General features: G+C 44.8%; 1 protein-coding gene across 1 annotated transcript; it reads left to right on the forward strand.

The window, feature by feature from the left end:
* Window positions 1-39645: 39645 nt before the first annotated feature.
* HTR1E (5-hydroxytryptamine receptor 1E) lies at window positions 39646-57986 on the forward strand. The gene is given in 4 exon segments (XM_040550677.1): window positions 39646-40760; window positions 56338-56562; window positions 56565-56879; window positions 56882-57986. Coding segments are annotated over 3 exon segments (1089 nt in total). The 5' UTR covers window positions 39646-40760; window positions 56338-56516; the 3' UTR covers window positions 57610-57986.
* Window positions 57987-62182: the final 4196 nt, after the last annotated feature.

Consider the following 62182-nt stretch of genomic DNA (forward strand, 5'->3'; position numbering starts at 1 on the left):
TCAGGTAATTGTGAAGGTGCACTCATATAATGTTCAGATACATTGAGAAAAACTCATAACCTGAACAAAGGGGAGAAATAGCGTGATGCATATGACGACAGACTCTGGCATATGCAGATGAAAACCCAGAGAAGCAAAGTACATCCAAGGGACAGCATCCTGTCCTGCCCCTCCTCTTCCCCAAGGGCAATGGTTTGGATGTGCTCCTGCCTTTGGTCTGAAAAGCATAGATGTAGTAAGGAGCACAGTGCATTTCCATCCTCGCTGTATCCCACTGTTTCCGCTGTCACATCTATTCCTGTATCCTTGCCTGGAACTGATACCACGCTGAATTCACTGCAGCCATCACAACTGTTACCTTACTCTGAAAACTGCATCTGTCGTCAAGAGCTGAGGCGTTTCACAGACAAACGTTCCTGTGTGGCAGCAATCAGTTTTGCATAGGCAAATAAACCATTTGGTCTGTTTCCATGCTTCTAGATTAAAGCTCCTGATAACAGGCACAGAGAACCTTCGCTGTAATTTTCTCAACCTTGTTTTGCTGCTAAAGGAGCTAGGATTGTCTTCTGCTGCCTGTGGTCACTGGCTTTTCAGAGGGAAGAGGACAGTGATGGTAGAGGTTCCATGCGTTACTTACGGGATCAGGACCCTCCAAGCAGAGACCTGGGGAACTCAGTGTCAGCAGTTTTCAAACACCAGACAGTGTCCCTCTGTACCCACACTCTCTAATCTGCAAGAGAAATCAAGTCAAAACGGTACTGAGGATTATTTCCTGTCCCTTTTCGTGCACCACGAACCAGAGCTTGGAGTCTATCCTCTAAAAGACAAAACAAAAAAAAAGGTCTGAAAGACTGGAGACAAGGTGTCTAAGCGCAGCTTCTCCATGTAGGTGATATGAGGTCTTCAGCAAATAAATCAAGCCTGTTATTTTTTCATTTCTCAGGATGCAAGCGGAATTACTCACAGGACATCAGGCACATGAGCCAGGGTGACAAGCCAGATAGTTGCTCGAGAAGGTGGGATGCAGAAGATGGTGGGCACCACTCCATGCACCAGGACATGAACAGGCAAAAACTGTGTGGCTGTTGGGAAGATGAAGATCCCTTCACTGACTCCTGTAGGCTGAAGATACAGGATCAGACATGAAGATGGAAACTGGTGGATGCTTCTACATATGCTGGAGTCTTTCTTCCTTTCCACTGCATCATTCTGTTTCTCCCTGTAGCCTGAAGTATGTGTTTCTGCTCAGTATTCTTATTTCCTGGCACCTTTCTCATCTGCTATCTTTCTTATTTTCTCTGTCCTACATGGCACAGCTTTCATTTGTTTCACCATCTTCTACCATTTTTTTTCCCCAGCTTTGTTCCCTGTCTGTTCCTGCATTAATTTATCCTGTTGGCTGGCCATTATGTAAAATATTGTGGGAACAGGATGTTCCTTTGATACTTAATTAAGGATAGAGTGCTAACAGCTGATCTCCTGGCATTTTTACCAGGGAGAAAAAAAAAACGAGTGGGAAAATATCTTCCATATCCATTGCATGTCTATTTTAAATTAAAATTGTTCTTGACAGAAGCCAGGTGGCAGTGGCAGGTTGAGTATCCCCCCAAATTTTCATTCTTCTTAGGCTAGGATGAGGAGCATTGTCATAGTCAGCATCATGCAGTGGTATATTCATGATTCTCTCAAAATTGACACATGCAAGTAAGAGGAGTGAGTGAGGATAGAAACCACTCTGCTTTGCAGTGGAGAGCCAAGGAATCTTTCGGTGGAAAAGGACACACAATGATGGAGACCTGGCTTCTTGTAGGGTTTGAGCTTCTTCTCCAAGCAAACCTATTGCCTCCAGGGGTACCTATGGTGCAGAGAGGGGTAGATATATGTTCAGAGAAAACCTGTTTTGGATGTGACTTTGAGAAAGTTGTGTGGATGGATGGTGGTGACCAACAGCTGAACCTAGCTCTCGGGATGAGGCAAAGACAAATGTGTGACATTTGGATCTACAAATGGAAGAGAAGGATGAAAAATTGGACCAGGTCCACAGTGAAGTGTGAGTGTTAGCAGTTTGGAAAATGTCAAGACGCTCTGGGAGTCCTCAGGTCGTTAAACTGAGGTTAAGCACTGACTTCCTCACCAACTTTCCTCACTTAATCAGAGAAAGGACACTCAAAATAAACACCTATTTTTAGTCTAAATACAGCCAGATAGAACATAAAAATGTACAAAATTACTGCTAAGAGGAGTTAAGCACTATAGCATGTTAATAGTGCTGATGGCACCTGCTCCATGATCGGAATTTTTAAAGAAAATACTAAGCGCCTGTCTCAGTCCTGCCGAACAATTTAGACAATGATGCATTTAGCATGACAGACGAGATGATCACAGTGATCCTTCCAGGCCTTGCACCCCATCACACACACTAAGTGTGTTATGGGACTGCCTGGCATCGGGCAGCGTGTGGTGGATGTGTATTTACAGCGTACCAAAAAATGTGTGTGCTTTTCAGTGGGTGGGATCTGAATCAGAAACAATCTGCTGCAAGTTTCATAGGACTAAGGAGAATGCCGAAAGCCCACGCAGGAGCGAGGATGCAAAACATGGGAAAAGGCACATGGTAAGAGGGCTTCAGGCTGGACTGTGTTGCTTGGCTGCTTCCTCATGTGCTGTGCCCCACTCAGCATCCAGCCCGGCGCAGCACCCAGACCTTGCCGCAGGGCACCATCACTGCTCTGCACGAGTGATTGACCTGCTCAGCTGAACAGCTGCCAAAAAGCAGTCAGAAAAGATTGAGAAGTAAATCAGGCTTTATTCTTTATTTAAGGATTTGCAGCCTTTGCTATATTTCCTCCGATTTGTTAAATATTTCATAGCACGTTAAACAGGGATTTTAGGAGCCAGCTATGACACTAGACAATGTACTGATCACAAGGGACACAAGCTATTGTTATCATCCCCTCTACTCTTGGAAGTTCATGCATTGTGAAAATGTCAGAGTAGGCTAATTTTGTGCTGTATAATGTATTTGACCTACCGCTCTCACTCAGATGCATTTGAAATTATTCAGATGATCCAAAGTAAATCTTGCAGTGAACACTAAATTCCCAATGTTATTGATTTATGTTTTTATTGCACTAAATGATTATAACTGCAGAACACTGCTCAATAGTTCAAGCATTCTCTTTGCTTAATTAGTATTTGTCACAGCCAGTAACCTGAAGGTGCCTCAGTGAATTAAACTAGAAATATGCAGCCTGTAAGCTTCATGGAGCTAGAGCTATATTCAGATTTCCTTTGCATCCTGCATTAATCTTCCATCACATCCTGAGACAAACTCAGTTAGTCTTTTATGTTGGGTAGTTTGGAGAAAAGCACAGAATTTGAATCTTACTAAAAATTCTCTGGTGCTGTGTCACCTACAAATAACCAGATGCTTAGTCATAAATATACGCATGGTGCTGTCCCCTCACTGCAACCCTTTCACCTTCCAGCAGTTCCGTTTTGCCCATGATGCAGGTTGGTGCATGCTTTAAAAACTGCAGCATCAGGCTTTAATTTCAGGGAGAAAGGGCTAAGGGATTTAAAGGTTGGACCTGGCACTTAGGGACATGGTTTAGTGGGTGACATTGGTAGTAGGGTGATGTTTGGACCAGATGATCTTGGAGATCTTTTCCAACCCTAATGATTCTATGATTCTATGATTTTTTCTGTATAGCTAACAACACACTTGGGCTTTCCATTATTTTTCACAAATATTGTGGCTTCAACCCTGTGGACACCCAACGGCAGTGCTTCACTGCTGGGAGGTCCCAGGTGTCTCCAAGAACAGTGGTCTCAGTCCTGAAGTCCAGCATCTCTGACGGGTCTCGGCAGGTTTCTATCAGTTCCAGTGAAGCTCCTCATGCATCATCAGATTCCTCATCCTAATGACAACACCCTTTGGGCAGGCCTGGGTGAGTGGATTACTGTACAGATACATATTTCAGTGTGCTGATGGAGTTATTGGCATCTCACTGTTATCCAGTCCTACCAGCCAGGCTGGCCTTGTGCCCGTAGAGTCACTCCATGCAGACACGGCTCCATCAGTAGGGAAAGCTCATCTGTGCCAACCCACGTACAGCAAACAGTTGAGTGTTGCCTGCCTCTTGGTGGGGACAGGACAATTTTCATGCACTAGCCTCTGAACGGACGTGTTAATTGTGAACTTACTGGTCTGTGACCTTGCAGAAGACCTCAAGCATGATTTTTAGACTTTTTGGTCTTCAAGGCTTCAGGGTTTTAGCATGTGTTGAAATTTCTCCATCAGTGGAAGCCTTAATAACATCTTCATCACACCATGCAGCAGAATATACTTTGCCACCTCATTTTGCTCCTCTGCTTCCCTTTATTTATTTTCATAGATAAATTCTGTCTTTTCTATCTCTCAGGAACTATTTCTTACAACATTTAACTCTTCTCCCACCATGTTTCCAGTCACCCAGGAAATTCTACTGCTTTCTTTTCACATTTATTCTTGCTTAGTTTCCCCTTGAATGAATTCTTTGTGTTTGGCCCCTAAGGGAATATCTGTTTTCTCACTTTCTTCCAGGAAGGGAACACGGAGATGGACTGTGTAGGAGGAAGGAGAAAAGTGCAGAAGTGTTTTTTGTCTTTTTTTTTTTTCCTGCAGACAAGGAGGTCACTGTGACATTATGAGATTTGCCTGTTGTTCTCCATCCCTCCTCAACAGACACTTCTTGCAAATACCCCACATTGATCCAGTCAATCTGCATCTTTTCATCATATTCAGATGACAATATCTGGATTTCCAGCGCCAGGCCCTCCACATCCTGATTTCCAATAAGCCCTAGTCTTCAGTCAGTCAAATTTTTTCTATGAATGCTCAGTATTATCTCTGAACTCATCTCTTTACATCAACTTTGTCCTGACAAATTTCTTAAGGGAATTTTCCTTAAGTAAAACATTGTCATGTGTCATGTCTACTCCTAGACAATTGCTCAGACAATTTACATTCAGTGAAATTGCATTTCTCAGCAGGTCATCAGGCTTTCTTTCCCCTTCATATTTCTACCAAATTGATATTGTTGATTGTGCTAACCCAAAAATGACCGTCAAAAACCCTCCTGGAGTAATTAATGTGCAACAAGATCCTCCTTGCTGTGAGAAAAGTTTGTTGTAATGCCTGCATCTCTCTCCAGCCTGCTGCAAAATGCAAGTATTTAAAAGATTTTCTAATGAACACAAGCATATTTTTTTAACTTCATACCAAACATGTTTTTCTTCTGCAGTTCTTGCTCTTCTTTTACCGAGGCCTCTGTTCCTGTGAGTGACTGCGAGCCTTCATCTCCCACTAACTTCAATGGGCATGTTGTGAAAATGCATCAACACGTCCCTAATAAGGCTGGGAACAGGAGGAGGTATTTATCCCTGCACTTTTTAACAAACCCAGAACTCTATCTTCAAAAAAACCATCATATCAGGGGAAAAGAAAATAGTTTTCCTAGCAGCATTGTTGGTTAAAGTATTTCAGCAAAAGGAGCAGCTGTAACAGTCAGATGGAGACTTTTGAAAAAGTGATAGAAACAAACTTAATTAAAGTCAAATTAAAAACTGCATGAAATATCTTTATTTTTTCAAGACTTTGGAATCAGTACTGTTTACCAGGATAAGTTTACTTTCAGAAAGAAAAAGGATATTAGTAGCATGGCTAAAATAAAGTTGTTTAATAGAATATACACTGCTTAGCAAATACAGAATAAGCTACAGGAAAAATTCATCACACTCAGGAAAACATTCAGATAGAACACAATATTTTTCCTATGGCAACGTAGCATATACAGAAAGTCTTCAGAAGCTGACCGAAATGGGTAACTTCATTTAAGAGTTTACTAAATGCAGGGGTAGAGCAAGTGGAACATGATGTTTCTTGGGAAATAAATCATACTATGGGAAAGGAAAAAAAAATCTCTTCATTACTTCTATTGCTCTGGACATAGATTTACTCTGCTTTTCTGCTCTTCTGCTCTTCTGAGTGTTATGAGAAAGGGGCTTGTTGCAGTGAGTCTGTGTTCCTTTGCAAGTACCACTTGTGAAGAACAAGCCAGATAGAGATCAGGCTAAACCCTCGAGCCAGGCAATGAAGAACACTAGAGTGTCTGGTCTGTGGAGCCCATAAGCCTGACTGAGTGCTGTCAAGAACAGATGCAAACAGAGCAGGAGAGGGGTCAGCAGTATGGCAACACCGAGCTCCAGTCTGCAGCTCGGAGATTTTCTGACACTGAACCTTTACGTTGGTGTGTGTAATGAGGTAAAATGACATATGCAAAGATTTGAATGAGTACTTCCCCAAATAATGGCCCTGATGAATCTAGAGACACAGTTAAATATTATTTCAAATTTCAAAAAAACTAAGGTGTTAACACAGTTCTGCACTAAGCTAGCAACTCCTTTCCTTCTGACATCTATATAATTGCTATCTTTGCTGCATATACTGTGGACCTGTCATTCTAGTGATGTCTTGTGGCCCCAGAAGGAATCAGGATCCCGGCCCTTTCACAAACACAATTAGAAGATAACACTTTCCACCTATCAATCCACACATCATCTCTTTCACTGAAACCATAGACCATATAGCATGAAATAAAGCAAGTACCAGGCTCAGTTGTGAAGGGAAGCTGTCCAATTTGCTGAGAGATGATCTGCTAGAAGTTCTTGTTTTATAGCAGAATCAACAAAGCATCTTTCTTTGAACATCAGTCAAGACTTTTCAGTGCAGATGAATAAAGCTGACTGTGAGTTGAAAACAACAACCTGCTGTCAGTGGGGGAGGTTGAACCTTGGCCAGTTCATGCTGAGCCTTTGAAGGTCTGATCCCAGTTTTCCTCAATCTGCCTTGTTTTACTCCGAAGGTACTGCAGCTCCCACCGAGGCCCAGCCTGGAGCACCACCCATGAGATGTTATCATCCCCCTTGGTCACAAGGACATTGGGCATTAGGAGGCAAACTGGGACATGCCTCATCAGAGAAGGATGCCCAGAAGAGAGCCTGGGAGCTGGGCTGGCCCCACGCCAAGGTGCTGCTTGGCCACCCAGCACCATGCAGGATGGTCTCTATGTGGGTGATGGCAGGTACCACCATGGCTGTTTGCAGTGCTGGGATGATGGAGTATTGCAATGCCAGTGAGCCTGTGGAGATCAGAAATAGTGTATCAGAAATAGCTTGTATCAGAAACAGTGTGGCCAGCAGGACTGGGGAAGTGAGTGTCCCTCTGTACTCAGTATTGGTGAGACCGCACCTTGATTATGGTGTTCAGTTCTGGGCCCCTCACCACAAGAAGGATATTGAGTTGCTCAAGCATGTCCAGAGAAGAGCAACAGATCTGGTGAAGGGACTAGAAAACAAAAGCTATGAGGAAAGAACTCATGATGTATAGTCATATATATCTTATATATATATTCTTTCTCACGGAGAAAGAATCGTAGTGCACAATGGCACTGGTTTCCTCTTGGAGCACCTGGAAACATGGGCTGCTGCATGTCCCAGATCACAAGGGATGCTCTCTCTGCTTTGCTTTCTATCAGTATTAGCAGCAGAAGAGGGATGTTATTTTCCGGCATGTGAGTTCTACAAAAACATCACTGATCAGAATATTAAACCCAGCAAGAAGAGGGAGGGCTATGAAGTCTGACATTATTCAACTATTCGGAGGGGCTTATCTAGGAACAAAACACTGAGTGAAAATGGGAACTTGTATCCCCCAACAAATCCCAGTATTTTAAACTCCAGGTATTACATCGAGTCAGAGCTGAACAAGAGAAAGGTCAAGATTTTTGCAAAAGAAATTTCAGAAATGTGACTACGGACCGTTATGGGGAGCTCCCTCATCTACCGTGGCAATCCGTGCCCAATGTCCAGCCTATGGATGAAGAGGCACTGCCAAAGGGTGAACCCTCTGACCCTGAGGCAGGTGTCCCAGACAGCTGAAATACCCCCTTGTGGGGTCCATGCCTTCCCTCCACTGACAGAAAAGGGCATAGGGCTGGCTGGCATAAACCCAGCAATGACAGCAGTCAAGGAAAGCCTTGTCCACAGGTTTTCTGTAGTTCTCCCATCTGATTTTTCCTCCATCTCTCTTCAGCTGGCCTCCTATTCAAAGGCAACCACGTAGTGCAGAGCAGTTCCCTCTCTTGCTCTTCTTTTATTTCTGGGAGAGGACAGGTCATTTCCATGCTGTGATGACAAAAAAAAATTTGTTCCACCTAATCACAGTTCTGGAAGCACCTCGTTGCTTTCCTTAATTAGGTACACTCAGGATGTCTTGCCATTGTAGCTAAACCCCTGCAAAACACGAACTGCCCAGTCCAGCTGGTGGATACTCATAACTACCTAACATTTATTCAGCCCACCTCCCTATGTGAAACCAACTTTGCAGTTAGAGCAGCTCTCCACCAGCTTGCTTATTGCAGAATAGCTCATCTAAGTGCTGATAGAAGAAGTCTTTGATTACCAGCGTATTCATGGGGATTTAAATTCCAATTGAAGTAATTAATTCCTTGTCCACTACAGACAAAATGCAGTGCTACTAGAGATTGGCAGTGCATGGAAGAATATTTTCATTAAAAACTGAATATACCCATTAACCAATTTTAATTAGAGCGGCGTCATTTGCATTGCTACAGTTAAAGGCCTATTGGTATTTCTGGTATAAATAGGCTTTTATCATAACTTCTCAGTACGCATTTGCACTGAGATAGAACATGAAAGGATGTATTAGGTTGTTTTTAAAATGTGTTTTTAAATGTTAATTTAATACATTTTCAGTGTAAGCACAAATTTGAGCCCAGCTCTGAGAGGAATTAAGTGTCCCTACTGTAGAGTTGTGTTGTATTAGAAAACCCTTTTAGCATTAACCAAATGAGTTTCCTGCCCTGAAAAACATTTTCTGAGTTTTCAGGTTTTTTTTTTTCTTTTTATCCTTATCCTTGGTATCCGGATGAGGCCAAGACCCTGCCAAAGTTATTAACATCAACAAATACCAGGAGAAAAATAAGCCTCACCTTAAAGCAGCTAGTGAATGCCAGCATTTGAGGCCCAGCTTTTGGCAGATTCAGGCAAAAAAAGCAACAACCCTTACTTCTGATCTTTTGCTCACTCAGTTCACAGCTCACTAAGCTGTTTTGGGCTCACTTCGCTGCTTCTTGTGCTGGTGCATCCTGATGTTACCCTTGATGTCCTCCCTCAAGATCCTCCTCACCTAGGGTCTCAGCTCTAGCTTTATACAGAAATTTCACCTGTAAACTGAGTTTCCCCAGCACCTCAGCATTTACAGCCAGCCAGAGCCCCACGCTCCCCTGTGCACACCTTGGGAAGCTTATGTATGCACGCCTCTCTGCAAGTGACCTTCCAAAGAGATAAGAAATCCTATGGAGCTGTCATTTCTGCTCCTTTTCTTCCGCACAAACCCACTACCCCGTTATCTATTCAATTTGTATGAGCAGTAAAGAGACGCCATAATTATTCATGAGCCCTGTTATGCCAGATCCTGTGAGAGAGTGTCCCAGCCCTCAGCGTGCTTGTGAGCAGAGGCTGTAAAGCTTCGCTTACGACTTAAATGCCTCGGTTTTGCTCACGCATGCTGATGAGTATCCCTGTCCCCACTGCACTGAAATACCAGCTGTAAAGGAGCAGTCAGCTCCAGGTGGACAGCAGAAAACTGGCCTCCTTGCAGCACAGGGGTGTGTTGTGCCATGTCCCTGCCTAGGTTTGTGCAGAAAGAGAGCTCACAGTCACAGCCCCAGCACGAAACCACCCCTGAGCTGAGGGGGGTGAAGTCCGAGCAGGGCGGCAGAGAGAGGCTGAGGAAAGACAAACTGGTCAGGAAAATTGTCTTTCTTCCCTTCACACATCTCCTTGGCAAACATGGTCACTCAGCATGTCATTTAAAGGATGCCTTGTTTGGGACTTTTCAAACATATTTATTAGACAAAAAAAAAAAAAGCCGTAGCATTGCACCACTCCCAGCAACATCGGTGCCTTTTAAAAAAAGAAATAGCAAATGCCTCTATTTACTAAGTGATAAACATGCAAATTGAATTTCAGGGGTTCTTCTCAGGCTTGCTAGAAGTTGTGAGATATTTTTCTCACTCCAGATCTAACTGTAACACACTGCTAATGCAAAGCAACTGTCTGCTACCCATGCTGATTGTCAGATGCACACCAAGCCTTCATTATCCCCACCGTGCTACACTCACAAATCCCAGTGCTAAGAACTGGGAGACAGGAGGGACATATCTTGGATTCCAATGAGCTACAAAGCACGGATCAGTTGAGGAATGGACTGAGAGATCCCTGTGGGACAACTTCTCTTCCATTACCAGCTTCTACATGTAAGTTATCTTTGGCTGACACTGCCCCCAGCTTTGTCAGCACGGACACTGCTCAGCTGGTGTGCTCCTGTGGTGGCAGCTGAGGCAGACACAGACACAGACACAGATTTCTAGGTTGGAAGAGACCTCAAGATCATCGAGTCCAACCTCCGACCTAACACTAAGCACTCCACTAAACCATATCGCTAAGCTCTACATCTAAACGTCTTTTAAAGACCTCCAGGGATGGTGACTCCACCACCTCCCTGGGCAGCCCGTTCCAATGCTTAATAACCCTTTCGGTAAAGAAGTACTTCCTAACATCCAACCTAAAACTCCCCTGTCGCAACTTTCGCCCATTCCCCCTCGTCCTGTCACCAGGCACGTGGGAGAACAGACCAATCCCCACCTCACTACAGCCTCCTTTAAGGTAACTGTAGAGAGCGATAAGGTCTCCCCTGAGCCTCCTCTTCTCCAGGCTGAACAAGCCCAGCTCCCTCAGCCGCTCCTCGTAAGACTTGTTCTCCAGACCCCTCACCAGCTTGGTCGCCCTTCTCTGGACTCGCTCGAGCACCTCCATGTCCTTCCTGTAGCGAGGGGCCCAAAACTGAACACAGTACTCGAGGTGCGGCCTCACCAGAGCCGAGTACAGGGGCACAATCACTTCCCTAGACCTGCTGGCCACACTGCTTCTTATACAGGCCAGGATGCTGTTGGCCTTCTTGGCCACCTGAGCACACTGCTGGCTCATATTCAGCCGACTATCAACCAATACTCCCAGGTCCTTCTCTACCAGGCAGCTTTCCAACCACTCATCTCCCAGCCTGTAACTCTGCTTGGGGTTGTTGCGCCCCAGGTGCAGGACCCGGCACTTGGCCTTGTTGAACTTCATACAGTTGATCTCAGCCCATCGCTCCAGCCTATCCAGATCCTCCTGCAGAGCCTTCCTGCCCTCGAGCAGATCGACACACGCACTTAGCTTGGTGTCATCTGCAAACTTACTGAGGGTGCACTGGACGCCCTCATCCAGATCATCGATAAAGATATTAAAGAGGACCGGCCCCAGTACCGAGCCCTGGGGGACACCACTTGTGACCAGCCTCCAACCAGATTTGACTCCATTCACCACAACTCTCTGGGCCCGGCTATCCAGCCAGTTTCTAACCCAGCGAAGCGTACGCCAGTCCAAGCCCCAAGCAGCCAGTTTCTTGAGGAGAATGTTGTGGGGAATGGTGTCGAAAGCCTTACTGAGGTCAAGGTAAACCACATCCACAGCCCTTCCCTCATCCACCAAGCGCGTCACTTTGTCATAGAAGGAGATCAGGTTCGTCAAGCAGGACCTGCCTTTCATAAACCCATGCTGACTGGGCCTGATCGCCTGCTTGCCCTGCAAGTGCCGCGTGATGACCCTCAAGATAATCTGCTCCATGAGCTTTCCTGGCACTGAGGTCAAACTGACAGGCCTATAGTTCCCCGGGTCTGCCCTCCAGCCCTTCTTATAGATGGGTGTCACACTGGCTAGCCGCCAGTCAACTGGGACCTCCCCCGATAGCCAGGACTGCCGATAAATGATGGAAAGCGGCTCGGCCAGCTCCTCTGCCAGTTCTTTCAGTACCCTCGGGTGCATCCCATCGGGCCCCATCGACTTGCGCACATCCAAGCTCCTTAGCAGGTCACCAACCATTTCCTCATGAATAGCGAAGGCCACATCCTGCTCCCCATCCCCTTCCGCCAGCTCAGGGCACTGGGTGTCCAGAGAACAACCGGTATTGCCGCTAAAGACTGAGGCAAAGGCGGCATTAAGCACCTCAGCCTTTTCCTCATCCTTAGTAACCAGGTTTCCCCTCGCATCCAGTAAAGGATGGAGATTCTCCTTAGTCCTCCGTTTCGCATTGATATATTTGTAAAAGGATTTTTTGTTGTCTTTAATGGCAGTAGCCAGGTTGAGCTCCAGATGAGCTTTGGCCTTTCTAATTTTCTCCCTGCACAGCCTCGCTACATCCTTGTAGTCCTCCTCAGTGGCCTGCCCTTTTTTCCAAAGATTATAAACCCTCTTTTTCCTGCTAAGCATAAGCCGCAACTCTCTGTTGAGCCAGGCCGGTCTTCTTCCACGCCGGCTCGTCTTTGGGCACGTGGGGACGGACCGCTCCTGTGCCGTTAAGATTTCCTTCTTGAGGAGCGCCCAGCCTTCCTGGACTCCTCTGCCCTTCAGAACCGCCTCCCAAGGGACTCGGCCAACCAGCGTCCTGAGCAGCTCAAAGTCAGCCCTCCAGAAGTCCAATACAGCAGTTTTACTGGTCCCCTTCCTGGCCTCGCCAACAATAGAGAACTCTACCATTTCGTGGTCACTCTGTCCAAGATGGTTTCCGACCACCACATCTCCCACCAGTCCTTCTCTGTTTGTGAAGAGAAGGTCTAGCGGGGCACCTCCCCTGGTAGGTTCACTGACCAACTGCATCAAGAAGCTATCTCCCACACTCTCCAGAAACCTCCTAGACTGCTTTCTCTGTGCCGTGTTGTGTTTCCAGGATATATCCGGGAAGTTGAAGTCCCCCACGAGGACAAGCGCCGACGATTTTGCAACTTCTGTCAGTTGCCTATAAAACTCCTCATCCGTCTCCTCATCCTGGTTCGGCGGTCTATAACAGACCCCCACCAGGACGCTAGCCTTGCCGGCCTTCCCGCAGATCCTAACCCACAGGGATTCAACCTCATCATTCCCAGCCTGGAGTTCCACAACATCAAAAGATTCTCTAATGTAGAGAGCCACGCCACCACCCCTTCTGTGCTGCCTGTCCCTCCTGAAGAGCCGATAGCCAGGCATTGCAGCACTCCAGTCGTGGGAGCGGTCCCACCACGTCTCCGTGATGGCAACCAAGTCGTAGCCCTCCTGCTGCACGATGGCTTCCAGCTCCTCCTGTTTGTTACCCATGCTGCGTGCATTAGTGTAGATGCACTTCAGCTGGGCCATCACCTTCTTCCCTAGCCTAGCCATTGTTTCCCCCGGCACGGCTCCAACAAGCCTTCTTTGAGCCCCGTCCCCCTTCTTGCCTAGTTTAAAGCTCTCTCTATGAGCAGCATGATTTTAGGGATCCACCACTAGCTGGCAAGGGTGGCAACCACCAAGCACATACCCTGAGGGCACCCCAAGGGCACAGCACCACGAAAGATGGCTGCATAGCACGATACACAAGTAATGGCTTTGTCACACCTCTGGCTCCATTCCTGCTGTTAAATGAAGGTTCTGATTTGACACCAGCAATCGGCTGAGTGAATGGGAGCAAAATGGTGCTGGTATTTGGGTTTTCCTGCTGGAGTAGCCAAAACCCCATGGCTTGTCATATTCATGTCATATATCAACCACAAAGATCACCTTCTAGCCAAGTTCCTGATCTCAAGAAGCTCATCTTAAACTTGGCAGAGGAAAGCTTGGTTGGCAGCATGGAGCTGAAAGGGCTGTACTGGCATTTCACAGCAATTTGTGAGTAACATGAAGAGTGAAATGCAAAAAAAAATAAATCACATTATTAAGTGGATTCACCTTCTGAACAAAAGGGGATGACAGAGTTGGAGATGGTCACAAAGGTACAGAACATGGATATCTCGTCCAAGTCCAGTAAAAATTGCAGAAAAGAACAAATTGTAGTCGAGCAAGGAAGTAGCAGCAGCACGCACCTGAAAGCTACGTGGAGTCTGCTGAAAACATACATGAGAAATGGAGAGTGGGTGACAGAGTGGCATGAAGAAGCAAACAAAACCAGCTTGCATGAGAGACAAACCCTCCCCATCCCTCCCGACTTGTGCCCCATATATTTTACTCGAGGGGCGAGATCCCCCTGCACGTTAATAGGGAAGATATCCTCTCTGCTTTAACTGAGATTGCTAAATGATCAGCAACACCTTTGTAGTATCTCATTAAAGCAAAGGCAAGTGATGATCTTGCTTAAATATGAATGAATAAATAAATAAGTGGCTAGGTAGGCACAAAAAATAAATATTAACCTCTAAGAATCTGTTTGTTTTGTTTATTTGTTTTCTGATTACAATTTAGGCAACTGTAAAATACTAATTGGTGCAGCCTTTAAAGCAAACGCTCCTGCTAGGAACCTATGAATGCTACTAAGGTTGCTTATGCATCTATCCCCTTGTCTGTATAGGTACATCAGTCTTTGCAGAGGAGGTTGTGTCATTGACTGTGCCATGTGAAAGAGCTGGCTGTGGGTGAATTTAGGAGGTATTTAAAAAGGAAAAAAGAAAAAAAAAATCCTCAGGGAACATAACGAGCAAGCTCCAGTTTAGCTCACAATGGACTTCCATGGCTATTTGCTAAATACGTGGCAATGCCTTGCATGGGCATCTTAAGCCCACTTGCTAAGCATCTTAACTGCTTACCAGTACCCCTGCAAAGGCATGAAGAAGAAACAAAATACTGATTTGCTTGAACTTTTGTCTTCGATTTTCTTTTGTTTCTATGTGAGATGGTTTGTGCCACGCCAACAAAGCTGAAATGGATGGAGTGAAAATACCTGATTTTTAACCACTTTCCCACATAAAAGCTCAAGAGATCCAGAACTTGGTTGGTAACACTAAAGAAAACTACTCACATTAGCTCTGCAATTTCTTTACTCACCAGCTGAGCTTGTGTTCATGGATGGAAACAACATATTTTGGGAGTAATAAAAAATAAATAAAAATAAAAACCACTTCCAGGTAGGAAGATGAAGCCTGAAGTGCATGTATATAATCGTAAATCACTGTGTTGGCACTACTCCTATTGTTTGCTAGCCGTGATGGGCACATAGCTACGGGCCTCCTTCAGAGACCTCTCCTTGGCCTGCAATTCTCATCCTGAGAGCATCCCTCTCCCCCTGCTCTTTGTTCTCCCACTAGCAGCAGATCCTTTCAGAGTCTGCAGAAGGAGGCATCCGTGGGTGGATCTGAAGACTGAGCGCATCCGCATCGGAGTGGCCCAAAATGGCCGTGAAGGCACGCTCACTTCTCCCTCTGTTCTGCAACACTACTCCTTAAAATGTTCTGTTACTCACACACAAGGATTTATCACATTTTAATGTGTGCCTTCAAGATGTGCCACAGCAGCTGACATCTTTGCCTATGTTGTGAGAAACCATTTTCTTACCGTTCCTCCCCAAAGGAGGGCTGAGCTGACTCCCTAGGCCATTCCCACCCAGTGGAGCAGGGAGAGAAGGTAAACCTGGGTATGAAATGCCTCCATCAGCAAAAGAGAAGATGAGGAGAGACTCGTCCTGGGTGAAGCTGTGCTCACACAGCACGAATGCAGGCACTGCAGGGACTCAAAGCCGGTCTGTGCCTCCATTCCAGCGAGGCAGCCAGGCCCACATGAAAAGTCCAACCCCAGGGCCTTTACCCTTCTCACTTAGGCATCATCAAATCAAAGTGAGTAACTGGCTAACAAATCCTCCCAAAGTAGCAGGTGATATTAAATGAGGTAAAGACTGTGAATTTGGGTTAGCCATCATGCAAAGCTAATTGGAAGTGCTGTTTCTATAGCCAAAATCTGAACAATGTGCATGTAACTTTTATTTATTTATTATTTTTTAAGTTAAAAATGCTGCTGTAAGTTAAAAGGAAGTAACTGGTTGCTGTGCTTTGCGCAGTGCTGTTAGCAGCATCATTAAATGTCCCCTGAAACCTCACTATGGGAAAGTGGATTTAGCCAAGGCCCATTCTGAGCCCAAACTGCTGTACAAAATTGTTTGCTTTATTTGTACAATGGTGCTTAAAATGTTCGGACCTCAGTGCTTCAAAGCAGGCATCCCTCTATTTACATTCCTAAATTAGAGTACATTTTTATTCATGACTTGCTTACCTGCAGCAGACAGATTGTGGTGTTCATATGACCCATCCCATCCTGTCTCGAGGGAGTTTGCTGTAATTAAATATTCCCCATTTCCAGCAGCACACAAAACCCTCTGTAATGTAATCCTGGCCAGAGGTTTTGGCACTTCGACTCAGCTATCTCAGCTGGCATCTAACCATCAGACAGTCAGGAGCAGAGGGGGGGCTTAAAAAATCCTCCTAAATATTTATACAAATTTAAGCAATTGCTCTTCTTGTTTGTTTGTTTGTTTTACAAAAACTAAACATTGGAGTCAGTTGGGGGGTTAGCACAGGGTCAAGTTATATGATTATGCTGAGGGATTATACCACTCTGCAAACAAAGGAGAATATAAAGTAGTGAAAGTATCTAAAACATATTTCAGAGATAAGGGGAGATTATTTCTCTTGCGAATTTACCCTATTAGAGTCATTCACCATTGCGCACTTGGTGCCCATTGCAGAAATTTTCCCACTTAGGCCCCTGTGTAGGCAGAGATGTTTTTGCAGTTCACTGAAGAAGCAGGCATCTTTGAGATACGATCGCTTGAGATAAGAAGCGGTGGCCTCCTCCATCTCCCCTGCTTCCTGGGGCTCCCCCCTCTCCTGTGGGCCCCAGTGAGATCTGAGCTGTGGAGGTGCTCACTGGGATGCGTTTCTGCCCTGCCAGCTCCTGCACACCTCTGCTCACGCTCTCCCTTCTGGACTGAGATGTCAACATCTTCTGCTGCAGTTGGGCTGTGGCCAAGGCTTTTCCCTCTTCTAATGTTCATGCTGTTTTCAGGCTGGTGTTTGGACCACGGCAGATAAATACATTAAAAGCTGACAGCCCTGAGCTGCTCCTGCTTCTGCAGAGCACTTCCAACACATTCTGCTGCTCAAGTTTTAAGTATTGCCACACTGCATTTGGCCACTGGCATTGAAATCACTCTTACTATCTCCTGATGCTGACTTTGTGTTTTAGGACACAGGTCTCAGGACCATTTTAGGCCATTTGTGATTGCACCTGAGATGGAGTTAGGACCTTCTGGTGACATGTAAAAGCCAGAGACTGATGGGAAACTCATGTGGTCCATGAATGCAGAACCCTGGCTGCTGAGGACATCTGACAGTGCTCGCCACAAATGTGTAACAGCATCTGAAGCTGGTACCAGGGTCCTGGGTTCCTCCACCCCCAGGTCCCCTAGCTGGCCAGGGAAAGCACCCAGCCACAGAGGCAGGTTTGACTCACATGCTCTGGTCTGAGCAACAAGTGGGCTTATTGCCCTGATTTCAGCTGTGGGCAAGTGATGAGTACCCCTTTGTCCTTGTTATCACTTCTCCCATTTCTTGTCCCTCCTTTTCACCAGTCTTGAACCTCCATTCATCTCCTCCCAGATGGGCAACCCTGCCTGAATTACCTCTTGCCCCTTGGTCCCAGTTTGGCAGCATCCATACCCAAATCTGGTGTATCTGATACAGTACAGTAGGCAAGCTCAGCTCTGTATTCTGTTACTAATATGGTGATCAAGGTGCTGTGGATTTTGCAAGGTTATGCTCCCAGCAGCGTTCACATCAGAAGCAACTTTGGTCTCTGACACAAAAATTAACACACAGGGCAGTCCTTTCTCTCCTTGGTCGGGAAAGTGCTACTGCTAATGAGCTACTGAGTGCCCCATGGAGGCAATTGTAAGGGAAGAGGTTTATTCTTCCTTCTTTGCAGCTGCGCACCCCTGAAACAGAAGGTATGGAACTATAAATATTGTGTAATTGAATCTTACTTGATGTACTGTATCCTGCCGGTGGCACTGCCTTTTCCCCCGGCCACATATCTTTCAGCACTTGCTGCCGTGATTCCACATTAATACCCTGCCTGCTGCTGGAATGTGCTCTCGCATCAGCAGGTCCTTCCAGCAATAACACTATTAAAAATAATGAAATGTCAGGTTGCGCTACTGTGCATCTAGATCCATTATGGAAAAGTGCTTCAGGACCATAGCAGCCTGAGCCAGTCCTCCATTGAGCTTTTGGAGGCGTAAGGTGCAGACAAAGACATTTATGTTTTTAAAAAGCACCTCAGTTCCTTCCACGGCTCACCTCTGTCTGAGCAGTGCTTTTCCAGAAGGATGTGTGGGGCAACCTTTTAGTGAAAGAGGCACTGAACAAATCCTGTTTTACTGATGGCCCTCATGTCAGCAGACTGAACCTTTGTTATTTTTATCCATCAGAAGTGTGTGAATTTAAACAAAAATTAAGGAAGTTGGAGGCTGTAGAAGGAACGGACCAGCACGGGATTTCAGAAGATTGGGGTAAACAGATCTAATAATGTAGGAAAGAAAAAAACTAGTGGACACTACACAGTACGTTTCAAGTACTGTTAGCTACATTGTCAGAGAGACTGCAAATGTTCTGTCATTACAAATTGCCACTAGAAAGAGAGGCAGGTCTTGGGAAAAAAGAACAAAATGATGCATAAGATAAGGAAAATGTGGAGAGCTGGGTAGTACATACTGGTACCTGGAACTTCTCAAGCAACAAATGTGTTTGGATTATATCCAGATGGTTTAGCTTGATTGCACAGAGAAGTTTATTTCCATTTATATTATTCCTCTCTCTGGGAATTCTCCACCTGCCTCCTCTATAAAATAACAGACCAAATGAGATGAGCCTAAAGAAATACAGACTAGAAGAAAATACTGCTTGGTAGTGATGGGGCGTGCAATAGCTGCAGGATGCCATGCATAAATGTCCTACCCATGTCATTAGATTTTAGCCTGGGCTGGTGTGATGAAGAAGGCATGTCTTCTTCTCCTTCTGTGATCCCATAGCACCACAGCACCTCTTCTCATGAGGATGCCTGGGTTTTATCATTCATCCGTGTGTTGTATTGAACAATCCCACAAGCACATAAATTGTAATTGTAAATTACACACTCTGTTTTCTCTAGGAATAGAGGGGAGTAAGACCAAGGGACCAAATGAGGGCCCTGAGAAGGAGACAAAGCTGTCATCTTGTCAGCGATTCGACTGAGCAGCCACCCTCAGCAGCTGGGATGCACCCGACAGCTCCTGCAGGGAATTGGGTGACCACCAACAACAAGTGCTGTGCAAAACAAACATGCCATGCACGCTCAAGAAAGACACGACCCATAAAAAACACCGTTCCTAACAGCAGCATATCCAAAATAGGCTCTGCTGTGTCAAATAGTTTACAGAGAGAGGGTGTCAGCTTCACTGGCTGGGGCAGTGCCATCAAATGGGACAGCAGTGGCTTCTTGTGTGACCCAGCAGTGGTGAAGTTACCTATCTGGCTAGCCAGAGCTATAAGGATGTGAAGGATTTATTCACTTAATTGCTTGCTGCTGTTGTCCTAAAACACATTCTCTAAAACTCCGCGTACCTCCTTGGCCCATAAACTTTCCTGCATGTTTAGATCCTAATGCATCTTTGATCGGTAGTAATAAAATCCTGTTATTTAGTGAACCTGTCACTGGGCATTGACACCTTTACTGTGTTCCAGGTAGATAATGGAAAATGCTATTAAGTATTTGCTAAGGAAGGGTAGGAATAGAAGAGAGCATGTCTGACCAGAGATGCTCTGCACAAGGGTGTGGTGCAGCACACGTCGGGAAAGTTTTCTCATCAACTTCAGCAAGCTTTGGGTGCAACTGAAAATCATGCTATAAAAATGTCTGAAAAGACTTAAAACAAATCAAGTTGAGGTGACTGAATAGAATGTCAGACCGAAACAAAATTGTGGCCGCTGAGTATCATCTTCTTTTCATCTTCTCGTAAACTCATGCTGAGATACATCCCTATTAAGGGATCACACTGTCCCCACCTCCATTTATCACCCAGTTCAACATCACTGTTTAACCATTCGGTGTTGGCAATGGGATAGTTCTCAAAACGCATCCTGAGTCAGTGATGTATCCCCGTTACAGCCAGGCTAAGAACCATAAAACATGCCCAAATAGCATCTGAAGTAACTATTTAATCCATGATAACAGAGCACGCTACAGTGTGAAATTTGCAGTCATCACAGGCGTGCCCTCAGTAGCTGGGATAGATACAAAAGGTAAGCTGCAGGGTGTTGCCAAAAGATACAAAAGATAAGCTGCAGGGTGTTGCCAAAATGAGTCAAAGTTTTGGGGCAGTTTTTTGAAAGAAAGAAAAAAATATCAATTACATAAAGCTTTTATCCTGGAAGATTTTATAAGCTATATCTATTGCCTGCAATCAGCTTTATACATGCCAAGTTTTGTGTGTTCAGTGTGAAACTGATGTGTTTTTTCACCATTTCAACCACATTTTTTTTCTTTTCTACGTAACTTCTGTGCATTCAAATTTTGAATTATAGCAGACTACAATCATTTGCTCAGTGTCTTCGCATTTCATTTTATTTTTTAATCAGGCTGATAAAATACAGACTTTCAAGGCTTTAAGATGCTGTTTGGAGTATTCCATATCTTGTAGTATGAAAGTCACCTAGAAGAATTTCTTTGTAGTGGTTTGTCAGAATACTAGTAATTTTCAGAAAAATAATAGATAAAAAGAAATTATTCCATCATTGTACAATATGACTAAATACCATACTTAGGTACACTCCTACTTTAACAGAGTTCTGAGTTTGCTCAGATACAGTGACCGCTATGCTGGAATTTTCCATACATACAAAGCCATTGAAGAAATTTGGTATGAAATTTGAACAAATTTATAACAAGCCTGGAGTTTATTGACTGTTTTCAGTTTAAGAGAAAAAAATATTCCAGAAATGGGCAGTCATCATAAAACAAGCGTTTATAAGAGAGATCCTGCCCCATTTAAATTATTGCCATAAAAATTTGGGCTAAATTTAAGCTTTCCTTTTCATCCTCAGGTTATCTGTAGCAAAATAAAAATATAATTTTATAGTTAAAGTAATTCACAGATGTGTGGTCGGGCACTGGGACAGGCTCCCCAGGGCAGTGGTCACGGCACCGAGCCTGCCGGAGTTCAAGAAGCATTTGGACAACGCTCTCAGACACATGGCCTGGTTTTTTGGTGGTCCTTCAGGGACCCAGGAGTTGGACTCGATGGTCCTTGTGGGTCCCTTCCAACTCGGGATATTCTGTGATTCTAGGATTCTATGAATTAATTTTAGATGTCAGTTAAATAAGAAATATTTAGTCCTCCGGCAGGAGCACTCTGTGTTGTGTGCTTGATCACATTTTAATCAACATAAGGGACTTTTATCAATTTCAGAAAGATATCCACAAAAACTTCTTCTGTGATAACAACACTCATGCTATTGAAAATCCAAATTTCAAGTGCATTCTTGTGGAGTTTAGAAGACCCTTAACTACAAGTATATATTTTTCACATCTTTTTCCAAATCCAAGTGCCAGGAAAATATGTATAGTGGTCCACCAACTTCCCATCACTTCTAGAAAGCCCTCCACGCTCCCAGCATGGAGGTGTGAATCCCAAAGGTGTGATTCAGAGAAGTTGGAGCTTGTATACAGTAGAGTGCAATGCAACCAGGTTGGCTGCAACCAAGTCAAAAGCCTGTGACAAGTCAGCCTTGGTGAAGCATCGGCTGGGATATATCATACTAAGACGTTGTGAAAGCATTAACCAGAGCAGATCCCCTACCAGCCATGAGCAGTAAATGAACTGCCTGCACAAGCATGAGCTGCTGAGGCTGGGAGGAGGCTACGAGATAGACGAGCCTGCAAAGCAGCAGAGCGACAGCGACGGAGTAAGGGCGACATTTGCTGAGCATTTACCAGTGCCGCTGATGGAGATGGAAAGAATGCACCCATCGCAGGGCACACGTGTAAGCTGATGCATAATTATTTCGACCACTGTGCAAATGAACAAGTCGCAGAGAGGCTTTGCCCCAGCCCAGCAGAGCCAGAAGGCTGTGCCGGTGCCATGTCACTGTCATTTTGTTCAAAGAAAGATGACACTGATGGCACCAAGGCACCGCAGGGTGCAGCACCAATGCGGGGACAAGTGAGGACCCCAAAGCCACAGCACGGTAGTGACCCATTGCCGCCTTCTTGCTGAGGAATAAGAGCCTGCCAAGCTTTGAATTTCATCAGCTTTTATTAGGACGGTATTTTTGAAAAGGGCAGCTATGCCTCTCCCTGCAAAAGTATCATCTGTTTATCCTTCAGGGCCCTAGCACTACTTCTGACCAGGGACCACCCATGGCAAACATCAGCCTGGCGGCAATTCTGAGAAGCTCAAACATAAAAATAAACAGCATATATACGGGCATTTTGGTATCTTCTATCAGCTCTTAACTGCAGAGTTTAATCCAAATTAAATGAGGATGCTGTTGTGTGTGTTTTTTTTTTTTAATTTGATTTTGAAGAGTAATTGCAGGGCAATTACTGGGCACAAATAGATCACTTTTTCATAGAAGACAAAAAAGGATTATGTCCTTAGGAGGATGGACTGTGTCCTGAGCTGGGGAAAGAGGTAACTTTGAGAGGACTCCAGTAAGCCCAGTGGTCACCTCCTACCGCACCTCGTCATTTGCCTGTAGCCAGCACAGGGTGCTTCAGAGAGCTGCAAGAGCCCTGAAAGTGAGTTTTTGGATCCCTCTTCTGCTGAAGAACTTGCTTCAGTGTAAGCAAGTCTACCTGGGGTCACCTGTTTGTGAGTGATGCAGAGACATGGTGTAGAGATGGGTGGCTGGGTGGGAGCAGCCCAGAGAGAAATGGCACCTCTGGAACCTGCTTCTACAACATTTCTTTGCCCCTTTCTAAACAAAATCAATCTGACTGATCAGCAGTGCTTTTCTTTGCTAGAAAACGGCAAAGCAGATCAGATTTGCCCCTAGCTAGGATTTGATAGGGTATGCAGAAAAGAGGTTCTCAATCACAGCTAGGTCATGACTAGGAGAATTACTCAAAAGGGCTGAGATTCATTTCACCTCAACTGTACGCATCCAAACGTTAATCACCTCCATCTAAGCCAGTCACCCTGGGCTCGCTTCAGACTCGCTGGAGAGAAATGGGCACCTCCAAAAGGCAGCTCATTTCATCTCCACGTAGATGTCCAAGATGGATGAGATGAGTTGCCTTCTGGAGGTGTCTATTTCTCTCCATTAACTATATGGAGAGCCTTAGGCGACAAGTTTGCATGCAGATGATTAACTTACAACGTCAAAAGCTCAAGGCAGACAAATCCCACATGCAGGGCATTAGCATTTGAGCACTCAGCCCTGCAGACTGAAGGGAGGGGATTATGGAGCACGCTGCCAACAGGCACTCCAGTGGCTCCTTCCAGCTCTGCAGAGATGTACCTGGTGACATTTCCAATGATCTCCTAGGAAAGAAGCAGCAACCTGCCTGCAAAGAAAGGATTGGGAAAGGGCAATACGTCAAAGAAAGAGCAGGTATGTGTGCAGGTAGCAACCAGCCAGCGACTCCCTGCTGGATTTTTCCTGTCCAAAGTGGCATGGTTCGATATGACCAGTTACATCTGAATGGTCCTGAAGTGAAGTAAGGGAGACTGTGACAAACCCCAAAAAAGATTTCATCATACTGCCTCTCCTCCTGTGTCTGCAGCTTTGCTGTGATGGAAGTGTGGCTGTCTGAGCAAGCGCATGCAAGTAAAAGCTCATCAGAAACACAGCTCCCTTTTCATGGCGATGCATTCGTGACTATCCAAAAGGAAGCAACTCAGTGTGCTCTCTGTCATGCACTTACAGGTACGCCCAGGAAACCACAGACCAGGTCTGAGGAGGACTGCAAGAGATGGTCTGGTTGTGGTGACACCTCCCTGCCCTGCATGCCTCTGGGGGCATGCAGAGCCCTTTTATTGCCGTTCAGAGCTGGGCAGCTGAGGCACAGAGAGCTTACAGGACTCAAACTGGGCCACGCATGCCGAAAAGCAGAACCCACCTCTCCCAAGCACCAGCCTGGTGCCATAATTACTGACTAATCCTGCCTCTGTAGCCTGTGACAAGAACGGTTTTTGACAGTCATTCCAGCTCCCTTCACAGTCACATGAAATTAATTTAATAATTTAAAAAAATAATAATTTAAGAATAATGGGATTTAATTGGCTTAATATGAAGCTTTCTGGGCTGTCACTCCACTCAGCTTCGGATCAACTTGTACTCATTCAGCTGTGAGTGACTGATGTTTGTGCCTTTCATTAAGGGACCATTGTCTTCCTTTAAATCCTTCTTTCCATGCTTCGTATTTGCATAATGTTGCTTTTAATTTTCATGTCTACATTTATAGTGCCAGGCACCCTGGCCGGAGGGCTCTCCACGTGAACATGATGGATGCAGCCACCTCCTGCTGCTGGAGGTTTGTCCTACCTGTGGCTGTGGTGTGGTCAGGGGGACAGGTGGGATATGGGGTCACTGCCTGGGCTATGGACCAGAACGGAGCTGTGCCGTAACTTGTTTTATTCAGTCGTGCACATGTCAGAATAAATACTACAGCTAACAGGTTTTGTTTGTCTTACCATCGTGATGATGGCCCCACTGAGGTTTATGGCCCTGTTATGGCTGGTACTGCAAGAACTCACAGCAGCCTTCCCCTAAACATAAGTAGGAGACCTTGGGAACTCTAGAGGAGGTCCTGGGCAGAAATTCTCTCCAGAACTGATGACCATAAAAAAAGTCTGAGAATTTCATTCCCCTGTTGTTCAAAATTTGAGGAGGATATGAAAGCCACGATTAAAGAGACCTGGAGATTTTTGCTCCGTGTCATCTTCCACTCCCATTTCAGACCACGGAGCCCTCCAGCAGCCTCGGACACGTTTCACCAGAAAGCAGCGGAGCAGAAGACCTCCTTCTTCCTGAGGTAAAGCAGGAGAGACGGGAGCAGAGGCTTTGTGAATGGGTTTTAAATCAGCGCCACTCCACATTCAAAATATTTATATAAATATTTCTAAAGCCGTGGGAAATGACATGATCCCCGGATAGAGACAACTTCCTCAGACAAAGCAGAGGTGCTTTCACCTCCGCTCTCCACTCCTTATTTTCCTGGCACCCCGCTCACCCATCCTCGCATAGAAAACCGGCAGCCTTTCAGGACTCCCGTCTCAACCTCACCCCGACCCCTCGCCCTGCGGGGAACCCTCGCCAAAACCCCACGGCACCCAAACCTCTCTCCGCCCCCGGCGGCTGCGATCACCGCTCGCACCGGTGCCCGGCGAGCTCCCCGCGACCCCGGCCCCGGCAGCGGGCGGCGGTGCCCCCTGGCGGGCGCGGAGGGGCTCGGGGGCGGCGCCGTGCCCCCGGCGGAGCGGAGCGGGTGCGGAGCGGGTGCGGAGCGGGTGCGGAGCCGCCGCAGGCTCCCCGCAGCCCGGCCCCCTCCCCGCGTCCCCCCGCCCCGAAGCGGCCGTGCGCGGCGTGCCGGCCCCCTCCTCCGCCCGCCGATAAATCCCCACTGCCGGGGGGGCTGCGCCGCACTCGCGGCTGCCGGGCTGAGGGCAAGCGGGGGGACATCCCCCCCCCCCCCCCGTTCCCCCAAAATACCCCCCTCCCCTCCGGGAGAGACCCCCGACCAGGGGGTGGAGCGGAGCTGCTGCCGCCGGAGCGCAGGTGAGTGCCCGGGGCTGTAGGGGTGGGAGGTTGTGGGGTGCCCGGGGGTGTTGGGGTGGGAGGTTGTGGGGTGTCCGGGGGGCACCGCAGGGGAACAGCCCCCTCCTGACAGCGTACTTATTGCCGAGTTTTCCTCCGTGGGTTTGAGACGGTTCCCATTGGGGTCCCGGCATGGGGCAGGTGGCGGTGAGCAACCCGCAGAGCATCCTCGGTACCCAGCGCTGCTGCGGGGCTCTGTTGGGCTGTCCGAGTGACCCTGCTCGCTGTCTGTGGTGCTGTGAGTCCCTCTCTGAGACGCATCACCCTTTTCTTTCAGTGCATGGAAAGGGCAGCTCCCTGCCCTCGCGTCCGCGGCTGGGGGCTGAGTGTCTGGGAGATGCGCAGGGCATGGGAACTGTCGGTGATTCCCGGCGCTGAGCAAGGGGCATCGTGCTCCTCACTTCAGGGCTGGAGCTCCGGGAAAGTGAAATACAGCTGCTGGGCTGTCTGCCTACCTGTTAGTCCCCGTGGCCCCAAATGTGCAGCAGGTGGAGCAGGGATCTTCCCTTGGTCACAGACCGGGTGGAGGGTCCTTGAGTGTATGTAGAGAGAGACTGCATGGGGCAGAGAACAGAGCTCATTTGTTTTAGTGTTTGCCATTAACCTCATGCTCAAAATCCTTGATTCAGGCCCACACCCCCTCTAAATAATCAGCTACTGAAAGCACAGGGCATTTCATCTGCATTTTTATATTTAGTGATGGTTGGTAATCCTATTTTCAGAAATTTTCAGTTTTAAAAGAACAAAGCTGGAATGGGTATACACTCATACACTCCAAAACCCAGGGCTCCAGGTGAAAGAAAAAACAAAAAACACCAAATATTGCAACTCTGATGGTATGAGAACTGCACTACTTTCCCTTAGAGAAACACGTACGTATGGCTTCTGGCCAGCAAAGCCCGTGTTTAATGCTGGTGAGGGCTTAGGTGCCATTGGCTTCAGTGGAATTACTCAGTGGCTCAAGGCGAACATGTGCTTTCGTGCTTTCCCGAACCAGGGCTTAAGTCCTGTTTGAAAAACATTCACTCAGATGAATCAAGCTCATTCAGGAGTTCAATGCAGACTGAATCAGGGAAGCATGGACTGAACGGCATCACCAGCCCCCCTGTGCAAGAGCTAGGAAATCACCAGTGCCTTGGGTTTTTCCTGGAAATGCAGACAACAACCTCATAGGAGCCAGCAGCCCTCTGCGATCATGAGCTGGCTGTAGTCTATCTTTGCATTTCAGTCTTCTCTCAAACTTTGGGACCTAGAAGGGCAATTCTTACATGAACCATCCAACTTAAAAAAAAAAAAAAAAAAACACCCAGAGAATCTCTTATTCAGTAAAATGATGATCTGCAATTATTTTACAATCACCGAATACATAGGTGACTGTCAGGAACCAAAGCACTTTCAAGCATTAAAAAAAGAGAACGTTATATAATTATGATGTCCAAAGAGTTATTCTAAATAGCTTGATTCTTCTGCAAGGAACTCTTTGATTCCTTTAAAAATTAGAGAAAATTGTGCTTAACTGTTCCCTGTTTTTCCCCTCCTGAGGAAGTCCTGCGCATGCTGAAATCACCTGTATCCTCAAGTAGCTTTCTTTTTTTCTGTTTTTTCAGAAAGTAGATAAACATGCCTGCATTTGTACTTAAGAGCTCCAAGAAAAGTTCCGAAGCACTTCTGCTTGTACTGCTATTATAACAGCTTTGGGAGCGATCAGGCACAGCAGAGGCAGTGTTGGTTCAGCAGCTCTGAGCTTGAGCCTGGTGCTGTTGAAGCCTTGAAGCTTTGGGTTTTTCTCCTCTAAAAACCACCAGCTTCACCAAGTGGACACCTAAGGGCAGTGGATATTTGTTTTGAATCTCGTGTTTCCCTGATCCTAGACTTTTGCTGAAACCAGATATCCAGGCATTTCCATGAGGATGCAGAAGGGGAACCTGGCAATTGCAGCTCTCCTGGCTGAGGGGTTTGGATTTAGCATAACCTCCCTGCAAGACTGATATGTTTAAGACATGAGGGTCCTTTCCAGAACAAAAAGGGAGCAGTCTTGTTTATTAAAAATGGAGAACAAGATCTCAAAGCAAACAGTGAGGAAAGCCTTAAATCAGTTCAAAGCTATTTGAAGTCATTGATCAAACACTGGGAAGACACGATGATAAAGATAAAGGTCACCGGGCCAAACTCATCTCCATGTAATTACATTAAGTCTGTCAAACTAATCCCTGGCCTATCTTGACGGAAAATATTATGCCAGTTCTTTTAATCGAGTGATCAGTATATTAAACAGCCTGGCACCTATTGTCCACACACTAAAGTATGTAAATATGCCTGCTTGGGAGCAGCCCTCATGAATTCAGTGGGTTTGGCCTGTGCAAGGTTGACCACCTGCCCAGGGTTTTAGTTGTGCAAGCAGCCAGTAAATTAGCCTTTCTGAACCTCTTCTCATAGCTGATTTGGTGCTCTTGACAGTCATGGCTGTAAGAAGTGTAGGGTCTCTGGGGGATGTTGGGGTGGGAAATTTGGCAGAGGCAGGTGAGGTCGGAATTTAAACGCAGCTGAGATGAACTGGAGATGTGATCTGCAGAAGGCCAGGTAGGAAGCACTGCTCTGAGCTGAGAATAATCAACTGCACAGCTATAGGAGGGGAAGCAGCTCACCTGGTAGCACTCTTTTGATATCTCACAGGGCTGCGCAAGAGAGCTTGTAGGATTTGACCCTACAAAGCCTGCGAAGGGCTTAGGTCCTGCAGCTCAGCGCTGTCGAGGTCTTGGCAGGAGCACTTGGCCATGGGGTCCGGGCTGGGGCACTCAGCAGCCCTGAGAGCGTCACAGGAGGCTGTAAGACATCCTGGCCTTGGGTGGGACTGGGCACAGGTGACAAGAAGCTGCTGTGACAAAGGGAGATTTTTCCTTAGTCCCACAGTCAGCAAAGTCAGGTTGAGCAGAACTGTTTGGGGCTGTGAATCGCTTGGAAACCCCAGAAGCACATTGATCAGCCCCAACATCTAACGTCTGCTTGTGGGGAATTAACAGTTTTCATTGATGTTCCTTCACAGCCAGCATGAGAACAGGGGACCAAAATGCCAAAAGTAAGGCCATCCTCTAAAAGGCAAGCCGTGGTCTGACACATGGCAGTCACAAAGGCTGTGGCTGTCGCCTGGGGCTTTCTGAGCTCCAGTTCCCCCTCTGTTGCCTCTGCTGGGTGGACCCTTTCTCCCAGCTGGCAGCTTCTTGGCCTGCACCACGTCTGCCTGCTCCCCTAGGTCCGCAGGAAAAGCTCCTCCTGGCCCCACCACCCGTCCACCACCCACAAGCTCCCACCCATCACCAGGCACTCTCCAGGATGATGCAGTTCTCCTTCTGTGCCTGTAAGACTTCCCAGGTTTGAATTTCCCGAAGGGATATCGTGTTGACTGCTTCTAATTACTCCATTAGTTGATTTATCAATTTATGCTGATTTAAGAGCTGAAAGTCACAGAAGCCCAGCAAGGCCCTTGTTCCTGAATCCGCATCTCAGATGAGCTGGGCTCTGGGGGGGATGAGCAGCAACTACCTGGTCCCCTGGGTTGGACAGCTGCTCTCCCCACCATGGCCACCTGAGCCCTCTGACTCTCTCCCGTCCCTTCAGACACCCTCTTCGTGTCTTTGGGCTCCTTGACATTCCCCATGTGGTGTCAGTTCTGCACTCCAGTCCTGTCCAAATACACTGCCCAGCTCCTGCCTTTTTTCTCTGTTTGGGAAGCAGGTTTTGTTTTATATTTACAATACAAGCAGCAAAAGAAAAAAAAAATACATTTATGGAACTAACAACCTACACATTTGTTTATTTTCAGCTAAGCTTACTCCTCTCCACAAGCTAAATTAGATAGCTTTTCCCATTAAGTTACTATTGGTTCTGATGTACTTTTTTTTTTTCCAAGCAGGCCAGGCTATCTGCTATCACAGACAGCGATTGTTACATTACATATTCTTTCTCTTCTCTTCACATTTCGAAATATCGAAGGATCAGTTCAGACTAGCTTTTAATAAAGAAAAGCATGCAAGTGGGGGCTAATGTAGCAAAATACTCTTGAAACGTGCTCTGTGGGTTGGGTCCCGTTCTTATTCTGTCTCTGAGTCTTTCCTGTAGGAGAAGAGATTGAAGCCGAGCACATCAGTTGAAAGATACCATTCAGAAAGAGATTTATGATCCTGTTTCATCAGGGATGCTTATGTGGAATTACTGCCTGCCTGAAAGCACTGACTCAGAGCTCACATGTAAATTGCCAGTATAATTCCACTATTCTGTGTTTCACAGAATTGAATGTTTTGTGCCTTGCTTCAAGTGTTTTCTTGATGAAAATCTTTCAGTTTTCTCCTAAAGAGAGCTTTGTAGACAGCCTAACTGTAACCACGTCTCCCTGAGTTGCAAACATGCAGCAACTGCCAGTCAAACGTGTGATATCTTAATTTCGAAATGGACAGCTTCATATCAACACCACTGTGTTCTTGCAGGAGTGCTTTTGAGTGATATCATTTCTCCTCGTAAGCGTGAAGTTTTGCATGAAACTTAATATCTATGCTGTGCCTTAACTTCACGTCCTTGGTCCTTTGCACAAAACCAGAGGTGAATGTCCAGCAAGACCCAATCATGGGAATGGGTGATGGTAATACACGGGCATGATTCACACATATTTATACAGCCAATAAATTAATCTTGATCCATATACTGAGACACTTCATTATAGCACTGAAATAGCATAACAAAGCGCTTCTCATACTGTTGAAATAGGGCAGGTTCAGTAATTAGCACCCAAGTTGGAAACTAAGAGCAAGGTCTGAAAAGGTTCACACAAACAGGCGCACGGACTGTTTCTTTACCAGGTATTTTCCAGCCAATGATTCCAAACTTCTGGGGGTCAGAGCAGCATGTGCCTGCCCTTACCAGGATGAAGTGGTCCAGCTGGGTGCATCCTCTCTGCTTGAGGCAGCTCGCTGCGATGCTCAGGCAGGCATCCATGAGATTCACGCCTTCATGAGTTGAGAGAGTCAAGTGTCCACCTTTCTCTTTTTGCCCCGACTAATGGTTTTGTTGCTGTTGCATTTCATAGGAGAGCATGGACTAGTCAAGAGGCCTCATGGAGCTGTAAATATTTGATGAAGCTGCTGGCTGGGGCTTTGTGCAGCACGAGCGTGAATTCCACGCTGTAAGAGACAGCTAAAAATCAAATTATGCTGAGCATTATCTTGCTGAATTGAAAGCATGAATTGACACTGGTTTTGATCCCTGAGCTGAAACAAAAATCAGAAACTCCTGAATAGTTTGACATGTTATGCAGCAGGGCCTGGTAGGAATGTACCGCTCACCTGAGGGGCTACAAGTGCACATCCTCGCGGTGCATGTACCAGCCTTTGTCTGGGCTGCATCTCCCACAGCGCCTGCTGTTTGAGCCTTAGGAGGGCTTTCAGGGCCATTAAAACACACAGTGTTCCTCTGAAAAACAGCAATAGCCATGCCCATGCTTGCATGCCTCCCGTGGGCCCTCAGCAGACACAGGGAGGAGGGCTGTTATCCAGTTGTGTCAGGTAATGCGTGGCCACGAAAGGAAAAGCCCCCCTCTTACAGAGGAGAAGAAAACCACATGAAAGGAAGAAATAGGAAATTCTTACTGTAGCACAAGAAATCCCAAAACCACTATAATTTGGGACTGGAGTCCACTGTGAGAAGGTCTCCCGTGGTCGGCCTGCGCTGCCTGGCTGAGCAGAGGTGGGCCGGGGTGGGTCCGAAATGCTGCGACCACAGCTGGGGGTGTGGGGATGGGGTAGGGCCCTAACTGCTCCCACTTGTGGAGACGTTTGGAGCCAGACTTCAGGGAGTGTAATTTTCACATTATTGTTAAAGAAGTGGAACAGGCCCTGCGTTTCACCTGTTGGTTGTGAAGGTCCTCCTGAAGAGCCTGAGGTGAACTTTCTCTTCTTTAGGCACAGCAGCGTTAGCAAAACAGGGAGAAATCTTCCACTGATAGCAACGGTGCTGGATTTAACACTTTTTAATGACAGCATAGCTCAATTGTCACTTTGAAAAAGATACAGTATTTAGCATAAATAGTTCTTTATAGGCTCAGGCTTATGATTTAACATATATACTAAGCTGTTAAAGGGAACCGCATGCTAAAAAAATAAAGCATGCATATTTTCGCAACTATCTGATGAAAGAAGAACTATTTTCGAACACTGCTAGAAAAAAAAAAGCGAAAAAGGAAAATATTTGAAGTATCTGATACAGGAGGAAAAATTAAATCATAAATAAAACCAGATCAGCCATACACAAAGGGTTTGTGCACAGCCGCCTTTGAAGCAAATTGTGGCTGGGCGAGAGATAGGTATATTAGGATTTACTGGTGGAGGTGTTTGCAACTTTTTCAGCTCGGGCCCCTAGCATTGTGCTGTCAAAGAGCACCTCATGGGTGTTTGGAAACTTACTATGGTGCCTTTTCTGCTAAGTGTTCCTGTTAATAAGTGCTAGCAGAGAACCCTGCCTAAGACTGCTGATGTGCAGCCAAATGAAGGAGTGCAGAAATGAGGTGAGAAAGTCCTGGCCAAGCCATAGGGACAGCCAAGCTCAGAGAGGGAGCTGAGGCTGAGGTTCTTGTGTTATAATATCTTGCTACTATAACAGCACTGCTTTGCATTACTGGTAAAGCTGAAATCTAGAGTGTGGGCAAGTCCAGACGCCAGGTCCGGGGGAGAAGTAAGGACTTGGTCCAATCACTGCATGTGCTTTGGGGTTTTGTGCACATCCCTTAGGTGCCATAGACTTCACTGGAGCCAGTCGATGTCTGGGAACTGCTAAGAACATAAATGAATTATTAATATGCTGTCAGATAAGGGATAAAATATTACTTCAGTGTCTTCCTTGCCTTGTGTAAGAGTTGGCTTTTCTGAAGTCCAATTTCTTTTGTTTGCTGAGGGAGTTTTCTTAAGGAACCCATTACTTATGCTATTATCCTTGTTTCTCTGTACTTTGGGGAATTCAGCAGATGTGAATATAGCCAAGACAAGCTCCTTCCTAACCTATTCATATGTGAAGGAGATTTTCCAGGGTTGTATCTGTCCTGGCTGCCCCTTGCTGGTACTTCTGTCCAGGCACCAGAGGAGGACTGGAAAAGTGTGGGGATTGCAAGGGTGGTTCCTGAGCAGCCAGAGCCAGATGATGGGGATCAAACTGAGGGTTTGCATCCTTGACTAACACAGCTTCCCAAAATGAATGAAATCAAGTTGCATCTTCCTTCCTTGCTTTCTGGGCACCCTGGGCTGTGACCAGCTCCCGTGCCACAAGCATGGAGCACAACAGCAAGGAGCAAGCAGTAGAGTTGCTACCGTACAGCCTTTGGCGCTTGGACTTCAAATATAAACATAAAAGTAAGATAAAAATACAGATGCTGGCATTTACCTCTTCTCTTCGTTTAATTTTTGCAGCGTGGCTTAATTTGATCTTCTCTTTTTTTCTGTTTGATAGTGTACAGCACATTCTAAACAATCATTTAATAAGACGTTCCTGTGAGGTTAAGAGCTATAGCAAAACAGTCCCTATTTATTGCTAGCTTTATACCTGAGAAGCTTGCAGGTAGCAGACTGTGAGCTGTGTGATGATTTTAATGTGAGGGTGGCATTTACATGGATAAAATTTCCATTATTTCATAACCAAGCTATTGTTTTCTACCCAGGCATGCAGTGGGAATGGTTCAAGAGAAAAAATATATATTATAGTTCTTTCATAAATTATACTTTGGCTGCATGTAATATCGCTCTTACTTCTGTATTTATTTCCTGGTATTGTTGATATTATAGTCTATTTTCAGAAAAATATGCTTTCTCCCTGGAACTGTTTTTTAAAAGTATCTTCTTCAACAGGCAAAGCTTGCAAGTAATTTTATTTTGACTATTTTAAGCATAATGATTTTACATTGTTCATTCAACAATAAATATCTTAATGGACCTTCTTAAGTAACAGCATTTAAATAATTTCACTATCTAGTACAGCAGTACCAACACTGATCTAATTTGGGGCCATATTAGATAGAACATTTTAAGATGTTCCATGAGGCAAGAATTCTTGCGTATGGGGTTGAAACTGTGTGCAGCACAAGGCTGAGCAATACTGCGTGATCTTGAAAATGATCCTGAAAATAAATCATTCTGAATTTTCAATTATGCTGGAATGTTTTTTGGCAGATAGATATATATTAAAAAAAAAAAAAAAAAAGAACGAAGTTAGGGTGTCAAAACAGATTGAAATGTGCAATACGTGTAAAAGCCTGCCTTGGACAGTGAAGCCAGAAGATGGGAAGAAATTTGTCAACAAGCTATGCCCACTGATAGGTCCTGCATCCCGTCCATCTACCCATCCCTAATATGATGGAATTAAATTGCCAACCATTCCTTGATGATTCCTTGCATCTGACTCTGTACTGAAGCACACAGAGATCTAGTCTTTGTTTCTTGTTCAACCAGCTTTGTCTTTAGAAACATCCCTGGACAGCTGACTACTAGTGGATCTCAAAAATGGTGTCTCTTAAGCCCATTTCTTTGTCCTCTCAAAATTTGTATTAAATTTCTGTTTTGTACCTGTCAGGTGTGCTACAAAAAAAACATCCCAAATTGCTTATTTTGACAGCTTGTTTAGTCACAAATTTCCCTTGAAGGCATTTCCAAGGCACTTTCAGTCCTTCCTTATCTATTTGGGCAGGTATGTTGGAACAGTTGCCTACCTCTAGCGTTAACCTTCTTGTGCCAACACTTGTCCCCAGGTGCATTACCCTTTGCACTGAATTCACAAGTAGGTGTGGATGTAGCCAGCAACTTTGGAAAGAATCGAAGCACCTGTGATCATGTAGAGACCTCCAGAGAGTCATCTGTAGGCTCTTTTGCCAAACCAATGTCATCCAGGCAAATAAACATGCTTCCTATGGCACCAAAAATGTTGCATTTTCCTGACATCTCATTCCAAACATAACTTTGCTGAGGAGAAAGCCTTTTCTCCTGGTTCTGACAGGGCTCAATTGTGGGCTGTGTTGTCCAGAGCACCTCTTTTCTCTAGTTACTATAAAGTGTTTCTCTTGTTAAAATTGCTTCTGGGTCTACACCCAAGGAAAGGGTCCGGGTTTGGTAGGAGCTCTTGCTGGTGACCTTCAGTTGGACCAGCCCTCTTCTACTCCCTAGGTGCCTCAGAGCAATGAGTCTTTCCAGGATGCCAAGACAGAGTGTAAATCTAAATCTGTTCTGGTTTTCCACCCCCTTTACAGATTTCTAACTTTGGTGGGACTTTGAATGACCCCAATATTGGTAAAGTGGGATCTTTCTCATTTTCCCCTAGTCCTGTGGTGCCTGGTCACTCTTTGCAGACAAGCACGAGGGCCACTCATCCCCACTGCAGTGGACCTGAAAGCCCAGCCCTGGATAAGAAAAGACAGGCTTACACAGCACTGCACTCCCAGATTAGAGCTGTTTTGGCTAACCCTGTCTCATGGAGGAGCCAGGTCACATCATCTCCTGAGCTCACTTCCAGCATGGTACTTCTAATGTGATTTAGCTCCTGGATTTTTAAAGCATCACGTAAGTGGCATCTTCATGCTCTTCAAGGAGGCTAGCAAAACTCTCACTTTATTTTGGAGAATAATGAAATGTTGTTTAATGTCCCTCCTCCAAGCTCTTAGCAATTAAACTTATTTCATCTTGCTGATTTTAAACAGTCTGGCAGAATTCTCGCAGAGTGGCATGTTGTCTGAAAACTGTTCATCCAACTTCTCTCTCATTCTTTGCAAGATAATCAGGGAAGGCACACACCGTACAGGAGCCTGGGGGTAGGATCCATGCTCCCCATCCCAGCCGTGCGTACCCAAACCAGCACCCACGGGTAGACACCCTGCTCCTGGGGAGGAGGGATGCACTGTGCGCTGCTGTCTCCAGCTGGTGTGCCAACCCACTGGGGCATTGGACTGCTGACACTAAGAGGAGATGTTAGCCATGGAAGTGCTCATAGGCAGGGGATGGAGAAGTACCAGGAATGGTTTCCTATGAGCAAGACAAGGCTGGACTCACCATCTTCTACCTGCATGCTCCCTAAAATGAATTTAAAGCGATTGTCCAGAGTGCTTTGACACCTTCTTCTGATTTAAGGACATCAAATTCAGTTACTGTAAGCTCTGGCATGGCTGTTTTTGTGATTTCCCTCAATTCCCAGTAGAAATTAAGCACGGGAGCTGGAATTCAGACGTCTGAGATTAATGGAATTGCTCAGGTATCGAAGCAGTGACAAAATGGAAAGTTCTTCCTAGCAGAAAAAGTAATTAGTCCCTTTCAGATCTTCAATTTGACACTAGCTTAGCATCAATTATTCTCCAGTGGGAATATTACATCTTAACAAGGTTCATTGTAATATCATCCTTTCTCAGTAGTAATCGGAAGAGAGAAGGCCTCTTCAAATCGTTGTCTTGCTGCATTGAGATTTTTAACATTTCAGCCTCCCACTTATCAGATGATACTGCTTGCATTGACTTCAGCATGTGAACAATTCCAGTACCCTCAAGCGTCTGGAAATCAGCTCTTCCTCCTTCACCACCCCCCCACCCAACCTCCACCCCCCGAATTTTTGGCAAGAGTCTGCAGAGAAAAGCAGCAATGTTTCCAAATTAAAAGGTAGTGTTACAATTGAAGTTAAAATCCTCAGGGTGGAGAAAACATGTCAAAATAATCTGAGAGGCTGGGTTTTGGGGGAGAAAGGATAGCTCCACTGTGTGGATTTCACCTTAATAAGGAAATTGTGTCAGCCCTGGGTCTCTGTTCCTTTAGGTCAAGGCAATTCTTCCAAAAGCAGAGTGTGCCATCCTCAGGTGCGTCCAATAGTGTAAAATGGGCAAATACAAAAGTGCCCAGGTGAAAAATATGCTGTATCTTTAAGAGCTGAGCTGCTGTCCTGGCACACGCTTCTTTGAGAGTTTAATAAAGCCTGGTACAGCCTATGCTATTTGGTTTTCTCAGGCCAAGGAGATCCTTTCTCCATGCCACCATTCATAGTACAACCCCAGCCCTGAGTTGCCCTGCGCAAGTCATACCTGTGTTTAATTCCTCGCTCTTCCATTTCCCCATCTATCACCCAAAGTCCCATCTCCAATTTAACATCATATATTTGAGGCTGTTGAAACACAGTTGAGAAGACTTAGATGTACAGCTGGGTGACTGCATCTCCTAGATAGGTTTGATAATCAGTCTCTATGCACAGCTCCAAGTTATTTTGAATAGAGAACTGCTGAAAATAAACAGAAAAAGAATTAAATAAATTGTAAGTGACCTCCTTTCCTGCGCCGCCAGATTGGGACATTCTGTGGGTAAACATCTCTGAATAAAGCTGTTCTAAATTAAATAAATCGCTGGCTGTGGTGGGTATAATATGAGGCTTGCAATAAAAGCTATTTAAAATCCCATCAAGATGTTGAAGCCCTCATCCAGAATGCAACGGGGCAAGCATGTGCTGTTGCCAGCAGACCTGACCGCAGTAGCTGTCTCGAACCAGCATCCCCCAGTGTGACTTCCAGCTTCAGAGCAGGGGATGTTCAGAAGGGTTAGGGCGTTGGGCATCTCCGAGGGACTCACAAGAACTGTTGAGCTCAGCAGGGAAGCTGTGCAAGCTGTGCAAAAGCAGAGGGCTCCCGCAGAGACATTTGCTGCTGGCTGCTAGCACCCAGCCAGCGCAGTTGTCACAGGGCCTTAGCTGGAAATGAAAAGGCATATTTGAAGTCAGTTGTGCTGAGTACTTTCACTTGATTATTTGAAGCATTTGTAATAATAGCATTGTAAACCTCATCTTCATTTATGTGGTTCTCTTTGCAAATTGTTAACAATTACAGGTCACCATTGAGATGGAAGCATCTTAGCATTTGTTGCAAAAGCTTTTTAACAGTAATTCAAGTCTTATTTACCCTGTCACCAGATCATTTCATGTGCTAATGCACTGGGAATATCAAACTGTGCTGATGATAGTGGAGTTTTCATTCTGCTCGATTTTATTCCTGTGCAAATACAATTAAAGCAAGAAGTGTCTTAGAGGTGCCTCATCAAATGCATTAAGTTAACTCCCCTTTTGCTCCTAAGGCAAGCGCACCCAGAACTGTAAGGTCTCAGGGAAAGGGCCAGGTCTTGTACCTGTTAGGGCAGCACCTTGCGGGCTTGGCTCATGGCCCTAGCCCCTGCCCACCTCACCCATGCTGACTGTTGGCTGATGGTTGTGGAGGGTGATTCACGGGGAACTAAACAGGACAACCCTAGGGCAGAACTATATCTTAAGAGTAAATTTTACATTGCAGAGTCACAAGGAACTAGCAGCATCTGATGGAGCTCTGATCAGACCTGAGGCACCCAAAGGATAATTTCACCCATCCGCTGAAGTCTGTGGTGTGTCAGAGACCAGGCACTCCACTAAAGGGTGACTTGATCCCAGACCACCTAACAAGCAGTCATATCAGTTATTAACACCATACAGAGGGAGTAATTTAGGCAATGACCCATGCATGCTGACCACCCCTGCAAACCAGACTGGTTTTGATTAAGTACCTGAGAGTGGTTTCAGATGCCTAAAACAGGATCTATTCAGATAACAAGCCTACAGTGACATGGCCAAACCACTCCATCACTACATCAGTGTCAGGCACAGGCATATAATTTGACCCTGCATGATCCATCAGAGTTCATCTATCTCAACTAACAATGACCTTGTACATGAATATATGAAACTTTAATGCTGTCCCGTTTTCTGGTCCCTCGGTTTCCATAAAATAAATGTGTTCAGTGGAAGGCTGGGAATATATAAGTGAAAGGAATCAGCTCTCTGACCTTTTAGACTGACAAAAAATCATAGTAGACTACAACTAAAAAGTAATAACAACTTGTGAGTCACAAAAGACCCTTGGGTGAACACAATTAGAAAAAGAGAATTAGTGGTATATTGTCTGTGTATGCCTGAACTGCAGGCAGACATTGAAGTGCCAATAACTTGAAGCAAGAGAGTTTGCTGTTGTTGCTTAGTTTTTTTTCAGACTGCTTCAACATCCCATGCAAAAATAATTTCAACAGCTTCCAGTTGTGAGGAAATATGTAGCCAAAATTTGTTGCTATAAACATATATTCAAGAGGAGGACAGAGTAATGCTCTGTGCTAATCACTGTCAGCATCCTGTTGAGTTATTAGTGTCACCGGATGGTGTGCATAATGTCTAAAAAAAAACTATTTTTCTGTTGTTTTTACATGGTGTTTTTTACACTAGTTTCACCGTTATAGCAGAACATCAGATACAGTTGTCTCATACCAGTTTCAGTGGAGATCTGGACTGGAATAAACAGCTAACATAATAATGCTGCACGAGGATACACCATGAAGATATGACAAGCCATAGTACAATCAGTAGTATAGCAGCATCATTAACCTTTTTTTTCTTTTTTTTCCTTTTTTTTTTTTTGTAGCTGCACTAAATTTTCCACAGACAAGAGCATTAGTAATTTTAACTTTGATTGAGAACTGCTATTATCCACTCACAGCATGTGGGAGCAAACAGGCACTTGGATAAATCACAAAAAAGAAAACCACTTAGCAAGCTGCCTTCCTCAATAACACCTTTTTCTGAAGGTACAAGGCTGAGTGCTGTAGGGAGAGTGTGTGTGAAGAGAAAAGCAAGGCTGCAACAGCGCACTGAAGCACGCTCAAGGTCAGCCCCCCTCGTGGAAGACCAAGAGGTCACGTTTTGCTTGGAAGGTATTCTGAAATGTTTAAAAAATTTAAGTAATTAAATAATTCAGCAAGTGAAAGCCATCAGGATTCTAATGCAGTGTTAATGGGGTCTTTCAGGAATCGCAAAGATCAGCTTCAAGAATGACAGAACTAGAGCCATTAGCAAGCTCATCCAGCAGAAATCATCTATCAGAGGTGAGTGTCTCCATATCCTGATGCAGAGGAGCGTGAGGAGCAGCACAGCATTCCTGCCTGCAGCCGCTGCGAGAGGCATGGGACACGTGCAGATAATCTCCTGAATTCCCTCATTTTCCTGCTGCAGACTGTCAGCCCAGGGGTGTTTGCCACCACTCAGCAGTGGATAAAGCTGGCAGTGACTCTACCAGGCTATGTGCAACAGTCAGTGGGAGGTCATCTTCTCCTCAACCGGTGCTAGGTGAGAAGCAGTTCGACCTGGTTTGTAATTTGGAATATCTCTCACATGGTCACTGAGATGAAGAGTTGATGGACAGTGTCCAGGGAACTGCAACACCATTTTGGATCGGGTATTTCCCACCGAGAGCGCAGGCAGTGCCAGCGTGGCAGAAGAGAACAAGAGTAAGGGCTCCAGCTGCTCCTCCACTGCTCATCGGCTTCTGCAGGCCTCACCTCCGTGAGGCAGCCTGGTGGTACCGGGCAGGATTCGAACTGGGCACAGTGTGGTGAGAAACAGACAATTTCATTCTCCTTGTTCAAGGCTGGGATAGCCTCCAGATTAAATTTCACCTCCTGGTAACTCCTACTGGATGCATCTGCTACCAAAGGCCTTTGGAAAGGACCTGAACCAGAGGAGGTTTGGCCCTTCACATCTGTGGTGCAGAATCCAGCGGTACATTATTCTGATTAGAAGGTCTAATACAGCTAATAGAGCATATAAAACTGTCTACTGTGTTTCATCATATATCATTTGCTGCAGCAACCTACAGCCATCCAAGCTGTTTCAGCCTCCCTCTCACAACCCTGAGAGATGTTGTCCCAGCAGAGGGGCCCCTGCGTCACCAGCACCTCAGCACTGACAGAGCAGTATGATGCCTTCAGAGCATTCAGCAGGTCCCTCACCTTTTACTGGGCATCTGAAACTGCCGTGGGGAGAGGCAGGAGGCACCCCGGGGCCTGGCTGTCCCCACGAAGAGTGGGTGACCGCCTCTGGGGCAAGAACTTCGGGAGTGCTTGGGCTGCTCAGCAGGTTGGTGCATCTCAGTGGGCTTTCTCCAGACACAACCTCCTGTCCTGTTTTGTGGTTTGGGAGGGATGTGATTCACTAGCACGCTGTGCCATCTGTGCCCTGTGATGGTGCTTAGTGCTAGGGCAGGGGTTCACTGGCCCCCCCAGGATGGTGAGAAGTGGCTTCTTGCGGGGCTGGGGAGTCACAGGGCCTGGGTCTTGCTCAGAGGGACAGGGCATCATGTGCCTCAGCACTTGGCAAGTGGCTGCAGCAGGGCAGGGGATGAAAGATGAAAGGAACAGACCTACCTGAGAAATGCAGCATCGGGCACTGCAGTGTGGGCACAGCATGGGGCTGGCGGGACTGTGGAGGCAGCAGTTGGAAACATCTACTGTGTCCCGAGCTCTAGAACAAGAAGAGCATTTTTGCTGCAGTAAAATTCAACGTTAGCTGCTGTGAGAGTGTGTTGGCTCACTCACAGGCTTGGTTACTGGCTGCCGGTACAGGACATGGTACGACCTTGATTGCTGCTGTACAGGTAGGGATGGCATGGAAAATGTAAACTGAGAACGATATATTAGAGAGCTTAAGTTAGATTTTATCTAAGCCCAGGAACAAGAGGGGAACGAATGAAGATTTCAATCTGCTTTCCAGAGTCTGATCTTTAGCTGACTGTCCATGATCGTTACATGGACAACTGTGGGATACTATGTATTGGTAGTGAGTTTATGGAGCTACTATACCCTGAGAACTAGATAGTCTTGCAAATTAACTTTTCCCATTCATAGTAGCGGCCAGAATAATGCACTCCTGTGCATTATCTGCATTATCTGGCAGATAATGCAGAGTGAGAATGAATGAAAGCGGCATGTCTGAGGGTATCTGGAAATTTAGTTAATCTGTACTCAGAAGTCATAGAGGAAAGATGTTTTATGTTCCATAACTGTAGACATACATTTGTTTGTGTGCCACTGATCTTCAGCACCAAAGATGACAAAAGTGGTGGCACTAAAATAAAAGAAAAGGTTTTCCTTGTAAGTCAGATTTTCATAGAGCTCTTTCTTGTAAGGTCACAACACAGTAGTACGCACAAGCAGCATTTTTAGGTTGTATTTCATAAATGCAGTCTACTTATACACAGAGCAAAGAAATAGATATATGAAGTTCGTGGTAAAAAAAAAAAAAAAAAAAAAGAAAGAAAAGGAAAGAAAGGGAAAAGAAAAGCAATGCTAAAATGATGCTAAAAGATTACTCCTTTTGGATGCTTCCATTATAAATCTTTCACTGTGTACATCAGTACTGGGATTTGGGGCCAGAGGTGACTGTTGTGGCATGTTGACAGAGAGCAGGTGTGTAGGATGAAAAATGTTCCATTTTTGCTTTTTCCACCCATTGACTCCTTAGCACTTCTGCACTGTGCTGTCCAAAGCAATGGTGCCGTTAAGGAGCAAGAGTCAACACCTGATTATGCAGATTATTGCTGTGGACAAGGTCTGACCTCCTGTCAGTCAGCCCTCACCCTCTGCAGCTACTCATAATTCCCCTGTGGGCTGAGAAATCCCATGTTTCAGTCCTCCATGTGACTTTTTGCAAGTCTGAGCAAGAACATCAGCTCCTGCTGTTTTGCTAGTAGGAAAGAAGTTTAATTTCTCCCACATGGTGCAAGCACTTGCACAGCTCAGAAGTGACGGAAGGCAGGAAGGATAAATTGCCCTACAGAGAGATCTCTGTCTTGTCTATAGAAGGAGCTTTGGTGGCAAGCTTAGACTAGAAGCTTAATATAGAGCTTGCTAAAGCCTGGTAGGAGGTAATGGTGGGAACTACTTTATGTGCCCATCAATAAAGCTTGCTTTGTCTTGAGCCCAGTAACTTTAATATTGAGAGTAAAATTGTACATTGCATACTTGACGATGTAGCTCTCACTGGCCAAACTTCCTGGTGTACATGATTGTGAGGATCAGGTAGAGCAATGGAAGCAGAAACCTGGCCTTCCAGCCCAGCTGTTCCAGGAGCTCTTTGTGTGACTGTAGAAGCACTTCTCTGACACTCAGCTTGTCCATCTATAAAGAGAAATGTTGGTCCTGTTCTACACCCAGTTGTAACCCTCAGAGCAGTCATTCACCTCAATGATGCTGTTGAGTGTTGAGGAACACTCAACATTTCTGCTCCTTGCTAGGTACCAGAAGATGTTTATCTCCACCTCCTCCAGAACCTGTGTGTACAGCTTATTGGTAGTTTGTACATCCTAGGAAATCATATTAAATTGGCGGACCCTGCCCAACTTATATATTACCCTAGCCTGAACATGTAGAGGCCCAGAAAGACAAGCTGCTTGTTCTTGACTGGTAACCAGAAAACATTCCTAGACCAAGCCAGACCAAGTCCTCTCCTTATCTGAAGAGTCCAAGTGCAGACCATCCACCAGACCACTACAGGTAAACAAGTAGGAGGGAAAATCATGTCTTAGCTACCTAGCCCTATATTTTCTGCAAAGGTTTCTGTCACTACCCTTCTGATTATTAATTTAGAAAATAAACTCACCCATACATTTCGGGATCTGGTTCTTCTATACCTGTAATTATGCTACCATCAAAGAGGATTTCTGTTTGGGAACAGGTATTTCTTTTTATTTCCTAAACCATGCCTTTGGATCTATTCTGTTTCATGATTACTGAGCTCTGAATTCCTCATGATGATTAGTATCACATCAGCCCAGAAATAAACTTGTATAACAGTGACACAGAACCACAGCAGCCCCTTCTCCTACCCCAAGTTCTGCTCTTTTACATTGTTAGTATCTTACAGTCTCCACTAAAGGGAAAAGGAATATTTACCTTGCACAACTTCTGACAGAGAAAAATTTACTTGGTCTGGTAGGTTTTCAGGATAGTCCCTCAGAAACTAACTCTCCTTCCGTTGATGTCCCTTAGTCTGTATGAGCTCGCTTTGGAGACAGATAAGTGTTTCCTGGTGAGAAATGTCCACGTTTAAGAGAACAGGAGGGTTTCAGGCCTAGCAGCCTGTCTGAAAAGAATCAGTATTGTACAGCTGGATGCTGCCCATCATCTCTCACTGCAAGCAACGCTGGGCTGGGTTTCAGCTGCAAAGCTGACATGACCCAGAAGGGGAGCCAGCAAGTCTTAACCATGTGAGATGAGGAAGCCTCAAACATCAAGAAAGTGTCGTTCAGCTCTCGCTGGGGGATACAAGAGTCGCGCAGTGTCGGCTCCTTTGCTTTTATCACTTCAGAGGCAGGTGAGTCAGTGCAGCGGTGGCATTTGTCAAAACTCCTCAAACTTTCAACAAGATTTTAAGGAATAGCATACTGTTTTATACAGTCTCATGGTATTTGTGTATGCACATGCACATACACATTTTCAGGCCCATGTATGACTTAGAGAATATATGCTGTTTGAATTTTATAGAACTGATGAATTTTAAAACACTTTGCTTCGTTAGAGTCACCTCTGATGCCACAGTGAGTTCTACCCAAGCAAGCATCTGTAGCTCGCTGAAGTAGACGTCTGGTAAAGTGAATGAGGCATATGCTTTTCATCTTCTACCCCTCATCATCTCCTTCATTTTCTGAGGCAGCGTAAATCAAGGCTTTGCTTATGGTGATGATTAAAGCGCTCTGGTTTATTCCAGAATTTAATATTGTTCTTAATGAGAAAAACATATTTTGAAATGCACACAGTAGTATGAAATCTATCTTGCCTTTAAAATCAGTCTTCTGCCACTGAGACAGGCACCTGTGGGGAGCAGTAGAGGAGATTATGGTTGATTTATTTTTTTTTGTCATTGTTTTTTCTGTTCATGTGTCTATGTGTTTGTGACATTTCCTTTGTTAGCACAATATTAAGACTTCTTATTTATTATGACTATTAGCTGCTGCAGCAAAACCCAACCAAGGACAGGACAAATATCCACATTAGGAGTCTTCTGTTTAATAGAGGGATGTGATGTACCAGTAGTCATAGAATGTTTTGGGTGTGACCCACAGTCTTCTGTACTCATTATAACCAATCTACTACAAACAGGGAAAATGGAAATATGGTATATATGGTACATAGATGAAAAATGCATGTCTTCCCATGGCACTTCATAGAGAATGACAGCCAAATACTGTCCTCCTTTCTGTCTCTCCAACACACGCACAAACATCTGCTGTCAAAATATACATTACTTCCAGCAGAGTTTGGTTCATCACATTTCATTACACCTGTTAAAAGACAGCTCAGTCTTTATAGTGGATGAACTTTCATAATTACTATGTATTTATGTTGTATTTGTGGGTTAATTATACAGCGCTTATGGGTTTTGACAGCTAATTACCACTAATTCATATAATGACATGTCTGATATTGAATTAGTTTCATAATGCTATATGTTACTTATCTTGCATCTACATGGTAATTGATCCAGACATGTAGTACAGTGCCAGTTATGTGAGCTTAGACAAAGTTAAAAGTTTCCAAAAACAAAGATATGGATTATCCCAGGCAATGGACAAAATTAAGCATGTTCGTTTGGTTGTAGTTATTGAAGGGTCTTCGTATCAAAGCTACAGCTAGAACTAGTTACTGCTAGGACTCCAAAGAACATAACTGCAGTATCACAATAGTCACTGTATCACATTGGTAACCAAAAAATTGTCCATATGTGCTGTCAGCTCCGTGAGTATCTGACATTGATCTATTGGTTCCCAACAGGAACAAAGTTCGGAAACAAAAGCAGCAATTCTCTTTTTCATGTGATTTTTCTGGTGCTATTGACCGGGTTTAGTTTGTGATTTCTGTTCTTAGCTAGGCATATTGCTAGGGACACTGCTATGAACACTTCCCCATCTGTCTAACTCCACTCAGCGAATACGCAGACTTCACCGTGATGCTCCAGCACAGGAAACCTGGCCCTGCTGACCCGCACTTGGGAAATATGATGAAGAACTGCCTCCTCCCGAGGTTCCAGGGCCATCGCCAGCAATTTTGCTGCAGCAGTGTCATACTAAGCAGGAGCCTGTCCTTGGCCTGCTGGATGTTGTACACCACGTGGGCTGTCAGTAATTCACTTCTCCTGCACTTGCAGCGAGCGTGCCGGCCAGATGGAAATCCCACACTGGCAGCCCCCAGCAGCAGTCTCGTGCCACTAGCACAAAGCTCTCACCGTCACGAGACATTATTCAACGTTAGGAAGGACTCACAGTTGCCTTCGCTAGTGATAAAACTATTTGTTCTGTCACAAGATTTTCCTTCCAAGCAAGTCTGGAGCCATTGTGTGATTCATTGCTTTTTTTTTTTTTTTTTTAAATCAGCTAGAAATTGGACATATATTCACTAAGGCTTAATCTGAAATCTTTTGCTCACAGCAGAAACCATTTCCATTGATTTCAAAGGGCCTTGGATCAATCTTCAACGTCTTTAATACACCATTAAGTTTAGTCTGCCAGATTTCTTCATTTGGGCCATTATGAACTGCAGAACAGCTGTGTACAGAACCAAGTCACGTGGAGATCAAATAAACCCCATTGACATCAGTCTCCTGACAGGAATAGCAGCAAGAAGCAAATAATGACTTGAAAAACAATGCATGTACAGTGACATTTAGCTTGAATAAAGTGATTGTCTCCATATAAATACAAATAGCACCATTTCCCAGAGCTGAATAATGATATTCATCAGCAAATATTTGTGTGTCTCTGACAATATCTCTAAGCAGCAAGATGAGAAATTGAGATGGAAAATGCATTTGCAGGTGAGAATTCAGTGTAGATTTTTTTTTTTCTCACAGTTTTTCTCAACGCATTTGGGAGACCTCGACAAGCAGATGCTTCCTTTCCTAGATATTGGTTGAAATGTGAAATAACAAAATTATAACAGACCATGGCATAATAGGCTCCTGCCAAAAGTTTCCTGATCCCACTACTCATGCTGTGTTATACTGCAAGCTGCAAGCCTGGAAACACTCCTCAGATTTAAAAAAACTAAAGCATCCAAGTAATTCAGAGGCTTTGTTCCTGTTTTCAGAAAGGATTTATGCACCCATCAGCCAGTGCTTCACAATCTTCTATGAGAGTTAGGGTTTTATGGACCAGGGTTTCTTCTCAATTGGAGTTAAGTGACTTAGGCATCTTTAATAATGTAACTCCTGTATAATGGGCTTGTTCCTCTGTATGGGGAACTTCTATATGAGGCAAAGCATTGCCAACAGGTCGACGGAGGTGGTCCTTTCAATCTACTCAGCACTGGGGAGGCCACAACTGAAGTACTGCATCCAGTTCTGGGCCCCTCAGTACAAGAGAGACCTGGACAGACTGGAAAGAGTCTCCAGCAGAAGGCCACCGAGATGATGAAGGGACTGGAGCACCTTTACCATGAGGAGAGGCTGAGAGAGCTGGGACTGCTCAGCCTGGAGAAGAGGAGGCTTGAGGGATCTTATCAATGTCTATAAATACCTGAGGGGAGGATGCAAAGAGGATGGAGCCAGGCTCTTTACAGTGTTGCCCAGCCGCCAGGACAAGAGGCAATGGGCACAAACTGGAGCACAGGAGGTTCCCTCCTGAACATCAGGAAACATTCCTCGACTGTGAGGGTGACAGAGCGCTGGCACAGGTTGCCCAGAGAGGTGGTGGAGTCTCCTCCTTGGAGACCTTCAAAGCCACCTGGACGTGGTCCTGGGCAGCCTGCTCTGGGTGTCCCTGCTGGAGCAGGGGTTGGGGCAGGTGGCCTCCAGAGGGCCCTGCCAACCTCAGCCATTCTGGGAGTCTGTGTTTTTGTGAATGAGTGCACAGACTCAGACCCTTTAGGTAGGAGAAAGAAGACTGAAGATTCAGCTGATGGCAACAGAGATTTAAAACAACAGGTGACACAGGGAAGGCGGCTAGGTGACAACTGACAACTGTTCACCATAGCCAGCAACTGTTCCCTAAGAGGTGCAGTCTCAGGACCGTGTTTAGGTTCTCTTTAAGAAAGGCTATAAACCACTGAGGATGAAGTAGGATTTCAGACAGGGGCCAAGAGCCAAGCACAGTTCATGAAGGGGCTACACTGCAGCTGAATTTCCAGTGCTCACTCAGCATTCATGCATTGGGGGCTGCAGGACGGGTCAGTCCCCTCGTCCTTACAACTGCCTGCGTGCAGTAAGTGAACATTAGGCTTGCAACCCTCATTGGGAACTTCAACTCAAAGAGTAACAGTAAGGATTGCCATCTGGGGAGAAAACCCAGCTGTAGATGCTTCAATGACTTTTCCTAGCTATATTAGATGTAGTTCTCTTATGCCTCAGGGGACTTTTTAAGATGCTCCAGTGTGGTGCTTTAATAGTTTGCAAATGAAACAGGCTTCTTTATAATGCAGGATTTTTAAAAAAATACTTTTTCCCTCACAGGATTTTCCCTAGCAAAACTGGCTTTATTTACAACAATTTTACAATGCATGACTTTTGTTCCAAAAGGACTATGGGAGGAGAGTCACAGCTAGGCCGTTCTGCTTCTAGTAACAAAACAAACAAAAGATTGTATTAGTTCAAAGGATACTAACTTTCAAAATCACTCATTATTTAAAAAGTTGTGGTTCCTGAAGCTCTACGAATGAACTTCCATTCTCTGGAAAAAAAGAGTAAGTCATTAATCAAAAGGTTTTAAATACTGGATTTTCTTTTTGTAAGTCCACTTGAAAGGGAGAAAAAGATTTCTTGCTTAGAGAGATTAATCTGCTAGTGACCAAGGGGACACTGAAATATTTTGTCCCTGGTCTATTTTTTGAAGTTTTTGTGTTTGTTTTTTTTTTCTCCAGAAAATATAAAGTGAACTCCTCTCCTCCCAAGTCCTCCAGCTCCTTGATGATACTCAATTTCCTCAAAACACCAAGACATTATCTAGCCTCTTCCCAGCTAGGAAATGGGGATCTCTTCCTGTGGCCTTCCAGTTTCATGACAGCATAGCCCCGACAGTTAGAATCCCTGGCTATGGTTTTTGAAGGCATATGTGATTGCATTTCATTTGTCTTTGGGAAAATGTTGCTGGACTTGTGGATGGAGCTGCATCTTAGCTGCTGCCTCCCTAAGGAGGGCTGTAGGTGCTGGAAACAGCAGGGTCCTCTTCCCTCCCTTCTACGAATTACACTTAGCTGGCAATGTCTAACGTGGCATCTCGTTATCTGAGCTGTCCTCCCACCTGTATTTTATCTGATTGCTGATCTTAGTCATGCAGGTCAATGATAAACAGTCTGAATGGAAGTTGGAGCAGTAGGAGGAAGGGTAGTGGAGGGCCCCACGGATCCACCAAAGCTCAGCATGGGCGCTCTTTCCTTCTGCACGTGTGTGTGTGCTTCTAAACCATTCAGTAAAACCACTCAGAGATCAGTGCCATGGTCAGTCTTATAAAATAACATAAGGGAAAAAAATTAACTGTTAAAAAATTAATTAAAAAACACAGGAGAAGGAATGTTGGCAACCCAACATCTTTTAAAGATGCATGCACAGAGGTAAACAGAAAATTCAGAGAAAGGGCTTCTTTAGTGATGAAAAACATTTAGAAATGTAGAGTTGGGTAAGATGGTCTGAACCATAGGCTTTCTAAAAATAAAATAAATACTATAAATAAATAAATCAGAGAACAACCTGTCTGTGTGAGAGTAACAGCTAGGCATGAACATTGCAGGAGTCAGCAACCTGCGCAGACCATATTTTTCTTTCCCAGACAAGAGGTTAAGTGTGCAGGTTACATGTCTCCTGGCTATAGCTATCTACTAAATTAGGAAGTCAGCAAGGATCAAGAGCCCCTTCTCTGTACTGAGGCAAGATCTGCTGATAAGCACAGCTCTGAAGGTTGTTGCCTCAGGGCAACCAAACAAGCTGGTGTGCTTCTGCTAACAGATGCCCTATGTACCAGGGAAGGGCTTGTCAGTTAGCTTTCATCAGGTTAGCTCACATGACAAGGCTGTTTCTCATCATTTACATCAATTTTACCTTCCTCAGTCCTGCTCGTCATGCCAAATAGCAGCTCCAAATATCCATAACTCTCTTTCCAAGAAAGCAGAGACAAAAGGAGGTCTCTCTGCCACAGCTTAACGTGAAAGGCAGCACTTGAAAGTTTTAGCAGCAATATGGTTATACAACTGATTATTAAAAATTCTGTCCAAAAAGTTTGCAGATCCAGCTACTCATGTCTCCTGGCTCCTGCATATGGGGAGATATAGCCTGCAGTGTTCATAGGGTTAAACAGTTCAGGATTTAAGTTAGTGCAGGAAAAGGGGAACGTGAAGTCAGCTGCAATGAATGACCTGAAACTTAAACGAGTATTTGTGTACTATAAAACAAAGAGACTTTTTAAATGTACAGTGTTAAGAGTCTAAAGTGTTATGACAAGTAGTAATGAGTTTTAAAGTTAGTTTTTTTAATTTGAATAGTGTCTCTAAAGCAAATTATTACAAATGAGGCATCTCCTCGAGTTGTTCATGGAGAAATCTGGGTATTTTACCTGCACAGAGGATTTTACATGTATTTAACTAAAGACAGGATGAAATCCACATTGAGTCCTAGTTTGTATCAGATTGCAGGCTCAGCACCGTCTTATGAGCTTGCACTGCCTAAGATTGAGTAATTTTTGTATTAAAAGCAGATAAAAAATGAGTAGTCATCTGTGAATGATAATTATACCACTGGTTGTGGGAGGAAGCATGGTTTGAAGATCGTCACTAATTGTTGTTTCTCATTTGCATGTGCCAAGATCTACACCAGAAAACCTTAGCTCTGAAGTGTGATCCTGAAAGGATTTCTTTAAAATTTGCTTTGCAGAGCTCTCTGCTTGGGGTCTTTCATTGACTACAGATCAGATTGATTCAGGCCCCGATTTGCAATGATTAGGCAAAAGGGTGCATTTTCAAACGTCACTGTAAAAACTCATCCTGAGATTCATGAATGAGCTTAAAACTGGTGTACATCAATTTGACTTAAGTAGGTTTATGACCTGTTGAAAACAATGAATAAGCCCACCCTAGGTATTGACTAACAGTTTCATATAATCCGTATTTCAGATTAGAGTGGTAATTGTTTTCAAATATAATGATCTTGGCATTGCCAACATGACACAAGCATTATGATGTGGATGGGAAGAGCCTGTAGAAAGCTGAATATCTTTCCCTGGAGAAAGCACGCGCACCTGGCGTGTGCCAAAACCAAGTGCTCATACTTACATACAGCCAAAAATGGCCTGAATGAGCACTTGGTTTTGTGCCCTTGACAGGCAAGAGGCCATGGTCGGCACCTTGTCACTCCGAGGAGGTGGTGGGTAGGCTGCCAGTGTCACCAGGTGTGGTGAAGCCACTGACACCATGGCACCAGGGTGCCGGGTTCCTCCACCCCCAGGTCCCCAAGCTGGCCCACAGAGGTGGGTTTGACTCACATGCTCTGGTCTGAGCAACAGGTTGGCTCATTGACTGACTGTGGGCAAGCAATATGTGCCCCTTTTATACTTGTTATATCTTCTCCCATTTCCCGTCCCTCCTTTTCACCAGCCTTGAACGTCCCTTCCTCCATCCCAGTCCCCTCCCAGATGGACAAACCTGCCTGAATTACCTTCTGTGCCTTGGTCCCAGTTTGGTAACATGCATACCCAAATCTGGTATTTCTGACACAATTTTGTAGGCAAGCTCAGCAATACGTTCAGTTACCGATGTGGTGACCAAGGTGCTGTGGCTATTGCAAGGTTGTGGACTCCTAAGGGTCCCCACAGCCCTGGCAATCTTTGCTACACAGGCATGCTGGAGAGCAGGCTGCAGGCCATTATAGCCTTGATTGTAACATACTGCACTCTGGCTATTTATGTCAGGGTGAGTATATATATCAGCATTAGTCAGACAGAGATACAAATAGACAAATAGCCAAGCCTCCACATACCTTGCTTGGCGCCGAGCCCCTCTGATGAAACTGCATGCTGCTTAGGTCACCGCTGCAGAGTGAAAATCTGACTTGAAGGTCAAATTTGTACCTCAGTTCATACAAATGTTATAGTAATTTTGTTCTGGGCCTCATTCAGTCTGCGTTGAAGAAGGCTGCATCCCTAAACCTGAGGCCCATAATGCAGCTAGAACTTCCCATAGACAGGCTGAAAATTTCTGATCTAGCATCAAAATAGCCACTTCATTTAATTCTCCTGTCTATCTCAGTTTACTCTGTTGTGAGGCAGTCTCAGCCCACCTTCTGATAGTTTGCCTTCAATACAGTCAGCATCAAAAATCTCATGCTGTGAGTGTGAATACGAGCTGTTGGTGACTGCAGAATTTTATCTTGCTGGCAATCCTTCCACGGATTGGTGTGATTCTGACCACCTCCATTTGGTCAGCTCTTGGGTACCACTTTTTGCAATATGATGTTGTAAACAGCATCAAGTGGCTATAAATTGTAGTTAATTAAGACTGCTGCTGTAACATTACCTCTGCAGCACTGAGGTCCTCAGAAACCCAGAGAAACACCAGCATGCCAGAATACAATACAAGGTACTTGGCACCTGTAATCCTCAATTAAAATCAGCTCTCTCAGTTGGCTATGAAGGAGTCCAGAAAGTCTTGACTTTACAAGAGTAAAGTACAAGGATGATCCGGAAAGTTGCAAAATCTTGCAATCTATCTTCAAAGTGAAATGCTTGAATTTCAGTGCTTTTTGTGTTGAACTTGGAAGAGCCACCCTCTTTGAGATAATAAGGAGGAGTACTGGAAGTTTAACATCTTTCCATAGCTTGAAATATCAACATTATCATAAATGCACTAAGTAATATTTTCCATAAGCTAACCACCTGTTTCACAAAGCACATTGCAGTTCTTGCTCTTCACAACTATGAAGATGGAAATACTGAAAGTGAAAAGCGCTCAGACCAATTCAGAGTGTAACAAAGTCATATTGACCTATTGATGCCAAAAGCATGAAGTACCATAACTGCACAGTGCCTTAATTGCTTAAAGGCAATGTAAAATCGTGGATATAAAGGAACTAACCCTTCTGCACACATATGTGCATGCACATGCACACAGGCACATGCACACATGCAGTGCCAGCTGTCCTTGTTCTCTGCAAGTGATGTTATTCTATTTCTTATGAAGCAGTGAAAAGTCCAGTGGTCAAGGAGTTGGAGTCATCCCATCCACTTGTCTATTAGAAATTCAGAGTATTCTGCCATGTGGCAAAATATTCTTCTTCTGTTGAGACAATGGAGAGATTTCCTGGCAGGAGCAGACATGGACATTGCCATCTCATAGCTTAAACCTGTCCTGTTGTTTTTAGGGAACAATTAATCATCCTTTTCTCCCCTTCTCCTTCCCATACAGCACTCAGTGCCATTACCAATAATCAGCTAATATGCAATGTGATTGATTCTCATTTGGAGGAACTCACACAGGCTTCTCCCACCAAACCAGTAAAATCAGTCTCTGTGTGAGATGACTGACAGCCTGAAGGGATACAAGCACAAGCCATAAGCATGGCAGTGCTTTTAGTGAGAGTACTTTAAATAAGATAACTATGTTATTAATGATGCTTCCCAGAAGTGACTTATAAAACCACAGTCGATCACTATAGTGATAGTAATACTATATATAGCAACTATGTGGTCCCTGGCACTGGTCAGGGGTTGACAGGTACCTCAAAAGACAGCAAACAAAGAATTAAAATACAAGATCTACAAAATGTGTGACGACAATCACACCTGCATTTTTAAAGATTAATGATAAGTAGCATTTAAATCCTGCCCTATATTAATAAGCAAGGTCAGTCACTGCCATCCAGTAAAGTCACTTCCCATTTTAGAACCCCACCTCTTTTCTGGGCCAAAATATTTTGTATAGGGTGCCTTCTAATTCAAAAGCAAAGAGATGAAAGCTGCACAAGCGAGGACAGTGAGGGATGGGGCATGCACACTGAACCTGGCTGAGCTACTGGAGGTAGAGACTGAGGTTGGAGCAGAAGGTCAGGGGAGTCTCAAGCTAGTCTGGCACAGGGAGGTAAGGGTTAAGGGACTGCACGTGCTCTGGGAGGCAGGAATTATGATTGGATCCTATAGGATGCTTGGATCCTACAGGATGGCTTGGAAAATGGGGAGCAGCAAGGGGCCAAGCAGCAAGACAAAGAAAATCTCTGTTGTACCATCCCACTGGGAGTGTGGTGGGAAGCACTAGGTCTAAGCAAGGTAGTGCTGGTCTGTCCTGAGGATGGGAGCTCACCAGAGCTGCCAGCTTTGCCACCACCTTGAGCAACCTGTGCAACAGCTCCAAACACTCTGACTCAGCCAAAAAACTGTCTGCTGTGTCCTCACCTTGGTGAAAACTGGCTGGTAGTGCCAGGACCTGTCTGCACCAGGCCAGAACCTCTCTGATGCGCCTCTGCCATGAGTAGGATAAGTGCCCATACCGTAAGACTGCCTCATAATGTGTGAAAGGGACGAGAAGAGGGCAGGCTTAAGCCATAGAGGAAATCTTCGGCCTGACATCTCCAGATTTTTCAGCATTTAAATATACTTCCCTAATTAACTTTGGTTTAATACAGTTCTTGTATGTGGCATTTATATTGTCTGAATTGCTAAGGGCTCATTTCCTATAAAGAATGTGGGAATTAAAATCAAATAACTCTTCTGTGTTGGTCTTTGACATGACACTCTGTGTCCGCCTGGTCTGAGGTACCTGCAAGCTTGTCTTCTGCAGGGAGGATGCTTTGTTTATATTTCTACCCTGACTTTAATTATTGCAGTGATTTTCCAAAGAAAAAATCATACCTGCTGAGCAGTGAGCAGACTTAATAAACTCCCCCATGTGATCAGCAGCATCCTTTTTTCTAATGGAAACCATGGCACTTGGGCCTGACAAAGTGCGATGGGTTTTGTTTAAAGACAAGTTCATTAAGGAAGTAAACTATTTTTTTCAGAGTATCTTTGTGGTGGTGCAAAGAGGGAGGGCAGAGCTCAGAAAGGTTATGTTGGTATGAAAGGCCATCTGGGATTTAAAACTCATGTTCTGTTTGCTTACAGTCTGCAATGATGCAATGAAACAGATCTTCTTTCCTAGGGCTGATCTGCAAAGTACAGCGCTTTTTTTTTTTTTAAGTTTCCATTTTTGATTGTTCCTCATTTGGCTCATTCAGAAGATGGCACTCCAATTTCTGAATAAGAGTGTATGTACAGACCGAAGCAGCTGACTAACTTTACATTCATAATTTCTCATTCAGACTCTTAATTACTCATTAGCTTGCATATGCAAACTCTCTCTCAGAGCCTAACCCAAGTCCCACTGGTGTCAATGAGAATGGGTTTTACCTATCAAATTTACCCATCTAAAAATCAGGCATGTATTCTAAGAGCAAGTATGGAAGAGCCACTTGTAGTCAAAATTAAGGAAGATCAATGTTTCCAGGGGGTGATTCATACCATCTGCCTTATAGACTTATCTCGAGAGGGGACAAATATGTTTCTGGCAGCAGCTATCTCAATCTACTCCTCATCAAGGGAGCCTACACAACTAGCCTAGAGGACTCCTTACTTTTGGATAAGTGAAGCCAGGGAAAGGAATCTTTTGGTTTATTTTAATGGCAAACGATTCAGGCTTTCAGTCTACTACACCTTTTATGAGGAGATTTTACAAACAAGAACGCAAGGCCCTGGAGGGTATCTCAAGTTGCATCCCACAGGTTGCTAACTCTGTCCTCAGTCAGCATTTGGGTTGCATGGAAAGGACTTACATGTTTTCACAAAATAAACACCTGAAACAAAATTAAACTTTTGTTTAAGGTATATACATATATGTTTATATATATATAATTTGTGTATTGCACTGCAATGGACTGCCTGACAGGCATCACAATTTGATAGAAATCTCAAAGCAAATGCAAAAGCTTTTTGTCTGTCTCCTCCAAAGACACGCACAGTGGGATATGTGAAATGTCAGGAATAATTAGCCAAAACTATATAAGCTCCTAGCAACACTAATGTGCTGTGTAAAACTAAGTGTTCACCATAAAGCTTTAAACATTGTTTGAAAGCTGCATGTTAAAGGTAACCTGAGTAATTTTTAAGTACTCTTTCCGAGATATTAATAAAGTCATGGATATGAAAAAGCAGAATAGAAAACTATGAAATTCTGGCATGTCTATGCTGATGTAGGCTGCTCCGTTTCTTTTTTCAAAGATGATATAGAAGTAATTGATCCCTTTCCTACAGCAATTAAAGTGAAAAGGCAGATTTCCTGAACTTTTCATCTGCTGGAGCCTATTTAACAAGCAGGCAAAGACTAGCTGCCAGTATCCATAATTAACAGAGATCACAGAAATGTTTGTTGGAAGGGATCTCTGGAGGTCTTCTAGTCTAACTTCCCACTTTAAGTGAGATCTTCAAAGTCAAAGGAGAAATAAACACTTCATGCCAGCAGAAAAACCTGGCCCAAAATGCCCTTTAGAAATGAGAAAGAAATGAATGCAGAGGAAAAGGGGAAGAAAAGGAAGGAGAGAAGAAAAGAAGGAAAAATGAACAAAATTTTTATTTGAGGTGCTAATATTAGAAGTGCAGGATTTTGCCAAAAAATTGAATTTCCCTAAATTTGCTAAAAGATGTATTTTTATCTTCTAGGAAAACAATAAGCAGGAGAAAACCTGGAAGCTTTTTGCTGCACTGTTGAATATGGAGATATAAAAACTTTTGTACCTGGAGCATCTCTGTCCCTCTTTCCAATGGGTGACTTCTGAAGCTGGAACTACCCCGCTACCTGAAGCAGCCACTTCTTTCACTGTGCATCTTGCAGGGGGAAAATGAATTTCACAAATTGCACCACTGAAGCCAATGTGGCTGCAAAGCCAAAACTGTAACTGAAAAGATGCTTGTTACCCTGACCTTGGCCACAATCACAACCCTGACTATGCTGCTGAATTCTGCTGTGATTGCGGCAATCTCCACAACCAAGAAGCTCCACCAGCCAGCAAATTATTTAATATGTTCGCTAGCTGTGACAGATCTCCTTGTTGCTGTCCTTGTCATGCCCTTGAGTATCACTTACATAATGATAGACAAATGGACTTTGGGATACTTCATCTGTGAGATCTGGCTTAGCGTCGACATGACCTGTTGCACGTGTTCGATTCTTCACCTGTGTGTCATTGCTCTGGACAGGTACTGGCAATCACAGATGCCATCGAATATGCCAGGAAAAGAACGGCCAAAAGGGCTGGGCTGATGATAGTTACCGTGTGGACTATTTCCATTTTCATATCCATGCCCCCTTTGTTTTGGAGAAATCACCACAGCGTCAATATTCCCAGTGAGTGCCGCATTCAGCATGATCACGTCATCTACACTATTTATTCCACATTCGGGGCATTTTATATACCTTTGACTTTGATCCTGATTCTGTACTACAGGATCTACCATGCTGCAAAGAGCCTTTACCAGAAGCGGGGTTCGAGCCGCCACCTCAGCAACAGGAGCACCGACAGCCAAAACTCTTTCGCCAGCTGTAAGCTCACACAGACGTTCTGCGTCTCGGACTTCTCCACCTCCGACCCAACCACAGAGTTTGATAAAATCAACGCGTCCGTGAGGATCCCTCCTTTCGAGAATGACCTGGACCTGGCTGGTGACCGGCAGCAGATTTCCACCACACGGGAGCGAAAGGCTGCTCGCATTTTGGGACTGATCTTGGGTGCTTTCATTTTGTCCTGGTTGCCCTTTTTTATCAAGGAGCTGCTGGTGGGCCTCCACGTTTGCACTGTGTCTCCAGAAGTAGCAGATTTCTTGACCTGGCTTGGATATGTCAACTCCCTTATCAACCCTTTGCTATACACTAGCTTTAATGAAGATTTCAAACTGGCCTTCAGAAAGCTCATCAGGTGTCGAGAACATTCTTAAAAGTACTGGGAGACGATGATGATGACATGACTCCTGGCCTTAAGAATGAGAAAAATAATTTGACTATTGTCATTTCCTTTGACAAAGGGAAAAAGGGATTTTTGTGTTTGCCTCTTTGCTTGACTTCTCTCTAGCCTGTAAATTTGTTTTGCTGTTTTTTTACCTCTGGTGTTATTCATGGTAAAGAATTTGAAATAAATTTATTCTACAAAGAAACAGATTTTTTAGCAATGAAACAAACAAACAAACATTAGATAGTCATGTTTACGGCATTCTGTGTAATCAATGATTTGAGAAGAAAACAACAATATTCACATTTCTTTTATACTTTTTTAATTTAAGAAGCGAATGTCTAACTTAACATGCACTGTAGTAATATGAAGACTTATAAACTGAATCCCATATATATGCATTCAAAATTAATAAACACTTCATGGTCATAACATCTAAACAGAAAATCTTTACTGTGGCATTTTGAAAAAACTGTAACAATTTTTTAGGATAGTAGCCACCATTTCCAGCATAGGTTACAGCAAAATAAACAATTTTTCTTCTTACCCCCACAGAAATACACTGCCAGAACAGAAAACAAAGTTCAGGTCATGTCTTCTAAAAGCAGATCCCACTTTGTAGTCCAAAATAATCATGTAAGTGGCTCTTTTTTTGTGCAAATTTCCTGATTTATGTTAAAAGTGTTGGACAGAGTCTGAAGTTTGTTTAACAACTGAGAAAACGCAGCTATCAAGTGTCGTGCTTGTACGACCAGCTGCACATCTGACTGGTCACCTTTTAATACCACTGTTTATTACCGTATTTCTTCAGGGCTCAAGCCTTGTGCCTCGGTCGGCTGTGGGGTGGCATTAATTCAGTTTTTCCCCACTTCCTGTGGACCTTGCAGTGCACAACCCCATGGATCGAGCAACCTTACCCCGCAGACTCAGAGAGTCGCGTGTCTTCTCAGAAGGCCAGTAATGTATGGTGTTCAGAAATATCATCTAAAAAACAAGTTACTTTCTATTTGAACAGCATCAGCAGAAAAAGAAATAAAGAAAAAAAAAAGATAGGGAAAAGAACTTTTTAAAATAGCAGTCTATTGTATGCATGTCTGTCTTATCTTCATCTTACAATTCACAATGGCATTCTTGAAACTTAACCTATGATCAAGTCCTCTAGCAGGATTTCTTGTTTTGGCAGTCCACCAAGGAGTTACTTCCCTTGTCCAGACAGCGACAGAGTCCTTCGTATGCTGTCTTCTGTGATTATGGAAGTTGAAATGCCCTGGTTCAAACATTTTGGAAATCAGGCTGGGAAGAGACAAAATCAAAACTAAGAATCTGGTACTGTCCATTAGTAAATCCTAAATACTGCTTAGATATTGATTACTTATCTTGCACCATAATCTTTCCCCGTCCGTTTTTCTGGACAAATTCTTTTTGAATTAAACCAATATACCATACAGAAAATATCACATATATCAAGCTGACATGCAATAACAGTGAACTACAGCATGGCAGCTCCAAATCCATCAAAACAAATATTAGAGGTAGCAGAAATGTTGTAACAGCACTGGAAGCCAGCCCTGAAAAATGTTTTGAAAATTTACAGCACAACGATCATTTTTCTTATCAAGAGTCAAGGAAGTGTAAGTAACATGAGTAATAAACTCCAGATGGAGCTGAGAAATTACATCCTTATTTCTGAAGGAAAGCGTTCAGTTGGAAAGATGCAGTTCTGCAAGCCGAGTGTAAATCAAATCTGAAGGTGACAAAAGTGTGACCTGCTTACCCACATTCAGTGGGACTCTGCTTCAAGGACTACAAGTTTCCCATGCCTATATTTAGGAGACTTATCTCCAGCTGCCCTTCTGAAGCTCTCATCTCTGCTGCCTGCCCCATCTGCTTTTGAGTTCCCTACTAGTTAATATCTAAAAAGAGGGAAAAAACAATCATCCCAACCACTGAGAATGTCTTCCAGTGTGGAAGCCCAGCGATCCATAATGGTTTTTCCCTTTCTCAACTTGTTGGAGATGGAAACTGTCAGCTGAAGCTGGGAACAGTGGCCTGACCCTGCTCATCCGTAAAATTCCCAAAGCAGCTTCACAGAGTACTTACACTGTCATGGAAAAAATGGCTGAAGGACCAGAAGTGATGAGCATGATCTCCATAGTAGCTACTGCAGGTAGGTAGACATATTTCAGACAGGTATGAAAGCAGTAAAATAGAGGGGCTGCATTATCTTCGTTTCTAGCGGTCTTTCTAGTATCTGATCTGCACTATTATCACTCAAACCACCAATCAGTGTCAGGTTGAAGACTGTGTTTAGATTTAATATTTAGAGGTAATTAACAGGAAAAAACAGATGGCTGGCTAATTTTCGTGCCTCCCTGTTAAATAAAGACTCACCATTCACTGCCAGCTGACTACTGCTTTTCTAATTAAGTCATTAGCTAAACACAGAGCTATGTTTTCTAACAAATGCCACTGATGATGAAGATGTCCTGTACATTTTCCACACGCACAAAGTCAGGAACAGTTTAAAGTACTGTTTACTTATAACAATTTAACTTGACCAGAAATTACCTGTTATCTGACAGAAATAAAAACCTTTGCTAGTCTGGCACCATTATTTGGCAAGCTTTTTTATTTTTCTTTGTATTAAGTACTTGCTGATTTTACAAAAGGTTTGGAGACATCTCCTGAGCTTAGATTTCTTGTCTGTGGCAACTCCCCATTCATCCCTGTCCTGGACTGGGCCCAGCCGCACCATGCCCTGCAATGCAAGCTCTTCCCAGCAAGCTCTTAATGAAACATCCAAGACCTTCACACAACATCCACCTTAGCCTCTCTGAAATGTTTCTCCTCTCTGAAATGTTTCTCCTTTTCTCCTCAAAGTCTTTTTCCCTGATTTTCCTTGCTCAGATCTCTTCCTACCTTTCTTCCTGTCTGTCTTGAAAGGTTTCTCTCCACATCAATCCCCACTCTCTACAGCAGGCTACATACTTTTGGTGGGTACTGTTTCCTACTATTTACACCCCCAATTCACCATCCCAGCTTTGGATTTCTGACTCCCTCTAATCCCAAATTTAATGTGGTCCTGCTGGAACAAGGCTCCACGCTCTCCTCCCATCTCAGCCCGGGTCTCAGTGCTGTTAGCAAGATTCTCATGGTCATGGGTGTTCAAGTCTGACAGTTTTTACTCTCTCTTGCATGTGCTCCACATCTTCAGGGAATATTCTCTCTTTGTAAGCAGACAGTGCTTTGCAGTGAGTTTGTATATCCTTAGCCCTGAAGAACTCACCCATCAACCAGCTGGCCTGCTCAGAAGACATACTCTTCAAATGCTATTTTACCTGCTATTTTATTTTGTCAACCTTCTTCTGTACCCTACATCTGTTGTTGCTTTTCTACCACATTAAAATCAACCTTCCTATCTTCACTTTTAGGGTTCCGTACCCATACCTGCAGCGGGAACTCATGTTGCACTCAGCCCTTCTGTTCTGCCTGTGTCAGTCTCAGCTCTCTTCTCTACAAGCTTTCTCTTCACCACATGGTGCCACATCCCTCCTTGCAGCTCGTGCTTTGTTCCTTCTCAAACCCACTTCTGACATGACTCTTCGTGGTGGTTTCACCCTCATGGACAGCTCAACTCCACCACAACCGCCCTCTCACTCCCCTTCCTCAAAGGAAAAGGGGAAAATATGATGGAAAAGGACTCAAGGATTGACATAAGGACAGGGAGATCACTCAACAATTATCATCAGGGCAAAACAAACTTGGCATAGGGAAATTCATATAATTTATTGGGGTCCCTCCCACAAGATGCCGTCCTTCCCAAACTGATCCTGAGGGGGCTGCCCACAGGCAGCAGCTCTCCGAGAACTGCTCCCACACGGCTCCGTGCCAAGGGGTACATCCTCCAGGAGCAAACTGCTCCAGCACGGGTCCCCCACGGGCGGCAGCTCCCCCCAGACCCCCTGCTCCTGCGTGGGTCCTCTCCACGGGCTGCAGCTCCGGCCCGGGGCCTGCTCCTGCGGGGGCTCTCCATGGGCCGCAGCCTCCACCAGGCCACATCCACCTGCTCCACCGGGGGCTCCTCCACCGGGGGGCTGCAGCATGGAGATCTGCTCCGTGTGGGACCCGTGGGCTGCAGGGGGACAGCCTGCTCCACCAGGGGCCTCTGCACAGGGCAGGGGAACTGCTGCTGCCTGCCTGGAGCACCTCCTGCCCTCCTTCAGTGACCCTGGGGTCTGCAGGGCTGGTGCTCACTCCTCTCCCCAGCTGTCTGCTGCAGCAGGTTTTTTCCCTTCCTTCAAGCTGCTCTCCCAGAGGCCCAACCAGCGTCTCTTCCCTGGCCAGCTCTGGCCAGCAGCAGGTCCCTTTTGGAGCCAGCTGGAGCTGTCCCTTATCTAACATGGGGCAGCCGCTGGGCTCTGCTCACAGAGGCCACCCCTGCAGCCACCCACCAAAACCTTGCCATGTAAACTCAATACAATGTTGAAAGAAAAAGAGTATATGTGGGCATGATCACATAGGTCACATCATCTCCCAAGGGTGTTATGTCTCTCTAGTGCATA

The sequence above is a fragment of the Cygnus olor genome, chromosome 3 (assembly GCF_009769625.2).
Source record: "Cygnus olor isolate bCygOlo1 chromosome 3, bCygOlo1.pri.v2, whole genome shotgun sequence".
In the NCBI taxonomy this organism is placed as follows: Eukaryota; Metazoa; Chordata; class Aves; order Anseriformes; family Anatidae; genus Cygnus; species Cygnus olor.